Here is a 60,948-nt window from a genome sequence, read left to right as displayed (position 1 = left end):
ATATGTTCCTCTCATACCCATGGCTTCCAGGCAATCCCAACCCAAGTATCTGCTAATTCTTTTATTTTAAGGGCAGTCCTTAGCAGATCATCTTATTTTCAGAAATCTGTACTTTGAAACCTGTTTTTCGGTGTTTAAAAACGGGGTTCCTCCAGTTTAATCAATATAAGCTGAAATGCAATGTTTTCCATTTTTAACATTTTCATCATAGAGGGTCCCGGTGATGACCTGCCCTCCCTGCGCCCTCCAACCCATCTGTAAAGTTCAGCAGCCAAAGCAAGAAGGGATCTACAGATTAGTGAGTTTCCCTCCCTCCCTCTATCTCTCTCTCTCTGCCTCTCTTTCTATCCCTCTCTCATTCTCGCTCCCTCCTCTCTGGATGACAGGCGGCAGCAGCGGCGGTGGATCGGCTCTCCAGTGCGCTCTGACCGGGATCTTCCTTTATTTCTCAGGTGCGCTCTGCTTTGGTGCGCTCCAGGACTCGGAGGATCAAGGAAGGGGGGATTCCATGATGGGGTCCACCTCAGCATCATCGCCATCGGCAGCAGCGGCATCATCCTCATCATCACCATCAGCAGCAGCGGCTTTAGACTTTACTTTGTTCTCCGCTGCGCTGGATAACGATGAATGCGCACTGAAATAAAACAACACTTTCCTGAAACTGAACTCATCGGCTTCCAACGAGGGGAAGTTTTTTTTCTTTTTTAATTTAATTCGATTGGTGTTTATTCTAAGGAGGTTTGGAATGGAGATCCTAACTTTCCTGCTCTCCAGTTTTGCTGTGCTTCTCTTCGGAGGGCATATGTTCACCAGGTGAGACATTTAGTTTTTTTTTTTTAACTTCTTGCAGGTGTTCATGTTGAATCAGAGCTCATCACCAGCGACCACAAAATCACACAGATATCCATATTACTTCTTTAGCATCCCATGTTGTAGTGCGTCAGTGTTATTTCACAGCACATTAGAAAAACAAACAAAAAAACAACTATAATAATCTATAAAACTTCAAATTCCGACAAGACTAATTCGTTATCTGTTTTGCCTTTGGGACAGCCAATGGTAATATTTACATAACACTTTTTAGAAATGCTGCTGAATAGCAGGTGAGTGGGTGGTTTCTATGTGCAGCAGGTAATAGCATCAGCAGCCTACCAGGCCTGTTCAGGAGAGAGAAAATATGTCAGATGGCAACGTGATACAAGCGGATTAAAGGAGGCATCTGTGTCCACCGTGCTTCAGCAAGGGAGCATTAGGATGCTCAGTTTTAGGAGTTAAGGGAAGGATAATGTGAAATCGCAATCCAAGCTTGGAGAAGGAATAGATGGATAGATCATCAGATTCATCAAGCTCCACTGAATTTTAACATAGCAAATGAGGACTAGATAGATAGATAGATAGATAGATAGATGATAGATAGATAGATAAATAGATAGATCTGCTCTCTCCAAGTGCTTTTCTACTTCCTTTTTTGTAATATCCAGAAAAAATCATCATCATCATCATCATCATCATCATCATCATCATCATCATCATCATCACTTCTAATGCAGAATATAAATAACAAGAAAGGTCACATATATATATATATACACTTTCAACCATCTGACCCAAACTGTCATCCTGAGAAGAAAATGCCTGAGCAAGGAATCACCCATCACTAAGAAAAACTAGCAGATGTGTTTATATCAGAGGTACTGTTCATACTGAAACTGGGTTAACATTATATGTGCTGCTCAAAACTTCATCAAGCTCCACTGAATTTTAAAGTAGCAAATGAGCACTACATAAACAGATAGATAGATAGATAGATAGATAGGTAGATAGATAGAGATAAGAAGATCTATCATCAAATAGTCCTGTTTAAAATCCACACATGATGCCTCTAATCTTTCATAGAAGCATTATAATCATCATCCTCCTAACACTAAATGCTTCTGAGCTCTTCTACTGTAAAAGGGCTAAAGGTGACTCTGTACTTCAGTTTGAGATTTGGTGGAAAGGCGAATGTCAGAGTTTGTCCCTCCTGGCTCTGGTAGAGGAAGTAACCACTGCTGTAATTGGATTTCCCTGCCTCAAGTCACCACTGCTGTTGTTTTTATTATTTAGCTCTTAATACAATGCAGCCTTTTTTTCTTTCTTTTTTTTTGGCGCCTCATTATGTGTCAGTGTTCTCTCTTTCTCTCTGCGAAGCACAAACATACAGAGATAAAGGAACAATTTTGCGTATTGCTGTTCTGCTTCTGCCTGAGGAAAGTTGCAAATAGCTTTTGTTTTTCTCCCTCTTTCTTAAAACAGAATTACTCAGATTTTCCTTTTTGCTCCTCCTTTATCTATTTTACTACATGGCTTAGCTAAGTTATTCCCCGCCATCTTTGGTGGTGCATGAGTTTCACAGCTTCTTTCTCCAGCTGAGGTGTCTCTTTTTCTTTGCTATAATGAACACTGCCTTCGCCCGGAATCCCTTAGAAAATTAGAATTACAAAATTAGATCCCATTTTGACACGTTACGTTAACAGACTGTGATGTCTTTTATGGGACTTAATTAGACCGAGGCAAAGTAGTGAATTATCGGTAAGTGGAAGGAGAATGATATATCACTTTTAAAATAATTTATATAAGAAGAAAAGAAGAGAAAAGAGAAGTGTAATGTGAATTCATATGCAAACCTTCTCATTCTGAGAAATCCAGCCCAACCAGCTACCTTCAGTGATTTAAACAGCGAATACTGTCCTGTTTGATATCTGCCTAGCCATACAGGTCTTAACCCTGGAGGAGCTGCACAGATTCACAGCTCAGGTGGAATAAACTGTTGAAGAAAGCAGTAGTTAAACAAGCAAACAACAAAAAAAAAAAAAAGGAAAAATTTCAGAAATCACAAAGTCTGACTCTTTGGCCGAGATGCTGCTATTTAAAGCTGATTGGGCTAAATATAGAGCAGTCCTGGTAGGACACCCTGTTCAATGCTGCAAAAGATGGGAGGGATAAAATCTGACTGAGCTACTTTGGAAACAAAAATTATCAATAATTTCCATCTCGATGTGCAAGGCTTAAAAATCTTTTTTTTTTTTTTTTAGTAAGCATGGCTGAAATAAAAATGCACACATTTTTGCTGATTGTATTGGGAAACATTTTTAAATCTCTGTCCTCTTCTTGCCACTTCACAAAATGCAAAAAACAAGCTCTACAGGGATCTCAGCTTCTGGACGAGTCACACAGGCTATGAATTCAGAGAACATTTGGAAACAGAGAAACTCCTGGCAGTTACTCGCTTCTCTAAAATAACTCAGTAACTGTTGGCAGACTGGAATTGTTTTGGTCTGATATGAGAAAAATCAAGCTAATGCTCCAGATATACTCACACTTAAAATCCAGATAGAGGAGAATAATAGCCTGAACAGAGCTGATATCAGTGTTTCTTCTATTGCATTTAAAAAATACAGTGTATGAGAGGTTTCATGGATTATAAACTATTTATTTGTGGTTAGAAAATAAACTTAGAAACAAAACAAATCATCTTAGCTCCTATGTTCCCACTCTTTCTAGAGTATCATTAAAAAAAAACTTTCCTTGCAACTATACAGAAATACCAACAAATAAATTAATTAAATGTTTAACTTTGTTTCAAGGTGATGAGACAGCTGTGTGTTCAATAAATGGACTGTTGGCAGCTGATAGCTCAGGTTTAGGGGAGACTTATTATCTTAGTTTGGTCACGGCCGTCTGTCTGCTAATATAGAGAGCTGCTTGGTCATCAAAGTCCCAGAAGTATGGTTTGATCCGCATGATTATAGTGGGCAACATTCATCATCAGCATGAAGATCATATTGATTCATAGTTGTTAAAAGATACGTTTGAATCATTCCTTTGTTCAGAGTTGAAGGTTAACTAAAGATCAATTTTTTCTTCTTTTTAACAGGATTGGGTGCAATGTGTTGGGTTTAATGCAGATTCTCTCATCTTTTGATTAGGTGTAGAGAAACAAACTCCTTTTTTTTAATCTTTTTTTTTTTTACCAGATCTTTCTGGGCTTTTTGCTCTGTCGGAACAAGAAATTGTGGAACTTAACAGGTGCTTTTAACCACACTTCTGCTTTAGCTCTATTAATTTAAGCTGATCCAAATGTTTAATGACTCATTGTTGATCCATCAACATGATAAAACAAGAACAACTTTGGCAAAGTAAGCATTTGTGCAAATCTATCTATCTATCTATCTATCTATCTATCTATCTATCTATCTATCTATCTATCTATCTATCTATCTATCTATCTAGTCTTCATTTGCTACATTAAAATTCAGTGGAGCTTGATGAAGTTTTGAGCAGCATATATATATATATATATATATATATATATATATATATATATATATATATATATATATATATATATATATATATATATATATATATATATATATATATATATATATATACCTGTCACCTTTGTTGTTATTCATATTCTGCATTAGATATGATGATGATTTCTGGACATAACCAAACAACGGTACTAGAAAAGCACTCGGAGAGAGCAGACCTCTGCCAAGTAGCTCATTTCCCCCGACATATTGTGACTTCCACCTTAACTTAATACTTGTATTCACAGAAACTTTCAAAAAACTGTTGGATCCAAATAATGATCCACCAAATTTTAATGGATTGTTCCTTGGACTGAGGAGCACCTTTGGTAAAAACTTTTCAAGTTATCCTGTACACAGACAGACAGACAGACAGACAGACAGACACACACGCAAACTCTCTGAAAAACATAACCTGCTTGGCGGAGGTAATAAACCAAACACTCTTATATTGTCTTAATAAAGCAAGCAAAAAGAGATTTCTCTTTTAACTTTGTTGATCCACAGCGTGTGGAAAGAAGATGCAATGGATGTTAGATTAGATTAGATTAGATTAGATGAGCTTTATTGATCTCACAGCGGAGAAATTCACTTGTCACATATTGGCATAGAAGTCAAAGAAGGTGCAAACAAGGAGGAATGCTTGGAGTGCAATGCTTTCAGATATTGAAACAATGACGTCTGCTTTCCCAAACTCTCAATGGCGACAGCCAGTAGCACAGAGCAGTCAGCCATGGCTGCTTTTAATGCTACGCACAAGATCTTAGTAGATCACCTACAACACATGAATATTTCTTTGCTTTGTACAAACAATTAATAGCTTCTTATATAAGTATTGTAGATCAGATCATAAACATATTCTTCTTATTGACAGTGTAGGTTCCAAATCTTCGGCTGTTATATGTTTTCCCAGTTCTCCAAAGGGTGTTCATTCAAGCTTTAATTTTTATGGAGCCTCTAGATACTTTGCTATTTCCACTGTAATTCAAATCTCACCAAAGACAGGCAGAAGCAGACAGAAAATAGCTTTTTTTTTCACGCATATGCACACGTTACACCAGTTCTGCCAGCAGAATATGACCCTGGAAGCTTTTATCCCAGCCTTTTAGTTCTGATCACGCCGGTCTGTCACACTCGTCCTTTAAACATGCATCCGGGTGACTCTTCTGTCCCTGCTAATCTGTATAAGAGGCTGAGTCAGCAGATAAATCCCTTCTTACATATCAGAGAGTGCACTTCCCAATAACACAGGGATTTCATTGTGTTGCTCTGACTGCATTAACTGCCTCTACCAAGCCCGATATCTGTGATGGCTTCAGGCTGAGTTGGTACAGCCACATCTCAGCGCCTCCACTAAAAGTCTCCCACTCAATCCAAGCTATCCCATCACGCTTAAACTGGGAAACTGTTTTTGGCAGTAATTTGTTTTGTGTGCACCTTTGGGTTCTGGATGACTAAATGTACATTCATTATCTTGTTTTACACAATATAAAAATAAAAATATAAAAAAAAAATCATCTTGAAGGTCCTAACCCTTTATAGGGAACTCACTGAAATACTTTGAAAATCAAAATTTCAAGCCAATAGTGTTATTGGAATCCAAGACAAGACCTTATTACATTTGTAACATTAAAAAATATGGATATTTTGATGGCAAAAGTTCATATGAGTGCAACAACAAGTAACACCAACTTTTGTTGTTTTTCTTAATATATCGAAATTTACGAAAAACACTCTGAGAATGAAAGAAACACATTTTTTTTGGTACAACATATTCTTAGAGGAATTAATGCTGATACTGACACTTACATTTATTAGTTTATAAACCTAAACATAATTGTTAGCCAGGCTTATTAATTTTTGAATTTTACTTTTCAACTTTTTAGTTAGCTTTTTACCTTTTTTCCCCCAACTGAATTTATAGTAGGTCACATATGATTCAAGGGCTCATCTATTTGGTCAAATGCCAAAATAAAATGTGAATATGAATTACTGATTTGTAAGGGGTATGCAAGTGATCAAAAATGGTAACTTGCCCTAATGGTTAAGAAAAAGGGTTAAGAATGGAAAGAAATTAGCCTAGTTTGCAGCAAAGATTTGTTTGTACCATGTCTTAATTTAACTATAAAAATTCTGCAGGATCAATATCCTGTAATCGGTGAGAATGAGTGAGAATGGTAAAAATATTTATTCAACACCTAAAACAGTCTCTGTTTTATGAAATTTAGCATACGAAATCTTTTACTGTTGCTCCTAATTAGTGAAATCTGATTGATTTTCAAATGATGACATGGTTTTGATCTGGCTTTAAAAGTTCAGTTTAGGCAACTGTATGTGAAGTTTGGCTAAACTTAATTTTCTCAGGCTTGACCCTAAACTGGATGACTGAGTTCTTTTACAGTTTATTTAGTTCCCAGAGATGAGCCAAAGCAGATGAGAAAAACTGTATTATAGGTTGAAATGTTTATATTTGTGAACCTGTTCTGAGACAATGGACAGGCTCCCAGGATTGTAAGCATTTAGAGGGCCCTAAACTCAACTCAGTTCAACTCAAAGTTTATTTTTTGAATGCATTAAAAAACAACCAGTTGACCAAAGTGGACCACTTTACAGGTTAAATGGGTTAAGCTTGGTCAAAATCTAGAGAAAAATGTATTTGAATTAGCATTTGAAACCTTCGACCGATTTTGCAAACTAAATGTGTCAGATAAATCCAGAGCATAGGGGGGGCACCACCACACTGGATCAGTACCAGTAACCTTGTTTTTGTTTTTGTTTTTTACTTTTAATGTTAAAAATATTTTAGATTATTTCAGATAACGTAAAATTTCAGCCGTCACATGAACTGATCCAACTGAGAGCCACGGGGTCGTCAGCCATTGCAGGAAATAGCTATTTTTTGCTACAAAAAACATTTCTCTAAATCTTTACATCTATTTTTACAAGATGAAGCGTGATGTATCATTACAATGTTCGTGTTTTATCTCTAAACTAAACTAGATGTTTTATTTTGAAGGGTTTAGTTTAGGTATGGAAATGTAAACAAGATGCAGTAGGCTTTCGATACTATACCCAGAGATGGGAAGTAATGAAGTACAATTACTTTGTTACTGTACTCAAGTAGATTTTTCTGATATTTTTACTTTACTTTACTACTTATTTTTATGCCGACTTTTTACTTCTACTCCTTACATTTTTACACAAATATCTGTACTTTCTACTCCTTACATTTTAAAAAATTGGTTCGTTACTTTAGTTTTGAATCATTTCAATGGAGTTACCGTTATTATTTTTCACGTCATCAATACCAAATTCAATCTAATTGGATGGGAATCTACGTTGCATTTGACGCACCACTACAAGATGAATCGACAGATTCGGCGGTATTCATTGGCGGCAAATCATTGCAGCTTGGTGGCGGTGGCGTTAGCATAGTAGCACGGACGACGAGATGATTGAAAATGAACACAACGGAGATCTAGTCCTATTGGCAGACATCCATTTAAAATGTAGGCAACGGCATGAAAAAAGTGGTTTCTACTTTTACTTTTATACTTTAAGTAAATTTACAAGCCTGTACTTTGTTACTTTTACTTGAGTAAAGAAGTTTAATCAGTACTTCCACTTTTACCAGAGTATTTTTTAACACAAGTATCTGTACTTTTACTCAAGTATGGAAAGTGAGTACTTTTGCCATGTCTGACTATACCTACTATATTGCTGTGAAGAACTTGCTCTCACTTATCTGAAATCTATTTTATTTCACTTGTCATCTTTTGTCATTTTTAATTTAAATCCGGGATTCAAGTAAAACAATATTGCCTTTATCTTTTGTTAAAATCAAAATCAACTGATTTCCAAAAAGAAAAAAATACATCGTATGTTGGATGCATGGAGAAAAATAGATATTTATGTCAATTAGTGGTGAAGTTTCTATACATCTATTAAACTAAACCACACAGGGAAAAAAAACCCTAAGTCCTTCTTTATTAACATTTATCTTAAAGCCCTTCATAGTATCTAATCAAAGTTATTAAGACCCTTTGGAGGTTCCAGACATTAACAAATGGCTCCATAGCTGCCAGTTCAGACAGCTGCTACAGAATATATGAGGAATTAAAGCAAAGAATATTCCATTACAGGGTCCAAAGGTTATGCATCATCTACTGTACCTGTCAGAACAAAACTACAGGAAGACCAACCATCTGTACAAAGCAGCTGTGGGGTGAGAGGGAGAGGACACAAACAAACACTGATTCAGCCAAACGGAAATAGCTGCTGTGGGAAAGAGAAGACGAAAAACTTTGAGTAAAAACTAATATTGGACTGAATTCATTTGGACGATTTTTCACCTGAAAAGCATGAATATTTCAGCTGATTCAGTGAATAAGTCAGCCAATGTGTAGATAAAAATAGAGGATAGTTGGGCAGGAAGTTAACACATTTTCATTAATTACTACAAAACTGCAAGCCTGAAGCAGATAGAGAAAAAATATGGGAAAAGGTGAGGGGAGCCTAGTAGAATCATGAGAGCATGGATTATATCATTAGGTTGAATTTAAAGGATCAATGTCTCCAGATCACTGGGTTAGGCTGGCTGACATAAAGACCGCAGTAACAGTTCCGGTTTGGTTTTGATAATCACATGTAGGTCCAGTGATTTTTCACACTATAAAAACTCATACCTATTAAAACATGTCAATCTAACCTAATAGACACTCAGCATATTCTCCTATCCTAAAACAGCAACATGTACCCTCGAGAAGCTTCTCTAAAGCAGTTGGTATTTTGTAGGATCACCTTTTGTTCCAGTTAAGCTGTAAGTGTTTGTAGTTATGTCTCAGTAGCTTTGCAGAGACACAGTTTGGCACCTCTGTTCATTGTTCTCTGAAAAACTAAAGGGAATATTTTCTGTGCTACAAAGCTTTCAGTTTAGATCTCTATATGACTGGACCATTTTGATATGCTCTGATTTGGTTTTATTTACTATGGTGTTTGGAAGGAGAATGTCTATTATAACGTCCTGTCTGGTTTTAACATTGATCCCTCCTCCCATCAGCTCCTTATATTTCCTGTTTCTATCACCACAGCATGATGCTGCCACCACCTGATCTCCCCCATCCCCTTTCTTTGGCCATCACTCATCATAGATCATGAAGTATGCAAGTGACTGCCTTTCTGTTGTAAATCAGTCACATACAGAGGTGTCAAGTAAGAAAGTACAAATACTTTGTTAAGCCGGACATACACTGTACGATTTATGGCCCTTTTCAGGCCGATTCTCCAGTCGTGCGAGACTTTATCGATGGGGCCAAGTTTCAGCCGATCGTGCATCGTACGTCGTATAGTACACAGGGGGTAACTAGGGGTGATCATGATCCTCTCACGACCACCTCCCCTTCAGGAATCATAAGGTCGGGAGAAAATGAAACATATTTGAAATTCAGTTGTCCATCATAAGTTGGTTGTGGGCAAATTGATCAGTGGGCATGCGCAAAAAAAGGATTCTACGAAAACACAGAAGCATGGCAGGATGCGAGTGAAATTGAGTTCTTTATGTAAAATTAACACACTGTTGTAGCCACGTTTCCTCAGCCTTGTCTTTCTCTGAATACGTCGTCGCCTTTTCTTTTTAGGGTTTTCAGCACAAAATTGCACAAATTGCCAAGGCAGCGCATTTCACTCTATTGAGCTTTATATTCCTCTTCTCCTCCTTTGTCTTCCGGATAGACGAGTCCGAGTAGCGGCATCTTACTGCGGAACTGAGTCCGACGTGGTTTTTAGACGTACAGTGTGAGCAGGTAGATCGCATGGGAGCATTGGGCCGCACAGTGTGAGAACATGCATTATGAGCTATGAACTTTTAAACCCTGCGGTTTTGTCGTACAGTTTTAGTTTTATATTCAACTTTTTACTTCTACTCCTTACAATTATCTCTATTTTCTACTCCTTACATTTTAAATTAGAGTAGTCAGTTTTGTTTAATTTGAGCTCATATACATTATGGGCTGATAATTTGTTTCACCCAGACAATTAATTTCTTTGTGGTTGGACTTTCTACCGCAGTAATTTGTTTACCACTTTAGACTAAATAGTTCATATAAGTTTATATAAGTGTTAAATTTGACACTGTTGCAATTAGTTATAAAACTAAGAAAATTAAGTGTAAGGAAATTATCATCCAGAATTGTAGAAAAAATATTCCTTTAATAGGTTAGTGCAGTAACCAGTATAATAGAACCAATAAAATTTTTTTTTAATCAGGCGGATTTCTACTTCTACTTAAGTAATATTAATACTTTTGACACCTCTGGTCGCGTATTAATATTTTGGGATTCCATCTCCTCTCACACAGAAACTTTAGATAATTTATTGCTCCAACATGTTTTATTGCATTCTTACTCTCTTTGCATCCTTGGTTTAAATTTTTGGATAAGTTGGAGATTAAAAAAGGGTTTTGAAGTACAGTCCAACCCTCAAGACACAATTACATTTAATATCTTGTCTTGTAAGAATTAATTGACAAATAACAGTTGTAAGTGTGGCACCTCACTGTGGGCACATTGTCCTGCATACAGTAACACCTGACTAACTGGGTGCTTATCAGGCTTCTGCAGCCTCTGGTGGCTGCTGACGAGGAAATGTGATCCTTTGATCCGGGTGAACTGGAGCAGATATGCATCTGAAACATGCAGGACAAAAGATTCGGGGTGCAGAGTTTAGAAACCACTGCTTTAGGAAATAAAATGTTTAACAGTTTACAAAACATTTCACATCTATGTTAACAGGTCAGATTGCAGTGGTTTTTGCTTAGGTGTTATCTGACCTGTTGAGCATGCAGTGTTTGTGTCAGATTGAAATAGTCTCTAAGGAAAAAAAATACAGCTAAAACAGCATGTTGCCAAGATATTTATTCAACTACTACTTCAACATGTGCATTTTGTCCAATAACAACCCAAAATTTGTTTTATTCAGATTTCATGTGACCAACCCTTATAAAATGTTGCCCCATTTGATTTTCAAACATTGTACAAATTTTTACCCACAGGATTTTTTTAAATGGTACCATCCCCATGTAGCTGCAATCACAGCTGCATGTCTTTTGGTGTATTTCTCTACCAGCTTTCACACATCAAAGCAGATATTTGCATATTTCTCTTTGCAAAGTCTTTTCACAGAATGTCTCATTTTAGAAATTATACACCTTTTTCCCTCTGCTTCTTGTTTATGGGCTACTTTGTGCTGGTTTATCACACACAACTGTTTAAAATATGAAAGGTTTATAAAAGATTAATAAATGACAACTTGCAGTATTGTCCAGAGGTGTTTAGAGTTTAATCTCAAGATGTTTCTGCAAAGCAGGACAAGAAAACTGTATCTCACATTATCCACAATAGTTAAAATATATAAACAAACCTTCTTATTTAACATTTTGTACTTAAAATGAAGTTGGTGCATTATTTTTTATTTAAAAAACTTACAATAAGCATACCTTTTTATTTTTGCTTTCCACTGTTGATAGCTTTTAAACACTTTACACTTGGAGGTTACTTTATGAATTTCTCTCCAGCTCATTAGAGCTGAATAAAAATTTATTTATTGACTGAGTTAAAAGACTTTATAGCAGGGGTCTTCAACAGGGGGTCTGCGACCCCTAGGGGGTCCACGGAGGTACTGCACGGGGGTCACGAAAGTTTTGGTTGATTAGACTTCTTTTTTTTATATTCCCCCCTGCATTTTTTTCCACTAATTTAAATGTTTTTAAATACGCATTAACTCAAATTCAACAAACTGAAGTAAACAGATAAATGGAGGCAGAAGATGTCTTTCAGTCATCAATGCAAACATTCAGCAACACACAGGAGCTCTTTCAAGCTGGGCACCGTTTCACAATTTCACAATTTCATACAATATTTATATAATATATATATATATATAATTAGGGGGTCCCCGCTCCATCTCGCCATCAGTTTGGGGGTCCTTGGCCTGGAAAACGTTGAAGACCGCTGCTTTATAGCATGGACTCATAAGTGAAGCAGGAATGAGGAAGATTGTTAAGGACTGATGGAAGATGGAGGGGTTTCCCTCCTTCATACTCCTTCTCAGACAAAAACACTAAATTATACATATAAGATATATATGTCATTAACTATACATGATGTTTGCATGTAGGGCTGCAACTACCCATCATTTTACTAATTGATTCATCTGCCGATTATTTTCTTAAGTACGTTAATCGATATCGATAATTGGATAGCAAAAGGTTCCTTTAAGAAGATGTCTTCCAGAATTCAAACCAGGTGAAATTAAGAATTTTTCCACTTGAGTTCTGGATAGAGCATATTAACAGATTAATAAAAAAAAAAAAATATATATATATATATACCTATATATATATATATATACCTATATATATATATATACCTATATATATATATATATATATATATATATATATATATATATATATATATATACCTATATATATATATATATATATATATATATATATATATATATATATATATATATTTACATTTTTGTTATAATTACTGCTCTATGTTGGTTATTCTGTCAGCTAAAGGCATCTCTAAGAGTCTCTTTACTCCAGTTAATTATTATTTTCATGTTTTACATTTGGAAACTTTAACTCGCTTATTTAGCTCCTTTTAATGCATAGGAACGGTGGCTCTGCTGCGTGTTGTCTCTGGACGTCCTAGCTCACAACACCCTGTGACTGAGGGCCTCCCCACCGACCTATCCTAATAAGGAGATTAATTTCAAACATTTGTACACTATTCAAGAAAATAAAGGGAACCATAAAAATAACACATCTTAGACTTGAATGAATGAAATATCCTCATTGAATACTGTTCTGTACAAAGTTATATGCGTTGACAACAAATCATCAATGGAACTGGATCCTATTTTTTAACCAATGGAAGCCTGGATTAGTCACACACAAAATTAAAGTAGAAAAAACACATTGCAGGCTGATACACCTTTGATTTAATGTCCTTAAAACAGGTCAGAATGAGCCTCAATATTGTGTTTGGCCTCCATGTGCCTGTCTGACCTCCTGAAATTGCCTGAGCATGCTCCTAATCAGATGGCGAGTGGTCAGCTGCGGGCTCTCCTCCCAGACCTGGACTAAAGCCTCCACCAACTACTGGACAGTCTTTGGTGCAACATGACGTTGGTGGATGGATTGAGAAATTATGTCTTAGATGTGCTCAGATTCAGGTCTGGGGAATTGGTAGTCCAGCCCATAGCTTCAATGCCTTCAACTTGCAGGAACAGCTGACACACTACAGCCACATGAGGTCTAGCATTGTCCTGCATTAAGAGGAACCTAGGACCAACTGCACCAGCATATGGTCTAACATGGATCTGAGGATCTCATCTTACCGTTTGTGCAGACACATGCACATTTGTTGCCTGCTGGGGGTCATTTTGCAGGGTTCTGGCAGTGCGTTGCCTGTTCCACCTTGCACAAAGGTAGAGGTAGCATGCCTGCTTCTGGGTTGTTACCCTCCTACACCCTCCTCCACATCTCCTGTTGTACTGGTCTGTCTCCTGGTAGCACCTCCAGCTTATGGACACAATGCTGACAGACACAGCAAACCCTCTTCCCACAGCTTGCATTGATGTGCCATCCTGGATGAGCTGCGTTACCTGAGCCGTTTGTGTGGGTTGTAGAGTCCTTCTCATTCTACCATGTGTGTAAAAACACAACAAATATTCAAAAGCAACCAAAACATCAGCCAGAAAGCAAGGCTGTGATCCCCACCTACAGAACCACTCCTTTTTTTTAAGTGTGTCTTGCTAATTGCCAATAATGTCCACCTGTTGTCTATTCCGTTTACACAACATTGTGAAATTGATCGTCAATCAGTGTTGCTTCCTAAGTTGACAGTTTGATTTCACAGACGTTTGATTTACTGGAAGTTATATTTTGTTGTGTTTGTGTTTTTACAAAATCAGTCTTTGGGTCATGAAAACATTTCTTGTACTGTAGATCATCGGTAGGCAACGTCGGTCCTCAAGGTTCACTGTCATACAATATTTGCTTGCATCCCTTTTTCAACACACCTGAAACAAATAAATGGTTAAATAAATAAATCATAGACAGGCCTTTGCTAAACTTACTTACATGCCAAGCACAGGGGCGGATTAAGGAAATTTGGGGCCCTTGGCGAAGGCAAGCAGGGGGTCCTCTGAATTGAGAAGACAACACATAAAACAGACACACTTAATATTAATACTATAAGCGTTCTGATGGCATTTTAGCAAAAGGAATTTTATCAAAACATAATTAATGTGCACAAATAAGGAATAATTGTATTAACCATACATGTAAATAGAGCTTTATTGGGCCCCTAGAACTTGGGGCCCTAGGCAACGACCTAGTTTTGCCTAATGGTAAGTTTTCCCCTGGCCAAGGAGGTAACTTGGTCTTTAGTTCCAGGTGTTTTGGAGCGAAAGCAGCAGGAAGACAGTGGCACCTGACGACCAACTTGCCTTTCCATGTTAAAGGTTATGGTCGACTTTTAGAAGAACAACTAAAGTGAAAGCTTTTGGTTTTTTCTTTTCTACCAAAGATCAGATCTTTGCCGTCTTTACTGTATAAAAGCCCCAATCTATCAACCCATCACTTGATCTGCTCCATCCTACCATCAATAATGAACTAGCGATGGATAGTTTGACTGCTATGTTTGAGGAAAAGCTAAAGCAGAACTGGACATTTCACCACGGTAATAAAGTCCAGATTAAAGTGACTTTTAGCGATGTCAGAATCTGTTAGATAATTACAAGCAGATACTCTCTGGAAGGGAACCGGTGTATGAACATATATTTTTTTTATTTTTGTTGATATTTCGGAGCTAAAAGAGGTGAAAAACTTCATTTTCAAGGAAAAAAGGAGCAGAGATTACATTTCAAGATATGAACATTTTTTAGTAGTTAAGCAAATAATGGGGAGCCCAATTTTTTTTCATATAATTAGATAAAACTAGTGACTCTGACACTGTAGCAGATACTAATTGTTTGCTTCTTACATCTTCTGATAAGAATTGTATGAATTTGGTCTTGATGCTCCTCATCTTTCATTTTGCAGTTAAAACTAAAGAATGACTTCCTCCTCAGGGGGATGTATGCGGCACTCATGTTCAGGTAACTGGTACTGCCAGTATATAAAACTAATTAGGCCACCAGTGCGTGAGGCACATTACATTCCCAAGCAGACTCTATAAATTTGAGCGAGGCTCAGATTTATCCCCCCCATCTGTTTAATGTTAGCTTATATGCAGCTTGAGACTGGAGAGAGACACTTAATGAAAGGGGGAGCATCTGCAGCCAAACACTTTCCGCTGTTTGCTGTGGAAAGTAGAGAGCTTCAAATATTTAGTGAAGCCCGAAAGCAATCATAATTGCAACCTGCACATTTCTGGTGACAGCATACATTGTTGTTGTTTCATTTTTTTTCCCTTTCAAAGCTGAAAACTTCACACTTTGTATTTTTTTCTCAGTGATTTTGAGAGAGAAACTTCTAACTAAAACAATCTAAGGAATGCAATTTCATTAAATAGCTAACTTCTCTTTATGTATCTGCAACAACGAACCAAGAAGTAAATAGAAAAACATCCAATCAAAATTTCTTTCAGGGATTTAGCCTTAAACCTTTTAAGGTTTTGTCATAATATATTCACAGTTCTGAGCAAAAGATAAACCTACATATAAAGTGTGCAAACACAAGCTTGAGAAGATGCGATAAAATGTCCCATACATGGTTTTCAGAGTATTTAAAAAATGTAAATTTAAGATTTTGGAATGGCAACTCTGTAGGAGCTGCAGAGATCTACAGCTCAGGGGGAAGAATCTGTCACTCTATAAATTTATCTTTTAAATTGTGCTCCAATTAAAGCTGGTTTTGAAAGAAAAGCCATAAAAATACTTATTGTTTGCCACATACAGAACGGACACAGCCTACAGGAAAACAAGGTGCTCTGATTTCGATGAGTCTAAGAGGGAACTGTCTGGCCTCTGTGTTCAGCTGAAAGCTGACTTGGCAAGCACGGTATTGGCAGCAACATGCTGTGAGAATGACCCTTTTTTTACATAGGACAACGAAGCCGGTTAGAGTTAGGGGAAGATGGATGGAGCTAAATAGACTGCAGGAAACCACCCACCCACCATCATACAGCCAAACATACATACTGTAGGAACAAGTAAGATCAATGCTGTCATCTGAATAAAGGTTTAAAAGATGATCTTCAGCAAAGGTCTCTCCTCCTTTTTCAACTAAGTTTTTGTTATTTTGCAAATACAAATGGTTGAAGATTAAAAAAAAAAAAGCTGCAGCAGCATTTGCAGGTACAATACCAACTCAGGGGAGCAGATATATAAATGCATTTCACACTTTTTGGTTAAAAAAAGTAAAAAAAAAAACCAGTAAAGGTTGTGGCTGGAACCAGACAAATTGTGAGAAATGTTTTCGAATAAATGTTAATACTAAAGCTCAGGTAAATAAATCCTTTTCTGAACTGAATTCCCACTGTGTTAAAACAACTGCTGTTTTTTTCTCTCTCAGTGCCACACACTTGCTGTCCCCCTGTTCTGCAGAAGCATGTTTGACCTTGGTGTGCAGAAAACTGCTTAAAGAAAACGCTCTTTATTTCCCGATTTAGAAACAACCAATTAGCGAGAAGAAAAAAAAATACAGGAGCCACAGAGTGATTAATTAGCTCACAAGTGCTCCCATTTGAGTCTGATTGCCAGGCTATAAATACATCTTGTACTACAAAATGAATCCTCAATAAAATTATAAATAACATGACAAAAATATTGTATTTATCATAGCTTTTTCATAAAAAAAAATATTATTCTGTAGATGATCATTCCATGTCGCTTTGTTTTGGATGCTTCTTTACCTTCCCCTAAAATGTCCCTCCTTATTTCAAAGGTCACCAAATGGCTTTTCACAGTTTGTCAATACCATCGCCTTTGATAAAGCGCCCTCTGTGAGGTTTATTTTCATGACAATGCCAAAACCAGCCTATGTGACTTTAAATGTCAGGGAAAGTTGCATTCGCTCCATTCATTTAGTTCACCACTGCTGGCTGTTTGCATCATGAAGACAGATTGTGTGTAAAATGTGATTCTCCAGCTCAGTGTTTATATAAGTACTAATAGTTCTGCTGTCAGTGAGAGTGTGTCCTTACTAAACCCTCCCTATTAGCCTTTCAGAGTACAAACCTGCCACCTAGTGGTTTTAAGCTGTGAGACTGAACCACAGAAGCTGTGGCTGGAAGCTTTTTTGTCAGTCTGTGGTTTTATGGGTCTCAAGGGGGATATCTTTAAACCATTATAAAGTTTTAGTTGAACTATTACTCTTTTTCTAGTTTATTTGCAGAGGAGGTAAAACTTATTGTGGGTTTTGTTTATGGGGATGTCTGATTGTGTGGCATCCTGAAATGGATACAACAAATTCAAATGTTAAAATCTGGCTTTAAAAATTAAGGTTTTTAAATAAAATGATATATTTTTGCAAATGGCCTTTTTGCTTTGTTTCTTTCTTTTCCTCTTGTTTTGATTGAGTGAAAATATTTAAATTCAAAAGTTCTGTTTAGCTTAAAATCTTTTGCTGCAGTTCCCTCTGATATTTTTTTTTACATTATATTGTAAAAGACAAAACTACCTCAAATTTATTGCACAGTGGATTGCACTCATTTACATGCTGTGACCTAAAAAGCTTTGATCAATGTACCCATAGTATTCAGATGAGATTTAACAGATCTATATACTGTTGTTCATTTATTATCATGTCTCAGAGATCTATGGTAATTCTGAAGGCAATAAAAAAGAAAAAATGGCAAATGCTCCTTTTCTCTTTCAAACAAAACGTTAATTGAGTCCATAAATAAGTAAATATACCTTATTCCAGTGTGTTATAATACAATTTACGTTTGATTTGTTGGAATATTTCATTTGGACTTCATTTTAAAGACATCAATGATTTTCTCTCTGAATGAATGAGGCCGTAATATTTATATAACATACTTTATCTTCATTCATTCAATTAATACATTTTTTTTTATTGTGGAAGCCACCCTGGGCAGAGAGCCATTTCCTTACCATAGCTTTTGAACACATAAAAATATTGGACAAAATTCCAAATTAGCTGCACAAATTCTACAGTTTATCATAAGCTCAGTTACAGCAACTTTGTTATTTCCAACAAAATCAAGTTTCATGTTTGGTTTTCTTACATGAAAATATTTTGGGTAAATACAAGGGAAACAGGTCGAAAAAGCGTCTTACCTCTTTAAGCTTAACCTGTTGGCTGTGGTGATCGAAAGCATCGCTTGAATAAGCCTTTGTTCTTGCCCAGGTTGTGTCTTTTGTGTTTGAAGGTTGTGTAGAATTTGAAACCCAGAAGAAAGGGGATATTCATTGATTTGAAATGCTGAAAAACAACAGCGTATTTACCACTGCGTTGCATCAGCTCTTTTCTTAAAAAAAAAAACCCTCCATAAGCCCCTGTAGAGTAATTTCTGTAGCTCCGACTGACAAATGAGTTTTATTTGAGTTTCAGTCCTCTGTGGTTGCTTTGCTGCTCAATAATGCACCAACTAAAGTCATTGGAAATGCTTGGAGTTTTGGGCAGAGTGGGAGCCTTTTTAGCTGCATTATGTCTTTAATGCCTGTTGAATTTTAAAAACCTGCATATAGGTCTATAATTCAGCGTTTATGTTGCACCTGCTGATATTAAGTGAAGTGTGCTGGTTGGTGGAATGCTGAAAAGGGTAAAAAAAACATAACCAATCTACTTCTCTATTCATGCATTGTTCGGTTTTATTAGTTTACTTCCTCTATTATTAATGTTTAACCATTAAAACAACTTCACACTGTCAGTTGTAAACCCTTGTTTTTTTTTTCTTTGCAGCCTCTCCTGTTTTCTGCTTTTAAATCTCTCTCTTGCTTTGACCTGTAGTGCTTTTCATTGTGAAATGTTCCTGCAGTTCTGTTTAATTACCTTAACTTTTTCCAGGCGTTTGTTTATCTTCTCTGAACTGCTTGCAGTAGTTTTCTGCCTATCTGCAGGTTGCACCCAAGTCCTAAACAAATGATCGTTTAAAGGCTGAATGTAGGACGTGCCGTTCAGTTGGCTGAAGCCTTGAATGCTTGTTAAATATTCAAAGTGATACTCATGCACAGGCTAATGGCTTAAACTGTTTATTTCTGACCTGTTTTTATGAATTTACCTGATAATCCGACCTTTTTTTTCTGTTGAATCTGCTGAAGGCTGCTGTGTTTGCTGTTTGTCTCCTTTAGGGCCATGCTGAGTGACATTGGGGACTATGTAGGTACAGAAATTCAAATTTCCTGGTTACCTAACCTGGATGATTTAATGAAGGGCTATGCCAGAAATTTTCGCCCTGGGATAGGAGGTGAGTATGAGATCTAAGGCTTGTGGTGTTGGGTTGCAGTTCACCCCCTCACATTTACAGCCATCCTTAGCATAACACAAAAGGCAAAACATGGAGGTTTGTATTTTATTTCTGGATTGAACCATATCCTTTTTTTTAGGTATTTATTTCTTTTTTTACACTGAATCAAAGCTGTTTGCTTCATGCAAATACCTGCTTTAATTCTCCTAAAAGGCAAATTGTTCGTTAAGGACACAAAAATCATTAAATGTGAGAGGCTTTGCTAAAGGGATTATAAGGGATGACGGTCCTCAAGGACAAGCTGCAGAGCGCGGTTGGGGGGCGGGGGGTTCGTAGGCTCTCAGAAGCCCTCTGGAGACGTTGCTAAGAATGGCTGCTAAATGTGAAACATCCAACGACCACAACGATAGATTTCTCAATCTCACAGCTTAACTCAGCTGAGCCGAGAGTTGAAAATGTGGATGAGGAGAGCTGCTGGGACCGCATACGCCGCACCTCTGCAGAGATCTGCATGTTGTCACTACATTTATATTGATGTGAAATTTTATTGTGCCGAGAAGGCGATCTGAATCAAAGAGCTGCCGTGACCACGAAGGAATCATGTTATTATCAGTGATTCCCTTCATTCAACTCAACCCTTCATAAGGAGTTATGCCCGTGTTATAAACATGAATATGAAAAGGATTCATAATGTTTTGCAATAAAAAGGACATTTGCAATTATTTGGTGTATACCATGAAACTTAACTTTCTTTTTTAATGAACTGTTTCAGAAATTAAGTTTAATCAAAAGTAATTGCAACTGACATGTGAAGTATAAATGTTTTTGTTTTACAAAAAGTGTTCGTCCTTTTATTGCAAAACATTCATAAAACACATTTACCCATTTGTCCAAGTGTCTTCATTTATTTGTGTTTAGCATTTTTAACAGAGATTCTTGTTTATGGTGGAAAGTTCGTCTCCCTGAAATAAACAGCAGTCAGCAAGTTCAAAGTGGAGGAAAAAGTATGTGGAAAATTATTCAAATCTCTAGCTGTCAAAGTTGGTCCAAACTGACACAGGATTAGTGTGAAAACATGATGCAAAAGATTATAACAAAAACGGCTTCATTGCTGTTGGGCTTTTCAGTATATAGAGAAATACCTTTTATTGAAAAGTTGGACCTCAGCTTCATTGTTTCTAACAGTCCTTCGAAAATCCAGATTGTATGAATCACGTGGAGGTGATGCGAATGCAGCAAAGTATTAGTGCTTTGTGCTACAGTGGCATGTAATGGATTTTACACAATAGGAAAGATAAAAAGCATTAGCTCAATTTCTAAAATAATCTGATCTACATAAGGATAACTTCCATTTGTGTGTTAGGTTTTATCAATTTCAAAATCATAGTATTAAATCAGACATAGCTGCAGAATCGAGTTGTTTTAAATCACTTAAACACACAGACTAGTCCTCTTGATTACGGCCAACGGAAAGCAGAACTTCCGAGGAATGGGTTTGGGAAGGTGTTGAATGATGTGGAAAAGCACTGTATGATTCCTTAATGTTCAGCGTTAGCAGCCTTTGTGATCTAAGCTCCCCTGCAGCTTCACGCTCCAGCATCTGATCATCGAGGCACACTCCATGCTAATCATATGCCAGGCTGTTTAGTGAAAACACAACATCGCACGTGTGTTTTTGTCACATGGATGTTGTCTGAAGCTCACTCTGTGCAGATTCATGAGAGTCCCATGCTGTTTATAAATGCCCACAGTGTGATGCTCCGCTTAGCGTGGTTACACTGGATAATGCTTAATCTTTAGGCACTGTAGGAGTGTTTGAGAAGCAGGGAGGTGGCGGGCGGAAGGGTAAAGAAGTGAGGATGTGAGGGGGCGGATGGAGTCAGGCTGGGCAGAGAAGGTGTATGGGTGAGTGTGTTAGATGGGTGTCTCTTGTTTTCTCACTTTTTGCTCTGCAGGTCCACCAGTGAACGTGGCCATGGCTATTGAAGTGGCCAGCATTGATCACATCTCTGAAGCCAACATGGTAAACTACAGAATATTTCTCAACTTCGCACTCTGACAGTTTAAATCTTTTTGGAGTGTGGTTCTGTTAATGGAAATACCTAATATTATCCTACCTGTATTAGGTAATGCATCTTATCAAATACAGTCTAAAAAGTGTCCTAGCTAAAATCATCTTTACCAAGATGATTGTTTTACTTTTAGCAAAAGGTTGTTGTTGTTTTTTCTAGGAACTGTGCTCGAATTTCGTTTCTAAGTCCTTCCTGTGTGAAATGTGCTGCAGACCAGAGCTTAGTAAATGATAAAACTCAAAGTGACTTTTAAAACGCTTTAACATTTGCAGATAGTTTCTTCTACCATAATCAACTATCAGCTAAGTTCTTTAGTACGTTTATAATATGAAAAAGCAAAAACAGTATACTGCATATTCCCATACCGTAGTTGCTATCTATAGTAATTTTATTGCATTTATTGCAAACATATGATGATTTACTGTTTTTCTAAAATAGCATTCACTTTTGAGATTTACTGCACTTGATGGAACTGGGATCCGATGGATCCGTTCCTGTCAAAGATCTATTTTTAGGTATTTATAACAAGCCAGTATGACTTAACTAATTTAATCTGGAAAAGAATCTCTGTGATGAAAAGGGGAGTGTTGGCCTAATGGTTGGAGCAGTGCGCTTGTGCTCTGGGAAGGTTGCAAGTATCCAATTCAATCCCTACAGCCTGCACTCTGGGTCGCTGAGCAAGACCCTTAACCCTGCCCTGCTCCCTAGGCGCCACACAATGGCAGCCCACTGCTCCCCAAGGGTATGCGTTAAAAGCCGAGGTAAATTTCTCCAACGTGATATCAATAAAGTTCAATTATATTATTATATGATGAATGATAGGCTCAGAAAATTATCAGAGTCAATCAAAATGAACATCCCACCGACATACAATTAAATCTATCATCTGAATAAGGGAGTTTAACAGCCGTGAAATATTAAGCTTCATTACTTTTTGGCGTAACACATTTTAGGATGTAATATTCATTAGTATATCATTTTGATAAGTTAGGTTTTATCACTAAAAAACATTTCAAAAAGCGCTACGGACTCTGTGGCTCTCTTCTTGTGCCTGTTATCTGTCTCTTTCTTTGGAACAGAATAGAAAAACCTTTGTTATTTATTTGAGTAAAACAGTAAAAAAAAAAAAAGAAGAAGCGATGGCTTAGTTTCAAGAACAATGTTATAAAGCCTGTCAATAAATGACAGATTTTGGGAATTGGCTACTGTCTTTGGCTCATTAAGAATAGCTGTTGGCTTGAGCTTGTTAAGACAAAAGGAAGACAGTGATAGATATATTTACCCCAGATAACACAGAAAAAACATTTTTTAAAGTTGTTTATGTGCCTCTTCATGTTTGGTACAGTGTCACCGTTATTCGTTATTCACTATTGTTTTTTTAATAATGTTTAAACTTTACAGTGATTTTGAAAAAAAAAAATACTGAATGTTTAAAAGACTAGAGATTGTAGTTTCATGTAAGTTTAGAGAGACTGATGGATGTTAAGAATAACATTAAAGTTACACATGAGAATATGCCTAAAGCCAAAATAAAACATATTGGCTAAACAGACCCTCTTTATGACAAACTCTTTACATTTAATAGTAGGAATGCCCAAGATGTATTAATATTTAATATATTCCACTCGAGCAAACCCTGTTTCTGAGCGTACTGCTTTGCTGTAATTCACTTCACTCATTTTTATTAATCCTCTATTGTGCTTTTCTCTTGTGAAAAAAAGTTAAACGAGAAGGCTTGTTCAAATGGTCTATATAGTTTCTCAAGTGAAAAAGTTCTGCAGTTAATGCAGCGATAAACCAACCAATACATTCCCAACTCCCTGAGAGTCTGCAATTTGTAAAATCTGTTTTTTTAATAAAGCTCCAAACACTCTTAAACAGCCATGAGGAATAATAGTATAAAGTATACTTGTTTTTTTTTTCTTTACATTTCTTCATTAAGTGTACTCCTGTTTTAACTTTTTATTTATTTTTATTGCTAAAGCAAAGCATGTCTAAACACAATGTGGAAGACATTACATTTCTAACATTATAAATCAGTGACTTGGCTTTATTTTACTTGCCTTTTTTTTTAACACAAATTGTATAATAAAGAATAAATGATTTGTTTGTCATGGTAGGAATATACAATGACAGTGTTCCTGCGGCAGAGCTGGCGCGACGACCGCCTGTCCTACAATCACACCAACAAAACTCTGGGCCTGGACAGTCGGTTTGTGGACAAGTTGTGGGTACCTGACACGTTCATCGTTAATGCTAAATCTGCCTGGTTCCATGATGTGACAGTGGAGAACAAACTGATCCGCCTGCAGCCAAATGGAGTCATTTTGTACAGCAGCAGGTAAAACAAAACAACAACATCGGACTTTAGTCTTTTCTCTGTTCGACTTTGTATGTTTTTCTAACTTGTGACTTCCGAATAAGATTTGTTTTGATTTTGTCCCTAGAATCACTTCGACGGTAGCCTGTGACATGGATCTAACCAAGTATCCCATGGATGAACAGGAGTGTATGTTGGACTTAGAAAGCTGTAAGTTCATGTTTTCAAGTTCCTACAACCTCGAAGCTCAATTTACTTTGAGTTTAATTTATTGATTAAAACAAAGAAAAACATGATGTGATATCATTTCCAAACAATTTACAAAAAAAAAAAAAAAACTTAAAAAGTGTGGCATGTATTTTTATTTCTGCCCTTTTATATTTTGTATAATTATTAAAATCCACTTGGAACAAATGACCTCAAAAGTAACCGAATTATTAAAGGAACAATAGTGAATTTACAGCATCATGAAGAGCGAGGTATACTCAAAGAACTTGATTCATCATTTAATAAAATAAAGCAAACTTAAAGACATAACCGTAGATCACAACTGACATCATTCAAAGAAGAAACAAATAATTCCATGATAACTCTGGAGCAGCTGCAGCTCAGGTGGGAAAATCCATTGACAAGATAAAAATAACTGGTAAGCAGGTAGCCAATGTTAGACTAATGCTGGAAAAAAATTCTCTTTCCATGTTTAACGAGCAATGAAGGGGATATAGAAAACATGTGCATTGGCCAGATGACACCAAATTTGATTTTTTTTGTACAACATATCGTACATGTGGTGAAAAAACCTACAATTCACTTATTCTGAACAAACTATCACCAAATTAAAATGCAGGAATCAAGTTCTGGAAAAGCTTATTCCACTAGAGAATGGGAAAGATGCAGCCAGATTTACTTTTTTGCAAGAAACCAAAAAACAAAACAAAACACAGGACTGTGGGACGGGGAACCAAACGGCTCCAAAGCAATACAGTAATGATTACGGCAGAATAATTGCACAAATTTGTGTGTTTAAAATGGCCCAAATCCAGTTAAGTATTAGCCTAGTAAACTATCCCCACGCACCAGGGGCCAAAATCATTTTTGCATGAGTTTGGTCTAGCCTCGGTCAATTCCCCCAGGCCCTAGAACTGGTGGGCCAATCACAATGCAGAGATGTGTTTTGAATTTTTGGATGCAAAGCAGGCGGGCTTTTGAGGGCAAGACGGGACGCTGGAGAAAGCACAACAAGGAAGTTGGCAACAGCTATTGAACAGATCTCATTTGACTCAGCTTTGGAATCAGTTTTGGAAAGATTAGACTTGGGGTTTTCGTTGAAACGTGAGCAGGAAGAGGCTCTACGCTCATTAATTTTTAAAAAGGACTTATTCGCCGTTTTATACTCCCCCATCAGCCTTCTGTCGCGCTTACTACATCACAGTCAGTTGCGCTCGATGGTCAGAGCGTTGGCCAATAGGCACAGACATGGGTTGAAAGACAACGGGTTGTTCTCGTCCACAATCTTCCGATGTCTCATTCATCGGGGCCAGATTAAATTAAACATTTAATCTCAAATTTAGTCTGGTTTATCTGGTTTATAAAACTGTTGTTCATTGACTCATCATATCCAATCTGACTCAGCTTGAGCTTTTTATTAAAAGGAGAATAGATAAAAATCTATAGATATTCAAAGCTGGAAAAGAGAAACCACTAATGACTTTCAGCTTTAACTTAAAGGTATTCACTCAGGGGGCTGAATATAAATCGATCCCATACTTTTCAGATATGTATTTGTATAACATGTTAAATCTTTTTAGTAATTATGTTGCATAATAATAAATAGATTGTAATGACATAAATAAATAAAAATTGTAACTGTAAATTGACTTATTGCAAAAGAGTTTTTCAGGATATGCTACCCTCGAAACTTTTCTATTTAAAAGGCTGTAATGTGTTGATAAGAATAACGCTGCTAGCCATTAGGCGTAAAATGCCTCATGCTGGGAAAAACCTACATTACCTCATATTTCGTCTGTTTACTGTGTGTTCCCTCTGTTCAAGATGGCTACTCCTCAGAGGACATAGTGTATCACTGGTCAGACAGTCAGAGGCACATCCATGGACTGGACAAACTGGAGCTCTCCCAGTTCACCATCACAGACTACCGCTTTGTCACAGAAATGATGAACTTTAAATCAGGTAAGAAGTTCTGCTACTTTTGGCATTAGTTTAAGTATAAAGATATTCCAGCATCTTTCTGAGCTTCTGGTTTTGACTAGCCCCTTGTGTTTAAGAACTTTACCCAATCTTTCAGAAGTCCAGTTCTTTAAAACATCAGGCATCTCCGTGGTTATTTTCTATGCACAGAAGGAATAGATGAAGCCAGGCTTGCCGCTGAGCAGGGCAGGAGATTTAAAAGATGATAGGAGTTTCTTCAGGGAGTTTTCACTCTGTAACACTTTATATTTTACAACTGGAAGTTATCAGACTTTGGGCTCAAGCCAGCGACAAGTCTTTCTTAACAGCCCTGCCGCCTGCGGACAACAATAGAGACTTTTCAAGATGTATAATTAGTTAATTTAGTTCTGCAATTAAATGAGGTTGTTTTGCTTTCTGTTTCCCAGCGGGACGGTTTCCAAGGCTCAGCCTTCGTTTCCAGCTGAGACGTAACAGAGGTGTCTACATCATCCAGTCATACATGCCTTCTATACTACTGGTTGCAATGTCTTGGGTGTCGTTTTGGATCAGCCAATCAGCAGTTCCAGCTAGAGTAACCCTAGGTTGGTATAAAGGCTTTCTTTAATCCTTATATTTTGAAATAATGTGAGTTAAATGTCAGCTGGTATTGTTGTCTAGAATACCAACAGTGCATGAGACGTTTTCTTAATTAAATGTTTGCAGCTTTTAAAAGCTTCTACAAAAGATCAACTTAAATATTTATCAAAAGTCACATCATATTTTTGGGCTAGAAGAATAAAAGCTGGGCTCACTGAAGGTATTAACATGGGCAACATATCAGCTTTTACTGTCCTGAAGAATTTAACTAATATTATATTAATTTATATTTATTATATTAATTTATATTGAATTTAATATTTCAATATAGAAATAAGACACATTTTTCTAAGATATAAATAATATATATATATATATATATAAATATATATAGAACTACCTTACAGAAAATGTACATTCTCCTTGAACCTTTTATTCCACTGCATCCCTAAGACTTCAGTGTGTCTTTTAAGAATTTATGTCAAAGCCTGAACACACATTGGTTCAAGACTGTGGAGTAAAAAAAAAATTTATTCTAAAAACAGCATGCCCTGTATCTGTATTCCAGTCTCCGAGTGAATATTTTGTAGAGCAGTTTTTCACACTATCTCCACTGTTATCTCTAAGTTGACTTTACCTAATATGCAAACTAAAACAAAATGTCAGTTTTTATAACTTCAGTTTCAGTTTATTTATATAGCGCCAATTCAAAACACAGGTCATTTCAAAGTACTTTACAGAGACAATTCAAACATTCAGTCGGATTGGTTCAGTGTTTTCTATCTAAGGAAACCAGCTGATTGCATCGACTCATTGACTCAACAGCAATCCTTTCTGCAACTTAAATACACTGATATGTACAAGTTAAGTCAAACACTTTCAGCTTGCACAACCCAATTTACTTGATCTTAAGTAGACTTAACTCAATAGTGATGATAAATTATTCTGCTAGCAGGGAACAGCGAGTCTACTTATTTATTTATCCTAATTTTATCAAGATTTTTATCATGGAATTCTTCCTTTGCAATTTAAAAAGACCTATAGCGGGGGTCGGCAATCCGTGGCTCCGGAGCTGCATGCGGCTCATTATCGTCCCCCTTGCGGCTCCCTGGAACTTTTTCAAAAATTTGATGAAAGTTGATTTTTAGTTTTAATATGGTGTGCAGGAGGTCAAACAAACTATTATTATATTTTCCAATGCTGTAAACATTTGTAAAATTAATACATTTAAACAATAATTTGCGTCATAGCCTTAGGGATCAGTGGTCATAACTTGCAAGCAAGGCAAACAAAGCTGCAGGTGTGTCTCGGACCATGGATCCCAAAGGGGAAAAAAAGGAAGATAGCTATGAGAAAGAACTGAAATACATCCAGAAAACCGGAATTAAACCAGTAAACCTAGAAAATAAGGAAGACATGGATCAAAGTAAAACTCAAAAGAAAACTTAAACAGAACCAAAAACGTGACACTTCTACTTTTATTTGTGATTAACATGGTAATTGTATTATCTTCCTTTGAATTCCCAACATTGTTTTGTTCTATTGCAATAAATGTAGTTAATTTAACAAAATAAAAGGGTTTAATGGGTATGAATGCTTTCTTGCAAGGTACTCAGGAGTCAATATAATGAAAACTAATCCTTAAAATGTGTTAAATATTCTGTATAGAAAATTAATACATTCAGTCATTTACTGTATTTACCAGTATGTGCTTTTGGGTCATTTTTGGTCAGATTTCACATTAACTTGCTTATTTCAAGCCTGCAGGTCCATGTGATGAACTATACAACCATACTGCACCAAGAGAAACATGATTCCAGTTTTACAGCCTTCTAAAAAGTCAGCCTTTGTGAAAAACATGTTGTAATGCGTAGAGGCTCTTTAAAAAAGAATTTATTTAAAAGTCACTTTGTAGTCCTTGGAATAATGGATTGTTGAAAGTATTTACATGAAAAATGCTTCAGATGGATTGTGAAATATTATGTGAATTACAAAGGTAAGAGCATAGATGTCCTTGAACATTTTATTTTGATTCTTTTTAATTTGTTAAATTGGGGAATTTTTAGACAAGTTTATGTCACATATTTATGCATTTGGACAGATTATCCTCTCAGTCAGTTTTCTTAGAGTGGATTTCTTCCAACAGGGATCACAACGGTTCTCACCATGACTACCCTGATGGTGAGCGCCCGCTCCTCCTTGCCTCGGGCTTCAGCCATCAAGGCATTGGACGTCTACTTCTGGATCTGTTATGTGTTCGTGTTTGCGGCCCTCATTGAATACGCCTTCGCTCACTACAACGCTGACTACCGACTCAAAGAGAAGGCCAAAGTTAAGGCAAGCAAGCTGAGCTCTGAGGTAAGGAAACACTCTTTTCATGCTGGCCTGTCAGACCAGGATAATAATGCCCACTTTTTGTTTTTTTTTATTTTTCAGTAGTGAGCATGTCTTCAAACAGAACTGTGTGGCTGGTTAGACTCATTTCTGACAAGCATCCATCCCACTGACCTTCAGCAAGACAAGAAATATCTATAGAAAAGATTGAGGGAAACAGATGATTTCCCTATAGAGATTAGCGGTTATTCTCATCTTACTGTCAGCTTATTTTGTTACAGATGACATACGGTACTCACAGAATAGCAAACGGCACTTTGTGGAAATTCCTCATGAATACAAACAGATAAGTTATCAGCTTATTTATGATATTGAAAGAAACAAATCAAGGAGACAAGGTTTAACAAACTGAGCAAATCAAGGAGCTAAGCTGTGAGGCTCGACTGTTAAACTGATCAACTTTTGATAAAAACGATTAAGGATCAATGGTTTTTGTTACAAAATTGGGATAAGATAAACAAACCATGAAAGAAACCTAAAATCTAATAGTCATAGACGCCATGCGGGTTTGGATTGCTTGAGATTCATTGGTATTTTTTGATGTTTTTACAATTTCGTCATATTATTGCTGTTGTGATTGTGTTCTGTAGTTTTAATCCCAGGTTTCTTGAGGATGATATTATTCACTAAACAGTGAATAATTGCTGCAAATATGTGTAGAATGGTCTAGAATGGGAAAACTAAACCTTTTATAACAGAACTGAATTTATTTCCAACGTCTTTGAATGAAAATTGTTGAACTGAAGAAAAAAAGTTACTCTGTCCCAACTTATGCTCATGCTCTGTTTCTGATTTGATTTAAACTCCTTTTTATCTTTCAAAGTGATATTCCTTAACAACATCTGTACATCGAGATTAATGTAAAACAGCTCATTTATTCCAAAGACAAAAAACTTAATTTTGTACAATCAAATAAATCTCTTTGGTCTCACTCACGTTGATGACCAGAGAGACAAGATTTATAAATCAGGAGATTTAAAAAGCTGAACATTTGGTCATTAAAAATGCAGCACAGACCTCATTCTATGGATGATTTTTAATAAGCAAAAATGTGAAATGCCTCAGAGCTTTAAAATAGTCTCAATTTGCCTTCTTATATATTCCTCTGCTTTAAGTAGATGTGGTGAAGTGACACTATTGGCTTTCATGGATGGAATTTTTGGGGGGGACATGTCCCCTGCACTTTTTCAAAGGTGCGTTTTGGTACCCTGCGGCATGTACTGTCCAAAAACAATGTTACGAGACAATACAAAGACATTTGTCGAGGAATAGGACCAAGCGGAAAACTGCATCGGTTCTCAGATTGGACTGTCAAACACGCTGAAGTTAATTCCATCCATCCATCCATCCATCCATCCATCCATCCATCCATCCATCCATCCATCCATCCATCCATCCATCCATCCATCCATCCATCCATCTTCTTCCTCTTATCCGGGGTCGGGTCGCGGGGGCAGCAGCTTAAGAAGGGAGGCCCAGACTTCCCTCTCCCCAGCCACTTGGGCCAGCTCCTCAGGGGGAACCCACATGTGCAGTCAGCCGAGAAACGTAGTCTCTCCAGCGTGTACTGGGTCTCTCCCTGGGCCTCCTCCTTGTAGGATGCGCCTCGGGCATCTGGTGACCTAGCCAGATGCCCGAGCAGCCTCAAGTTAAAACCCACCTGAAGTTAGTTATAATAAAAGATACTTGCATCCCCCCCACTTCTGAAATCCAAATTTCACCCATGCCCCTTGACTTTTAATAGATAAATACTTCTTCTATTTTTTTCTGTTGTTTTTTGATATAGGGTAAAGCACCAATTTGTGGTTGGAAAATCTTAAATCTTTAATCTAACCAAGTGACATGGACATTTCACTTCTTTCATTGTGCAAATAGTAGCCCCCCTTAAAGGTTTAATCTCTTTGCTTTTTTATTGTCATTTTCACCACCAAACAAAAGTTTATTTTTTATATTATTCAAATTATCAAGGAAAATAAATATTAACACCAACCTACCTTAGGCTATTTTCTATTAAAAAGAAAATACAAATTATTTCCTAATTTAACAAAATGGAGGGAAGTACTTTTCCACTTTTCCAAACACTGCTGATATATATTTTCAGTATTTAAAAAGTTCACACCAAAATGTGCTGCTTTAGTTCCTTGGTTTAGTCTCCTGCTGTTTTCAACTACGAAGGATTATTTTCCAACAGACTATACAGTTTACCAGATGTTAACAACTAGATCACGGTTTCTCCTAAACTTCATTTCCTTTCTGTCTTTCCAGTCCATAGTAAAGAATGGCAAGCAGGCCATGGTTCTGTTTTCCCTGTCGGTTACCGGGATGAATCAAGGCGTTGTCATTTCCAACCGCCAGGGCCGAACACAGCGCTCTGGGAGTGAAATCCCCGGGGAGGGCGGCGCAGAGGAGCCCGAGCCGAGCAGGAGAAGATCCAGGCCGGCGGAGGCGAGCAAGGAGGACAAAAAGTGTTGCTCCAAATGTGTCTGTAAGCCAATCGATGCAGACACCATCGACATCTACGCCAGGGCTGTGTTCCCTTTCACTTTCGCCGTGGTGAATGTGATCTACTGGGTGGCGTATACGATGTGAGGAGGAGGCAGCAGGGTCGGAGCCATCAGAAGCTGTACATAGGAAACTGCTGGAGTCATGACATTAAAATGCTGGCAGACTGTGCAGCTGACCTATAATGCAGGCTTCAGAAAGAAGGAGACTTCCATTAAAAAGAAGTACGGACTGTATGAGCCTGTGAAAATAAAAACACAGTACTTAATGGACGTAGTTAAGAGTTTAAACTGTAAGAAGGACATAAATGCATTCTATTAAAAACAGCTGAGGATGTTTAAAGGCACATTACTTAGTTGCCTGTTGGAGGTCCACATACCTATTAAGAGTTGCATCCTGCTAGATGAATATCATTTTAACAAAAAACATCATGTCTCTCAAGCAAATTTACTGAGCGCAAGCTTTCCTCCAAACAAGCATAGTCCCCATATCTCTCTTTCATGAACTGCCTGCTGTCTCAAACACCAACAAACACCTCTCAGGCAAGAGGATGACGAGATGAGGTGCACCGCTATTCTGCATGGCTGATAACTCATTCCCTCTCTTCCCGCACTTGTACCCCCCCTTTTCTATCCTTCCTGTCCCTCCACCCATTTATTTGGTTCATTTTCAGGTTTAGGACTCAGTCTGGAGTATCTTATCTCCACTGCCAGGTCTGCCTGTTTCCTTGTTATTAAAGGATGTCCACCACTACTACATGTGTCTGTCTCGATCTTCCTCCTTAATGAGAATAATCACATGGATGGTAAATGCATAGCTGTTTGGTGAGGTTTGAAAAACAAATTAGAATCACTCTTGCCAGATGGGATCTAAGTTAACTAACGCAATGAAAATACTCATTTGGGATTATGAAAAACTAAAAATTAATTATCAGGGATTACAGATCAAGAATGATTGTCAGATTTACATTTAATTCCTGCAACACACCTGGGAAATTGATTTCAGAATAAGAAAACTCCTCTCCAGAGACTTAAAAAGCTCAAACAAACAAGATACCTAATGGTTAAACCCTGAGTGAAATAATTTCAGTTGTAAGCAATTTATTATTGTTTCATATGAATCAAAAGTGAACCATGCATCCTTCAAATGTTTATCATTCTGGCAGGGACTGAATAAAGTAGTGTGCTTATCCAGCAATTTCTCTCCACTAATGTGTGTCCAGTTTCTATGGTAACAAGCTGTAGTACAAGGAAAAAATAGTGATATACTCCACTAATTAGTACTGAATGATATTTTTTTCAAAACAGAGTTTTAACAGGATGCTAACAATGTTTTATGCAGACCGTTAAAAAGGCTGGGCTAATGGTAGCATGTTTAATCTTTGTTTCAATGGGAGTCCCTGAAAAATGAAGCTCTAAACACAATTAATCGCAATATTTTCACCTCCTTCGTAATCGACTTAACTCTGGCCATTCTTTGAGAGTCATTGCTCGCTATAAGACACTGAGCACAAAAGGTCACATGACTCAGCAGTCAATAAGGCTCACTTTTTACAGTATCTTTCTTTTTTAAAGTGTTGAAAACACAGGTTTGTTTTATCCATAAAATAATATGATGGCCCATAACACAGGTTCAAAAGTGTAACTGAAGCTTTAACACATCACCCTGTGGAGCGGAGGTACAATCATGAGGTACAAAACTGTTGAAAGGAGAAGAGAAAATGACAGGAAAGCATCATTTTGAAAAAGACACTAACGGTGGGAAATAAACACAGACTATTGCTAATATAAAAACAAAACACAAGCTAAAATAACACTATGCTGTAAATCTGTACGGTTTCTAAATCTCCCAGTTTTCAGTTAAATGTCAAATCAAAAAGTCCTCTCACATCTGTGCACTCTTAGACAAGAAAAAAAAGAAAAGATTTATTTGGTGCATGATTATTATTATTATTTTTCTTTTGCACAATCAGTGTTGTAATGTGGTTTGGGGCGTTTCTTCCACAGGATAGATCTCCAATAAAGTGAAGGATGGTCTTTATGGCAGAGGATTCCTCGGGTCAGGGACAGTTTACCATCTCCTCAGAGATGATAGTTTCCAACAGCAAGAAGTCCATGGATTAAAAACCAACAGAATCACAGACAAAACCCATCCTGCATGAAAATAAAAACATTTCTGCAAAAAGGCTTGAAACTCAACCACTGTATTAAACAATCATATCTAGAATTATATAACTCAAAACTATGGCCATATTTATCCCAAGGTTGTAACACACTGTTCAACTGATGCAACAGTGTGCAATAAAATACCTAACAGATTTTATTTTTTTAGTTTTGCCATTTTTCTTTGTCTTCGCAGTTAAAGAAATTGCATTTTTTTAACCATTACTATGACTGTTTTTAGTTATTTTGGTTAAAAATAAATAAATAAACCAAAACTAAACCTCTGGAAGGATTTTAATTTTTTTTTTAATCGTGACAGTTCATTTTCTAGTCTGAAGTTTCTCAGTTTACTGATTTTATCCTGCAATGTACATATGGTATACAATGCTTTTTCATGTCAGAGGAGGCAAAAGCAGTTCACACAACATTTAGTCATCCACATGCTGATGGTATGAGGCTGCTGTACAAAGGCAAACTTTTCATATCAAACTATTGACCTAAATGTACAAACATATTCTTAAAACATTAACATGCAACAGCTAAATCATGCAAAGCACTATTGTAAACTTCAGTGCCTGAATGACACACATGCACACCATTTGAGTTGAATGTAAGCAAAATGCACACTAGCTGCTACGATGAATGCTAGCTTTGCCTCAACTTTCCATGGCAAATAAACAGCCTCTGGTTTTCCTGCTAATTCCTTTGTGCTCCTTCTGAACTGAATCCCTGGTACAGTCTAAATTTCTTTTTCAACTGCAATATCTTGTTTTTTAATTCAGTGATAAGGGTTAGGTTACTCCATCATCTGCAGCAGCCTACTCTGCATAAGGCAGGGAAAGCTACCTCGAGGATTTACTTTCCCTATTCAGATCTACATGTGTCTAGACTTTATTAAAAGTTGACAAATAGCAAAGTAAACTTCACACAAAATGTAGCCAATAAAAGAAAGGCTTGTCAAGACCAGGCCTTTTCCGTTGTGGCAACAAATTAATTAAAGAGAAAGAAGACATCAAAACTAAAGAAAAAGTTAATTTCTTCTGGATTACACTAGCCAATCCCCCAAACAGATCTTTTATGTCTGTCTATGCACAACTCCAGTACTTCATGAAATTAAAGCAGTTCAATTAAATTCTGTTTATTTATATCAATTCACAACACATGTCATCACAAGGCACTTCACAGTTCACCAGATCATACAGTCCAATTGATTCAAAGTTTTCTATCTAAGGAAAACCAGTTGATAGCATCGACTCATTGACTTGAAGGCAATCCCTCACATTAAGCATTCTTGTAGCGACAGTGGAGAGGAAAAATGCCCTTTTAACGGGAAGAAACCTCCAGCAGAACCAGACTCAGTGTGAGCGGCCATCTGCCGATGCCGACTGAGGTTCAAGGACACAGTGCAGACATACAGAAATAAGCCGAGATACAAAAAGCAACAGTAAAAGGCGGCCCCATCCAGGAAACACACAGCCAGGCAGACAAGCACCGAGCCAGCTCCCATGTCAGAGGATGAGGAGAGCACATCCAGCCAGTCACAGTCAGAGAAACAGGACTACACTGAAAAACAGGCTGATCTCCAACATCTATAAAGAAAGGTGTTGATGGCAGCAGCACAGCTGATATTTCTCTCCAGGATGGAGTCACTGCCAAACAGGAACAGACGAGGCGAAGCTACTATGAGAAAAAGCAGAGAGAGCATAACGTTAGAGATTGAACTAACAGATTTCTAACTAACAGATATTCAGTGAAAGACTGATACACCCTCGCTGTATAAAGGAGAGATTCTGCAGATCCTTTCTTCATGCTGCTGTCAGACTGTACAACCAACAATGCTAGCTCCGTATCAACCATATGTCCACCGTCACTTTACCTGTTATTATTGCATATCTATTGTATACTTCACTCATATCTAATTAACTGTGCAATAATTTAATACAATCAATCATTTGCACAGAACTTTGCCGTTGTCACTTTATACCAGTGTTGCCTTGTCTGTATATACTTAATGTATATATTTTTTTTATATATTTTTAAATATTTTTTATACTTTGTATTCTTCTTTTTTCCCACTGTACTGTTCACTGTGATGCAACGCTGCAATTTCCCCACTTTGGGACAAATTAAGGATTATCTTATCTTATCTTAGATTCTGCAGAGTGGGAGAAGAGAGATAGACTGATCCGGAATGGTGAAAAAGGGGTCCCTATGTCCTCCAGCAGTCTAAACCTATAGCAGCATAACTATAGAGATGACTCAGGATAACTTGAGCCACTCTAACTATTAGCTTTATCAAAAAGGAAAGTTTTAAGCCTATCCTTAAAAGGAGACAGGCGCGTCTGCCTCACGGATTAAAACTGGTAGTTGGTTCCACAGGAGAGGAGCCTGATAACTAAAAGATCTGCCTCCCATTCTACTTTTAGAAATTTTAGGAACCACTAGTAAACCTGCAGATTGAGAGTGAAGTGCTCTGTTAGGAACATAAGGAATAATCAGATCTCTGATATAAAGTGGAGCTTGGCCATTTACTGTAAGGCTTTATATGTTCCATTTTTTTATGTCATAATCCCATTTTGTTAGGAGCTCCGTTTCTGCAAAGAATGTCTGTCAGGTTGAGTGGAAGTTTGAGGAGGAATCAAACACAGAGACAGGTGCTGAAGTGGTTTCGTGTAGATTTAATATAGTTTCAAACGGCAACAAAAGCAAAAGTCCACAAACAAAATACTGAAATCCAGAAAAACTTACATGAATGGTAAAGAAATGACGACGTGGAACCAGCAAACAGTGACTGAACAGGACGTGTATACAGGTGCTGGTCATAAAATTAGAATATCATGAAAAAGTAGATTGATTTCAGTAATTCCATTTAAAAAGTGAAACTTGTATATTATATTCATACATTACATACAAACTCATATATTTCAGATGTTTATTTGGTTTAATTTTGATGATTACAAATGACAACAAATGAAAATCTCAAATTCATCATATCAGAAAATTAGAATATTGTGAAAAGGTTCAAAATTGATGGCCCCTGGTGCCACACTCTAATCAGCTAATTAACTCAAACCACCTGCAAAAGCCTTTAAATGGTCTTTCAGTCTAGTTCTATAGGCTACACAATCATGGGGAAGACTGCTGACTTGACAGTTGTCCAAAAGACGACCATCGACACCTTGCACAAGGAGGGCAAGACACAAAAGGTCATCGCTAAAGAGGCTGGCTGTTCACAGAGCTCAGTGTCCAAGCACATTAATAGAGAGGCGAAGGGAAGGAAAAGATGTGGTCGAAAAAAGTGTACAAGCAAGAGAGATAACCGCACCCTGGAGAGGATTGTGAAACAAAACCCATTCAAAAATGTGGGGGAGATTCACAAAGAGTGGACTGCAGCTGGAGTGAGTGCTTCAAGAACCACCACACACAGACGTATGAAAGACATGGGTTTCTGCTGTCGCATTCCTTGTGTCAAGCCACTCTTGAACCACAGACAGCGTCAGAAGCGTCTTGCCTGGGCTAAAGAGAAACAGGACTGGACTGCTGGTGAGTGGTCCAAAGTCATGTTCTCTGATGAAAGTAAATTTTGCATTTCCTTTGGAAATCAAGGTCCCAGAGTCTGGAGGAAAAGAAGAGAGGCACTTCATCCACGTTGCTTGAAGTCCAGTGTAAAGTTTCCACAGTCAGTGATGGTTTGGGGTGCCATGTCATCTGCTGGTGTTGGTCCATTGTGTTTTCTGAGGTCCAGGGTCAACGCAGCCACATACCAGGAAGTTTTAGAGCACTTCATGCTTCCTGCAGCTGACCAACTTTTTGGAGATGCAGATTTCATTTTCCAACAGGACTTGGCACCTGCACACAGTGCCAAAGCTACCAGTACCTGGTTGAAGGACCATGGTATCCCTGTTCTTAATTGGCCAGCAAACTCTCCTGACCTTAACCCCATAGAAAATCTATGGGGTATTGTGAAGAAGAAGATGCAATACACCAGACCCAACAATTCAGAAGAGCTAAAAGCCACTATTAGAGCAACCTGGGCTATCATAACACCTGAGCAGTGCCACAGACTGATCGACTCCATGCCACGCCGCATTGCTGCAGTAATACAGGCCAAAGGAGGCCCAACTAAATACTGAGTGCTGTACATGCTCATACTTTTCATGTTCATACTTTTCAGTTGGCCAACATTTCTATAAATCCTTTGTTTTTATTGGTCTTCAGTAATATTCTAATTTTCTGATATGATGAATTTGAGATTTTCATTTGTTGTCATTTGTAATCATCAAAATTAAACCAAATAAACATCTGAAATATATGAGTTTGTATGTAATGTATGAATATAATATACAAGTTTCACTTTTTAAATGGAATTACTGAAATCAATCTACTTTTTCATGATATTCTAATTTTATGACCAGCACCTGTATATGGGAGAAAGAGAAAAAGACCAGGCTAATCAGCAGATTGGGAGCATCTGTGGACAGAGGAATCTAGAAGGGAGCTAGGGGAAAGGAGACTGACACAAGAGGGCAACAGAGGGCAAACAAGGAATACATAGGAACTCAAATACATCAAAAAATAACTAGAAAAACCAATGAAAGCTCAAAGAGAAAACTTAAACAGAACCAAAACCATGAAAGTCTTGATTTCTTCAGAACTCATTTGGAGAAATAAAAATCTATTTTATCAAGAAAAACAATATCAAAAGCAATTCCTACATTCTTCCTGCTACCTATGTAGCACAAAGAACAATGAAGCATATTGATGAGCTAATTTTAGCCTTAAAGATGGTTAAAGTTTGAGCTCTGTTATTACTGGTCTTTGTTGTTTCTAAAGGGGCTATATGCTACTGCTTCTTGAACTTCAGACAGCTCTTTTGCTTTTCTGTCATTAATTACTGGACAGACTGATTAATCCAGATGTGTCTGACCTCAGTAACCATGGAGACATTGGCCAGAGAAACCCAGATTAATGAAACATAGGAAACAAAGGAGTTAGTTGAAGTTCAGGAAGTAGTGGAGTTGGGAATATAGGTGACTGGTAGACAAGCAAAAGGAGAAACAGTAGAACATATCAATGTTTAACCTTATACATAAAAAATTACACAACATCTTTGCATTGTTGGTGGCTGCCTTTCCTATAGAACAGAGCTAACGGATAAGCGGACCGCGGTCCAGATCCGGACCCCCCTGCTGGCTAATCCGGACCCAACCTGATTGAAAACATTTATAAATTACCACATGTTGTCTGATGACATTGTCCAATTTCACTTGCGTCGCTTCTCCTGTTTGTACGGTAAAGCCCTCTAGGACCAGGCTGCACGTGATACAAATTAGCCAATGAGCTGCTGTCAGTCTGGGTTGCTGCTGCTGCTACTTTTAGATACAGCAGGCAAACCTGTGGCAAGCCGGGCGATGGGAAAGAAGGAGAAGATGATGAGAAAAAAAGAGCAGAGAAAGTGTGGACTCCTGGAAGAACTGTGGTGAACTGGTGACAGAAAAGTGAAATGGCGTGCTCAAAGATGAAGCTGCACATTTTGAGTATGTTTGGCTCAATCTACTGCTGTGAAGCAGGATTCTCCACCATGAACATAATCAAAAATAAATATCGATCCAGGCTCACGAATGAGCATGTTGATATGTGCTTGAGAATGGCTTTGTTACCATTCAAACCGAGGTTTAAAGCCTTGCAGGGCAGCATAAAGCCTACTACTCTTATTAAGCCATAAAAAAGAAAGAGAAAAAATAAACGGTCAGTTCAGGCGTTTTATAAAATATGTAAATCAGGAAATTTTCTTTATACCAAACTGAACGATTGCTGTTCTCTACTTAAAATAACACTTTAGATTTTAAAATGTAAAAGTTTTCTGTTTTTTTTTAATATAAAAAGTCAATCTATAACATGGATGCATAAAAACCTAATTTTATTTCAGTGTTAGATTCTGTTTAAAGTAACAGGTTATAATTAAACATTTCTCCAGACCCTTACTGGTTGATGATTTTATTTATTCGGACCCCACTGATTTTTAAACGGTTACCCCTGCTATAGAACATACCTGCATCTTTCTTCCAAAGCAACAGCTGAACCATCACAACATTATTCCTGTGTGCAGAACTCAAACCGTTATCAGACCAAGCGTGGGCAGATCAGGCTGGGTGGCAGCAGGGCAGGGAAGCCCGACAGGACGGTTTCTCCCAAGCTGATAACTTTGTTCTGGGCCACTTGAGATGACATCATGATGAATGGTAAGGAAGATGTTGGTGCAGCAGGCAGGAAGCCTTATCTTATACAATGGCGCCATGGAGAAGATGGGTGGGGAGTGAGTCAAGGTGGCCTCACAAACACTTGTGAATCCCACTACAGCCCACTGATACTTCACTTGAATGGCAGTCACTTCCCACTAAACACGCACACACATCTTACATGGTGTCTCTGCCCGCAGCTGGAGGAGGTGGCTAAACAAGATAGATAGAAGCCAGGTCACTGTCTGTGACTATCACTTTTACTACTTCAGAGGATTTGCGACTTTCTGGAAAAGGCAGAGGAAGTTGATCAACTGAGAGTCCAGCTCCAGGTCTGCGCTGCATGCAAATATTCACTATATTCACTAACATTTAGCTGATAAATACAACTAAAAGATGCATATTAACCTTAAAGTCATGTGTAATTAAGTGAGTAGAGAAGGATGATTGTAAAAAATGTACATGTGTTAATTTAATATTTTTGAGTAGTACATTTGTGGGAAATCCTTTAACATAGCAGTGTTAGGTATCTTCAGGGAAATTAGGGATTTTCTATTTATTTTGCAGCTTGCCCAATATTAAAAAATCTTATTGGATCACAGTTTGAGATCCATTTTAGGGGAGGGATTAGATTATAACAAATCTGAATAAAGATTTTTCCTTGCTATGTTTACAATTTATCAAAACTTTTGAAAATCTTGTGCCAAAGTAACAAAAATCAAACTATGTATAAAAACAGTTTAAACAGAAGTTGGTTCAAAATATAAGTCCTAAAAAAGTAGAAGCTTTAATATTTATATTCAACGATGTGCAAAGATGTGAACTTTAAACGCATTTTCACTAGAATATTATTTCAGAATATCAAACTACTTACTACATACTGACTGTTATCTTAGTTGATTAGTTATTTTAGTAACAATATATTAGGAACTGAAAATTAAAGGTATTAAAATGTATTTGAGGGAAACAGACGGAAAGATCTTCCCCCATATTTCAGAAAACATATGGGGCATCCTAAGTATAAAGGCTATAAGCAGCGAACCAGCGTTCAAGGGAATTCTCCCATTATAAGGTTCCTTTATGGTTCTGTTTGCTTTAAAAAGCATTTCTAAGAGTGCGCAACATATTGTCACATATAGAGCAATTAGTATATTTGGGGCAACATAAGGAACAATGAAAGTAAAATGCTTCAGATAAAATAAAATTTTTATGACTTTAGAAACAGTTTTAGAAAAAAATAAAAAAATAAAACATTTTCTAAATAAAAACTAAGAAAAACAAACATGAAAATAAAAACCAGCCAAAATGGAGACATGTTCCTTAGAAATTAGTTGATCTTGAGTGAAACATACAGATTTATGAGGGACAGACGGGTTCTCTCATCTTGAATTAAACCAGGTTATGCAAACATGCAAATAAGATGACATCCAGGATGACTTCTTTTTGGCACAGGTTTCAAGTCAGTAAATCATAAGACCAGAGGAAAGACCCACGAGTCATTTAATATTGACTGTAGATCCGTTTGTTTATCTCCTGATTACTAATCGGAGCTCGCTGTGAATCCCCCCAATGATCTGGGGCTTTTATCTTGACAGCAAGGGCTGTTTATACACTGAAGCCTCATCCAACAGTTACAAATCATGAAGGCTGAACTGGTTTCTGAACTGAAATGTCGTTTAGTGTTTCTTGCTTCTATACAAAATTTTTACTTAGAAAACAGGCATAATGAAAGCTGCTATAGTAGAGACTTGCACTTTTGCAGACCTTTTTTTTTTTAAAAAGAAGCTGCTCTTTCCTAAAAAAAAAAAAAAACAACCAAACAACTTCCAAAATTTATTAAAAAGATCAGTGAACTATTTTTTGTTGCATTTTGATCTATTTACTTTTTTAATTAAAAAATGTCAAAGACAATTAAAAACTCATCTGCTTTAAAAGTTCTGTTATTTAAACTACACTGTGCACATCTCATTAATGTAATATCCTACAGCTAAAGACAAGGCTGAGTAAACTGATGAGATGCACTGGTAATCAAACATACAAAGCTCTGAGTGTGTATTACACTTTTTGTTTTTAACAACAAGTGGAAATTATCACACCTTTTACAGCGAATTTCTGTGCAGGGATTTCGCGCCTCATGATGTGTCGCTACCTGAATATCTTGCTGGCACTCCTTAGCCGCTTCCTGTTCGCCATCCATGGGGTTGTGACGGTGTGGCGAGTGGTGGTTGTTAAAGGGGAGCCTCTCTATTGGCTGCTGGTTTTGGGTGTGGCTCTGCTGGGAGTGGAAATGGCCCTCACCCTCAAATGTACCAGCAATGCGGAGTGGAAATGGTAATGTCTCTCTTAATCCAATAAAATCTGTTTATTTCAAAATCAGATGTGGTGAAGCTTTAGAAAACAATGCCTCGTACAACTTTATTATTTAGTTATTGATTTTAATAGTCTGATAACAATATGAAGAAAGCCAAGATAAACAAAGTAGATCAATACCAGCAGTGAGAGCCGTCGCATGAGAGGCTTGTAGGTAAATACGTGTTTGGAGCTTTTCTAACTAAGCAGTGAGCTGTAGGTGACCATCATACTGTGGCTGAGAGTGCAAGTAGATACATGATGATTTCATAGAAAATAAAAAAATGGGACTAGCAAACAGAAAAATACAAAAAAACAAAACAAAAACATAATTGAAACAAAAAAACTAAATACATGCAAAAAAAATGCCGCATGTAGTGAAAAATAACAGCAAATTAGGAAAGGCTACAATGACTGAAAATTGAGAGCAGAAATGTAGAAAGTACATAAGGAAGACAAAACCTGCTGCAAACACTTAAATGATGTTAACATACAAACACACACAGCTCATAAAAAGAAACACGTTGTAACTATTACGAACATCTGCAAGTAAAATCAAACAAAAAACTATTAATGCAAACTAGCTCTGCATAACAACAATACTTCAGACCACTAGGGAGAGAAGATCATCAACTTGCATGGGACCAGAACTATGAAAAAATGTCTGTAGACCAGACAGCAAAAACATATATTATGCTTCGTTCACACCTAAAGCAGCAGACGCAGCAGACGCAGCAGACGCAGCAGACGCAGCTAGTTAAAATGCAAATACAATGGTTGACGTGTATCAAGGTACAGCAAAAGATCCTGCAGCGTGGTTTGAGCAGCAGGAGCAGTGCGTCTGAGCAGCTGAAGCAATGCCTCACAAGCTTCTGAGCATCTGAAGTGCGGGACTTGCTGTGAAAGCAGTAGTTGCTGGAGTTGAACTTTTGCTGCTTGATGTGCTGCAACAACCAATCAGAGAAGCTGATTTGGGAGCTGGCAGGGAGACAGACACAGCCCTGCTTGTGCAGATCGATCGCTATGATCACTCCTCTGAAACAATTTATTAACATCTAAATTAACTTAAAAGGCTGAAATCTGCCAGCAAAACATGTTCGCTTTTATTATCCTGGTGCCTGCAGTTTGGATTATGTATGTGAAAAACGCTAACATCTACTTCCAGCCGCCGAGAAAAGTAGTGGCAAACTGCGAGGAAGCAAGCAGATCAGAGGCTGCTGTTGAACGGGATTCCTAGGGATAGCGCACCGCCGGTGTATGGGGGTCTGAGCGTCTCCGACAGCAAAATAATATTTAAAGGAAGGATCGTAATCTCGAACTGACTGCACAGATTTCCACCTGAACAAGTTTTCAGGTGGTCTTTCTCACTAAAAAAAATTTAAACTACTTTTTACCCACTGATCACAGCAAATATAGCTGCCATTGTTACAGGCAAAGAAAGGATAGGGTAGCTCCATCCAACGCGCATCAGATCCACTTTTTGACCACACAGCTACAGCAGCAAAGATGCTTTAGCCGCTTGTCAGAATTAAAAACTTTTACAATCATCAAAAATGAAGAAGCATGCATGTTTTTGCGGCTTCTGCTGCTTGCGGTGTGAACGTAGCATTAGATGCCAAAGGGGGCCCATGTCATTGAACAAGATGCAGGCGCTCTGTGTTTTTGTATCAACCCTAGTATGGTTTTTCCAAGGTTAATTAAAAACATTCCACGAGCTGAACTGGTTCTTGAGCCTTTTTTCACTGTGTTGAAGATTTGTGCAAAGTTATCTCTAACAGATTTCTGATAAAATGATAAGGAACAGAAGCTGGATTGCAGCATTAAAGTTTACAGACGGTGTCTAGAGCTTTGTGCTGAGGAACAGATAGCACCACACTTTTCAGCTTTCTCTCTAAAAAAAAATCATATTTCTCACAAAAATTATATTTCTCTCTAAAAAAAAGTATATTCAATATAAAACCAGTCATTTCTCTGTTGATTTTTTTCTGTAACTTGTAATGCATTGCAGGGCCACATAGCTGGTATATATCAGTGCCCTGGGTCACATGCTATAAATTAAACTGTCACATTTATAAAATTAGTAAAACTTCTGGCAGAATTTCTTCCTGTCATTTCATGGAGGTAAAGTAGCTATGGTCCAGCATATTCCTAAAAAGAGGAGAACTGACAAAAGGCAAAACTGAAATGTTTGCTAACTGCTTATTTCCAATCTATTGTGCTTTTTGTGTTCATTATTCTCTATCATTTATGTAAATATCTATAGTGCTATGTTTGCTTCAAAACTTTAACTGTTAAAGATAAAAAAGTAATTCTCATTATTATAAATTCGCTGAAAAAGGTGTCAGAGTAAATATAAACTTAGTGAATAAAAAGTAGGAACATCTGGACACTTTAGTGTTGTGATGAAGGACAAAAGAATTCAAAGGAAGTAAATAAATTAGTTAATTTAGTAAATGTCTTTCTGCACACAACTGCAAACTAAAGAGTTGTCTTAGAAGTGTTAACTGTCTTCACCAAACATTAGTCTAAAATCCACAAATATTAAACCAGACTCTTTGGACTTATGAAATAAGAAAGCACATTTTGGACCAGCATGAGTTTAATGACATAAAACCCCCTTCTCTGAATCTGAGGGATAAATTAGTAGGAACAAACCAAAGCGCTTACGTAGTTGTCTTGACGTGAGGTTTGAGGCATCCTCTGTAATGTGCTTTATGTTGGAAATAAATGAAAACTAAAAATTTTTGGCTGTGAACAATTTGCAATCCAACTGCTGTGGGCCAGGAGAAAAGGCTGAATTATTTTCCTTTTTTTCCAGCAGTTTTTTTTTTCTCTCCTCTGCTGTCTATCAAAAATAAATCCCTTTGTTAGTGGCATTGTTTTCCACTGAGCCAATATTGTGGGGCCATCTGTCAAAACCTGGTCCGTTTGTGCATTCGCACAGACGGGCATCACTGAATGGGTCAGGTAAATACATATTCACAGATATATATTTATAAAACAGGTCTGAATAAATATAAAATGGCTTAACCCTTTTAGCGTGAGCCTCAAATAGATATGAGGATCGAGTGTCACACCTCATTCAAAAGCAGGCTGCATTTCATTCAAAAGCTGTAGCTTTTAGGCACATCCAGGCTGAACATCCCCAGACATGAGCTTTCTTCAGGCCTCTGCTTTTCGCACTGATTCCTACTTTGAAGCTTTTTCCTCATGAAGGCTTTGCACTGTCAAGTGGGATTTGCATATATGATGAGAATAATTGCCTGTCTGAAATGCGATGCTTCTTTTGGGAAAAAAAAGGAACCCTTTCTTGTTTAGTAGGTTTAAAAAAAAGGGACCAAAAAAAAAAGAAAAAGGATGTGACTAAAAATATCCGTTATCACCTTCTTAACCCAACGTTCCTCTTCTTCGGTGTTCCTCTTTTAGGTTCTCCCCTATGGTTTTCCTCTACCTCAGTACTGTCATCCCATCCATTTGGTTTCTGGAGCTGAGCCTATTACAGTCCATGCTGCCCCTCAACAATTCCTCCAGCCACGAGCTTCATTTGCTGGCCCACATCCCCATCACAAAGGTAACAATCCCGTCACAAATCCACCCCGGCTGCTTGGCACCCCATGTGGCAACATTAAAGCGACATCTGATAATAGATAAGATATAAATCAGGAAAGAAGGCGGATAAACTATTAGTGGCAGAAAAAGTGTAACAGACGCACTGAGATAACTCCTCGATAGGGAACTGCATGAAAGAAAAAAAAGCTCAGATCTCCCTTGTGGGGGGGTTTTAGTGGCGTTTTCTTTGATGTAGGATTTGGAAGCTTTTTTTTTGCCCCACTTTGGGCAGAAGGACATGAAAACTGAAGGCATTCTTTCTTCAAAGTTGGAAACTCTAAATGTTATTACAACAATTTATAGTTAGAAAACTCCTCTAATTAGGAGGCTGAATTAAACATTTGTTTTTTAATATATCAAGAACAGAAAGAGCCCTGCAATAGACTGTTGACCTGACCAGGGTGTACCCCGCCTCTCGCCTGTAGACACCTGGAAATAGGCACCAGCACAACACAAGACCCCGCTTGGGATAAGCGTGACAGAAAATGGATGGAAAAACAGAAAGAATAGATCCTGTTTATTGTTACATTGATTGGACTGTTTGCTCCTGTGGGCAGAGATATTTCTACATTTTCTTAAGATCTAGTACAGATTTAAACAAATTCATTGATGTAACAAACCAACACAAAGTAGTGCAAAACAGATTGGTGAAGGTGAAAAGATTGGTGGTTTTCAAAGGACTGTGAAAACCAAAGGATGAACTGAACGGTTTTGGAATAAAGTTGTGGGAAAGTTTGAAGCATGGTTAATCTTCTGAGCTCTGCTGATATAGCACTGTTCAGTCTGTCGAAAATGGAAAGAACATGGCTGAACTGCAAAGCAACCAAAAAAATGGCCGTCCATATCAGGCTGGATAAGGAGAGCACTAATTAGTGAAGTAGCCAGAAAACCTCAGAAGCTGTAGAGATTCACAGCTCAGGTTGAGGAGACGGTTATTTTTCTTTTTGGAAGAGTGGTAAAACAGAGAGGCATTGAAGAAAGAATGCAGTTGGAATTCATGTAGCATATAGGAAACATGTGAAAGCAGGTAATCTGATCAGACCAGACAGAAATTAAACGTTCTGGCTTTGGTGAAACATAATTTACTCAGAAGAAAAATGAACTCCTCCTCTCCCTCCTCACAAGAACAAACCTTTAAGCCAGGAAACAATCCTGAATATTTAGCCAGAGTTAGTGTGAATGGTTTATATCAAAGCAAACCTATGTGTTTAAACCATCCAGTTAAATTTGATACTTATATATATAATATAGAGGATGATTGGTGGCAAGATACGGAAAAAGCTGTTTGCAGCCAGCCTATATCCAGTCTGACTGTTTGAGAAATAGGCTACAGCAGGGAAAATTGGATTTAAAGAGACCCAATTTAGGAATATATATATATATATATATGTGTGCTGCATTGTTTAAAGTTTTTTCCTAAAAAGAAAATAAGAAAACATTTAACTTTTTTATTTCTGTTAGAATTATAGACTCTGTTAAGTTTTCATTGTTTTACAGCCACTAAAGGTTCAAGATGAATGGCTGTTTTTGCACCATGTGTTCACTCACCGGCTCCACTTATACAGATACAGACTTCCATAAGTTCTTAACTGTATCAATGATTTTTTTTTTTTTATAAACTCTACTTTGCTGTTCTTATCACACAGGGCATTGAGGACCTTGAACCAGAGAACTGGGTAGAAGGACTGGAGCAGACCATGCTTATTGTACTGGTTCTGGGTCGTTGGCTGATGCCAAAAGGGGACATGTCACGGGACCAGCTTTCACAGCTCCTCATGGTTTATGTTGGACTGGGTGCTGACATCCTAGACATCTTTGACACCTTCAAGGAACCTCAAGTTAAAACTAACAGGACGGTCGTCATCATTGGGCTTGCCCTCTTCTCTTGGGCGCTTATGCAGTTTCCTCTGGTTCTCACCCAGACGCAGGCCTCACAGGGTGAGCTTCCTAAGAGGAGCTGGAATAACCTCCCCTGCTGTCATGGAGCTTCCTCCTCACCCCCCTCTTGCTGCTCCAATGAGATCTGGAGTTTGTTGCTCACTGTAGGACTACAGGATGCCCCGTTCCTGGTTTATCGCCTATACCTCATGATAAAAGAGAAGGTGCAGAACCAGCTGATGATTTTCTTCACCTGCAAGAACATACTTATTGTCCTTTTGGAGCTTTACAGGATCTTTGTGGTGCATTTTGAACAGCAGGTACAAGACTCAGTGTTTGACAGGTGTGGGCCTCTGGAGACCTACAGTCAAACCCTTAGGGGTAGTAACACAGAGGAGGCTGAACAAGAGAATGGTAAACAGAGGCAAAGAGCAGAGCAGAGCTGTCGTATGGACATGGAAATGGGACCAGACGGAGGGGAAGAGCGCAAAGCGTCCATGTAAAGAAAAGGGTGCAAAACTCGCAGGAGGGTGACTTTGACCTCTTGGGAGGGAAGAGAAACTGTGTTCACTCACCAAGACTAAAGCTGAATGCAGCTACCATCTCTTAGATCTCAGCCTCATTCTGAGACGGTCTTTGCTCTCTGGAGGTTTAGTAACAAGATATAAAGCACAAAGGAAGAGTATGTCCCCACAAAAAAAAAAAGAGAAAAAGCTGTCTTTGATAAAACTTAAGAAAAACCTTGAACATTCTGACCTCAGCACTGTCAGTTTTTCAGTCACATTAAGCAGTTAGTAATACCAAAACAACTGTTATTTGTTTTGCTTTTAACTTTTTCCTAATTGCAAAAGAAGTAGAAGGGTTTGATTAATATCTTTGTAAGCAATAAGAAAAATTTCTATATCAAATAAGGAGCTAATAAGCATGAGGGGTGACATTTCACAAATGTGTTTCTTATTAGTTAATAAACTTTTTCTAATAAAGGCCTTTATATAAATAAATAAATGAAACAGCACATGGCTGTTTATTTGCTTGCCATGAGATGGCAGTGTTGCTAAGACAACTGAGATACACACACATCCCTGAAACATACATGAGATTTGCATGGAGAGAGAAGCTTGAATGTTTTTGAGCTGCAAGTTTTTTTTTTCTGTTTTGGGAGGAAAAACCTCCTCTATGGGTGTTGTTTACAAGATCAAAATCAGCGAGTGTTGCAACTCTAGTAGTACTCTAGTAATTAGAAATAGATTTAGTACCTTCAGACAGCTGTTTTGCAATTACTAATCAAATGTAGTCATTTTAAAGACACATCCTGATAAGCGGGAGGCGAGTGAAGAGGTCTGCTACTCACTCTCAGGTTATTTTCCTCCTGAGCACAATCAGCTCACCGCAGCCGGCTTCAGAACTCACTGCATTTTCATAATGGCTGAAAAAGCACACTTGTGATTATGTGAGATTTGCTCTCACTTGCTTTCTTTTTAAAGTCAGAAAGGTGCTTCTGAGAGATTCCTCCACATGACCACAAAAGCAAGAGGCTCTTAAATAGCAAGTGAGAACAGGGAGGGGGGGTGTTTGATCTGAAGCCCAGGGTCTCAAGGTTTCGAGCTACTTAAAGGTGGGGACAAACGACCCCTCCTCTCAGCGTCTCAATTCACACAATAACTCTCCTGTCACATGGGGGCTCGGATGCAGCCCTGCTGAATTCATGGATGACCCTGCTTTGTTGAGCTTCTGCTTAGGTGTCGAGGTAGGCAGCAACAGAAGAGCAGCAATGGCAGCGAGTGGCATTTCAATCAGGGGTCTTACTGAGACAGACCTGTATCATTGTCCATTAAATAGCTGCACTTCAACCAGCCTTCATTGTAATGACAGGAGCTCAGGCTCCTGTAGGAGCTTGGGCTGCGTTACCTCTTGTTTAGAGCAGAGAAAAAGAAGAGAACAGAGTGATGTGAAGGCAAGGTTCCAAACCACTCCAGAAAAGCCTGGAAAACAATTAAGTTCTGAATTTTTACTTTGTTATGGTTACTATCTTGATCTACCTTTCCTCAATGTTAATTTCTTTTCATTCTTTTTTTTGTGTCTTTTCTTCCTCCCTTCCTTTCCTTGGCTAAGACTGGAGTTTTACTTCCACAGGGCCACACAGAACGTGGGGGATTTTATTCAGTTGTGGGGTTTTTACAACATTTTACTTACTGTGTCAGAAGAAGGAGATCTAAGTTTAACAAGCTCCTCATTTATCGATTTTTTTGCTTACACTTGTTTTTACCTTAGTAGTGATCATTAGCTGACACTTGTTTTACATCAATTGTTTATATGTTTTTAATTGTGTAAATAAAGTATTAAAAGTCAAAAGTCCTTTCCTTTCTTCACTGTTTTTTCTTTTCCTTCAATATATTCTTCTTTTGTCATGTAGACGTTGCTTCTGCTTTTTAACTGAATAAAACAGCATAGCAGGGTTCCTGCAGTGTCTTAAAAAAGTTCAGAATTTCACTTTTTTCTACAAGTATTTTAGATTTCATGATAAACACAAAGGAGTCTGAATTCTTGGAAGTTAGATCATGATAAATATAGGATTCCTGTAAAAATGCTCAGCTTATGAGATTTTCTAAAACAATAACTCTAGGTGATCTCTAAAGGTTGTTTTTTTGAGAGCATTACCGTGTTTTTGCAACGGTCTGAATAATTAATGGGAGAGCCATCTTTTAAAAGTAGTAGAAGAAAATAATAATGGAGAGTCTCCTCTTAGACAGCAGTCCCCCCCATAGAAATATGCCTCATAGAACAGAGATCAGTTTATAAAGTCACTAATAGAGGAGTTACATCACACGGGGGCCATTTTGGGGCCACAGCTTGTCCTATAGGCGCTAGGGTTTTGGGAGAATCCGATGTTCATGTGACAGCCCCATGTAGGCAACACAATGGGTTGATGAAAGCACGGTTTGCTTGAGAAGAGAGTCCTTCTCCTCTTCAGATTAACTGCATGCTTTAACAAGATTGTGTGGGCATGTGGGAGGATGGGGATGTCAGCTGATCCACGGGCTGCCCTACATAGAAGAGACGAAGAGAGCGTGGAAACTCAAAGCAAGCAACTCCACAGCTCACAGATTATATTCACATATATAAAAAAGATGTTGATGCTAAAAGTTGTAATTACCAGCATAAAAATGTATTAAACTCTATAGAGACTGCAGTCTAAAGTGTGACATAATATTTGTCTTTTTTTTTACCAACAAAGCCAAGTGGTTGATAACTTTCAACGTTTTAATTAGTTCGCTGCTGGTCTGAAAAGCAGAAACTCAGCTGTTTGAGGTAAAAGCAAATGTTGAAGTCTTGAATCCATCCATCTATCTTCTGAATCTCTTCCAACAACAATGTCAACTTTTCTCCTTTAGTTATTTTTGTTATTACCACAAAAAGTCTTGTCTTTTGTGTTGTATTGATTGTCCAAATCAAGTAGAGCATATTTGTGAATTAGAAATGGATACCAAGCTCAAATCTGTTGGTAGGACAACTGCTTATGTAATGCTTCACAAATCTGGGAAATAAAAACAGCAAAAGAAAGTTAACTGCATGTCAAACAGTTTGCAGTTTTCTCTGCAGTAGTAGAGAATTTTATCAGAGTTGCTGGAAAGATGAAGGTAGTCAGATACTGAGTAATCCTGAAGAAAAATACGTTGGTGGATACAAAAGACTTTAGATTGGGGACAGATATTCACATTCCAGTGGGATAACCACCCTGCACTTAGAGTTAGAGCTATATTGAACCTGTTCCAATATCAGTCCTTCAGGATGCTAAGGACTTGCTCATTTCAAATATACATTATTACTTTAGGACTGATGCTGGACACCACTGGTGTAAATGAAAAAAGAATGTAAATGTGTATATATCACCCAGTCAAAGCCTAGACTAATCCAGTCAATCTGTTACTTGAGTATTACTTTTCACATATGGACCTACCAAAAAGTTATGGAATAATTCACTGGACTTTGTTTCCAAGTTTGAAGATGTTTCGCTTCCCATCCAGGAAGCTTTTTCAATTCAAAATGTCAGAATTAGCGTTGAGTTTGAGGCTTTATACAGTGGACCAAAATAAAGCTTTGTTTTGCTAAGAAAACATGCAAATTGAACCGAACGAAAAGGTCCACCCTTTGAAATGGGGGTCGTTTGGGTTATTTGTTAGGCTGCAATATCCATTCCTAAGGGGCGGACCCGTTTGTCCGGTTTAATTTGCATGTTTTCTAAGCCAAAACAAGGATTTGTTTTCGTCCATTCTATATAGCCTCGAACTCAACACTAATTCTGAAATGTTGAATTGAAAAAGCTTCCTGGATGGGAAGCAAAACATCTTCAAACTTGGAAACAAAGTCCAGTGGATTGTTTTTTTTTTTTACTTTTTTGGACTGACAATGACCTGGATGACTGTCAATCTTCACCAGCACAAATGGTCATGAACAGAGATGGGAAGTAACAAAGTACAAATACTTCGTTACTGTACTCAAGTAGATTTTTCTGATATTTTTACTTTACTTTACTACTTATTTTTATGGCGACTTTTTACTTCTACTCCTTACATTTTTACACAAATATCTGTACTTTCTACTCCTTACATTTTTACACAAATATCTGTACTTTATACTCCTTACATTTCTAAAAAATTGGCTCGTTACTTTAGTTTTGAATAATTTCAATGGAGTTACCGTTATCATTTTTCACGTCATCAATACCAAATTCAATCTAATTGGATGGGAATCTACGTTGCATTTGACGCACCACTACAAGATGAATCGACAGATTCGGCGGTATTCATTCACGGCAAATCATTGCAGCTTGGTGGCGGTGGCGTTAGCATAGTAGTATGGACGACAAGATGATTGAAAATGAACACAACGGAGATCTAGTCCTATTGGCAGACATCCATTTAAAATGTAGGCAACGGCATGAAAAAAGTGATTTCTACTTTTACTTTTATACTTAAAGTAAATTTACAAGCCTGTACTTTGTTACTTTTACTTGAGTAAAGAAGTTTAATCAGTACTTCCACTTTTACCAGAGTATTTTTTAAAACAAGTATCTGTACTTTTACTCAAGTACGGAAAGTGAGTACTTTTGCCATCTATGGTCATGAATCATTTTAAACCATCTTTAGCTGGAAATGGAACAAATAATTCAGTTCCCAGATATCCATTTTAATTTAATTCAACGGTAAAAAAAAACACTTTATTCAACCAAACTGTAAAACAATTATTGTAACTCTTAAGTTTCTTTTAACAAGTTGTTGTTGAAGTCATCAGGTGGGTAGGATCTCCTGTAATGGTGCAAATTTCCATAAATAGTAGCTACAAATGAGTGACACAGAAGTGGAATTTAGGACTTTTTCAGATTGTTATTTTAAATTTTTAAACATAAATCATTTCCATTCTGCTTTCATCACTTTCTACGTTGTTTTGCTTTTTCACATCTGAATTTGTGGTTGTATCTTAAATAAATTCTAAATACTTTTACAATGTCTATGTGCTCCTTATTTTTTTTCTTTGTGTCTCTCATGCTCACTGTGTTAGAAACAGCTGTGTTTTGTCAGGTGTTTTATTAAAACTGAGGTTCCATTAAAAAAAAATCTGAAGTGTGTTGATCCAGACATCTCCAGACTGACATTTGTTCGGTCTTATCAGGCTACATCTTTCACCACAGTCAGACATTCTCACAACATGCCAAATTTCCCCTGTTTTGTGTGAACTGTTTTGGAAAATCCAAACACATTGAGGTGAGAACCATCATCTTAGACTTCAACAGATAAATCCACCAACATGCCACAGAAACGTTGGAGCTGCAGAAACAAAAGCAAACTTCAAATGAACCCCGAAACTTTCTGACAAGCAGCTGAGGATCCGGTTCGTGCCGCCTCGCATACCACCATGGATTGAAACTAATGAGCTTTACTGCATTGTGTGTGTATCAGAGGCACTGAAAGACTGACGTGTTTTCACGCTGTAGAGAATTTTAAGGCAGAATTGACTCCTATAGCACACAGGTATTTTTGAAGGATCATAAAGCACCTTAGAAAAGTTTTAAACCACTTTCTTATTTAAACTCTGCTTGCTTTTATGTTCAGTTATACTGTATGTTTTATAAGCTTACTTGATCAATCTGCTGGTGAAGCTTCTCAGTCATCCAGGTCATAGTCGTTCCATAAAAAGAAAATTAAAAACAATCCACTGGACTTTGTTTCCAAGTTTGAAGACATTTGGTTTCCCATCCAGGAAGCTTTTCCAAACCTCGATTTTAAAAAAAGCTTCCAGGATGGGTAAAGAAACGTCTTCAAAGTTGGAAACAAAGTCCAGTGGATTGTTTTTAATTTTCTTTTTTTTAATTTTCTTTTTTTTTTTAGAACTTGATCAATAGTTGCTAAGATCTTTAAAACCTTTTTTAAGGCATTGCTAACTTTTAACACATAGCAAAGCGTTTTTCTGAAAGTTATAAGTGGATCAAAGTCAGAAAGTCTCTAAGGATTCACAGAGCTCGTAAAAACATGTTTCCCTGCTGTGCATTGCAAAGTTAAACTGATGAAGGGAGGAAAGCAGACCTAAAAGACCACAGATGAGTAAAATCAGCAATAAAAGCACAGCTAGCCATGACGTGTGAGAGTGAATCCTGTAACACCTATTAAAAGATTTTAGTCAAAAATACAGTGCGTTTAATTAATTATTGGAGTTTAAAAACTGTTAAACTCAGTTAACCTTTTTATTGCACAGACTTGTTTCCTGAAATATATTTTTTGCATAGTTCATTTATTCCTTTATTTACATGTGGCTGCAATCAAATTTCAGTTTATCGCTTCAGGACCACAAACTGAACTGGATACGCAGAAGAAGAACGTAGACGTAATACAGCAAAAGCTTTTTTTGCTAGCATCTCTGGATCATTGAGTTGTTGACAATTTGTTTTATTATAACCATAGTAAAACAAATTATAAGTACTTTGAAGACACACAAATGCCTTTGTTAAATAAGCTTGAAGAGATTATATCAATATTATATTATATCAGTCAATGTTTAGCCAATCTTAGTTTCTCGTTTAATGTCAAAGTGGTTTCAGAGACATGGTAAATCGCAATTCCAACTTTAATTTAACATTTGAAGGTTAGGAGATGTTCTATAAAAACAGAGAACACAAACGGGGCGGCGGTGTGGCTCTATTTGTTAATAAAAAAAATACAAGCAGAAGCAGTGGAACATATTCCATCCTTTGATCAAGTAATGAAATGTATCACAATGGAAATGGTCATGGAGAAAAGGAAAAATATTCTTTTAACATGTGTTTATAGAACCCCAGGAACAGATGTACAATTATTTACAGATTGAATGGAAAAGATGTTTGTTGACCAGTCCAACATGATTATTTTATGTGTAGACCTAAATATTGATTTCCTAAACACAAAAGCAATAAACCAACATACTGTTTTCTAAATACTGTGCTTAGTAACTAATTTTTTCCCGCTGATTTCACTATCTACGAGAATAACAGCTAATACAGAATCACTAATTGATAAAATATTTACCAATAAGTTGGAGGACATTAAGATGAGTTGAGACTTGGTTAATGACATAAGTGATCAAGTACCTGTATTCACACTAGTCAATGTCAAAGTGGAACAATGCATAGATGCTACATCATGTAAGATGATTAAATGTAGATCCAGAAGTGAAAACTCAATGACTGCCTTACAAGAAACTTTGTCAAAACAAAGTTGGGATACGGTTCTAGTTGAACATGATTTGGATAAAGCATACGAAAAGTTCTTACAAATCTTCAAAGCTGCCTACTGTATGACTTACATTGTCCAATCAAACCATATACAATCAAAACAAAAAAGAATAAAGGCCTTTGGATGACAAAACGTTTAATAAATGCATGTAAAAAGAAAAAATCCATGGTACAAAATGTTTATTAAAAAAAGAACTGAATCACAAATAAAATATATAAAGTACAAAAATAAGCTAACTAGTATAATTATAATTATAGTATAATGTTAATATTTTACCTAAGATGGCAAAAAAAACATTAATAATTCAATAATGAAAATATTTTAGCAAATGCTTTGGAAAATCAGGAGTTTGCTGTTTTCGACTCCAACATACAGTGAAGAAATAACAGATATTAAAAATCAATGCAAGAGCAAAAAATCAAAAGATCACAATGACACGGACATGATTCTCATTAAAGATATCATTCATGAAATAGTTGTACCCATAAATCAAATATTTAATCTATCTCTGGAAATGGGAAACTTATCAACTCAAATGCAGATTGCAAAAGCCTATATTCAAAAGTGGGGATAGACAGGAAATAATAATTAAAGACCCATATCCATTTTACCTCAGTTTTGAAACATTCTAGAAAAGATTTCTTCAGCTCGTCTTGAGAGGAAGCAAAAACTATTTAATGAAAAGCAATATAGTTTTTAAAATGAATGGTGTACTGCCTTAGCCTTAATAAATGTTGTTGAGGAGATAATTTATAATACAGATTGCAAGTTAATCCCTGTAGGAGTTTTTATAGATCTGAAAAAAAGCATTCGATATCATGCATCATCAAATATTGATAGAAAAACTTGAGAAAAATGCTATTCGAGGAGCTCCACTGGACTGGGTCAAATGCTACTTCTCTAATAGGGAACAATATGTACAGCTAGGGGAATTTTCATTTAGAAGACAATACATCATTTGTAGGGTTGGGAATTGAAAAGATTTTCACGATTCCGATTCCCTTTTCGATTCTATGAAACGATTTGATTCTTTATCGATTCTTTTTTCGATTCCAATTTGGGGTAAAAAGGAGAACAAACAGTTTGATTATCAGAATCAACTTTGTTTACTTAACTATTGCACAATCTTACAAACTCAACAAGATCAAGATGTCCACAGGAAATATGAAACTGGAGTAACATCTGTGTTTAAATGAAAAATGAATACAAGAACAAACTTAATAACCAACAATGTCTAATAACAAATGATGGAATAATAATATATTTTAAATAACAAAAAATACTAATTATAAAACAGTAGTAGGGAAAATTAACAGTTCTTTTGCAGAAAGATGAGCATATCTGCTTTTTCTGGAAGGATACAGGATCTTTCAGCGCTTAAGGTGTTTCCAGCCGTGGAGGAAGCCAGCACACAGAGGTAGTTTTCAGCCAGTCCAGATAGCAAGGGCAGCGTATCTTGCTTGTTCCACCACCACAGTGTGGCGCTATCCCTGCAGGGGATGGAGGGCAAGCTTTTACAGAGCTGGATTTCCTGATCTACCCTCTGGGCTAAGGAAAGACGGGGCTTTGATTCACAAAGTGACCGCAGCTCGTTGTCTTCCTCCTCGAATAGTTCTTCCAACTTGCGTAACTTACGTAAAAAACGTGACGTAAGTCGTGCTCCCCAGAGCCGGCGCTCTAGGCTCTGGTGCTGCGGGAATCGAAAATGCGTAACTTGCGTAAACAACGTGACGTAAGTCGTGCTCCCCAGAGCCGGCGCTCTAGGCTCTGGTGCTGCGGGAATCGAAAATGCGTAACTTGCGTAAAAAACGTGACGTAAGTCGTGCTCCCCAGAGCCGGCGCTTTAGGCTCTGGTGCTGCGGGAATCGAAAAAAGAATCGTTCAGCGAGCTGCCAAACGATGCCATGGAATCGGAAAATACGGAACCGGTTCTGAACAGGAACCGGTTTTCGATTCCCATCCCTAATCATTTGTGGTGTGCCCCAAGGATCAATTTTGGGCCCTAAACTCTTTTTATTAGTATTAAAAAACAGTAAACAACCTTTGTCATATCTCAGCAAACTAGGCTAGTTTTCTAAGCCATGTTAAATAAAGCATGCATTAAAGGGTTTATCATTTTTTTCAAAGGTTAAGAGAACTTTAGACATGCAGATCAGCCATTCACAAGGGATACTCTGGTGATGCTGCAGGGCTGTGGTGTTCTTATCACAATCCAGTTGAAGGTCACATCGTGTGGATACACAAACCCTAACCTCTGACTTTCCTTCATGTCGACCTCAGTGTGCGTAGTTGTTTCTTTCCTTCTATGCAAAAATAAGTCTACCCCTAATTTCGAATACATTTGAAATATGACAATTGAATACAAATGCATTAAGTATACATTTAGCTGTGCACCCATACTTAAACTCAAATGTTTGCCAATTTCTTAGTCTTTTAATGCCAAAAACTGGTATGTGTATAATAATAGACTGCTTAGATCAACATAGGTGACATAAGGTGACTTAAGCTGTTAAATATCTTTATATTTTGGAAGGCTTCCATAATTCATGCAAAAAAAATTTAGTTACAAAACTAATATCTAATACCTGATAATCATTGTCAAGAGATTTCATTGTTTAAATAAATTTTACAGCATCTAAAATAATATATTCTGAATTCTTTCTACATTATTTCAGTTTGATCATGATTTACTTTTGTTGATTTGAGCTTTATGTATCCATTGCAGTCGTAGCTTTAACATTTAAAGAAGCAACAAGTAGACAATTATTGTGAAGTTAAAGAAGGATTACGGTGTTTTCTAATGATACTGCCACCTGAGGCCAAAACACAGAACTGCAGCACTCTTTTCCTTGTTCTCATACGCAGCACACATTCGTACTTTCCAAGGTGTTGTTTTTTAAAAATGTTGTCCCCTTTATGGGAATTGCCATTTGCTGTGTTGAGCTGGACGCCGGTCACTTCTGAGTACCCACAAAATCCATCTCGAATATCTTCAATCGGTTGCTGGGTTAGATCCATTTAAAGGAAAAGTCTGGTCATATTCAGAATTCCAACTTCAGAAAGTACTTGAAATATGAAATTATTACATACTGTTCAATAAATGGTAAGTGTTTTTATTTAACAGTAATTTTCATTTGAATGTGTTTTACTGGAGACATCCATGTTTGTCAAAGAACACTACTGCCACCTACTGGTTTGTGACATCACAGTGCGGTATGGGCTGTTGAGCAAGTCCCAGTGCTGTGTCTGGTGTTGGTCTCAACGCGCTATTATCCAAGTCATCTTGAAAACATTCTTCTTCGAAATGTTGGCTACATAATTAGGTATTTTTTCTCTGGCCAGAATTTTGATTGCAAATCCTCCCTCTTCAAGTTGGCAATCCAATGATCGGGACCGCAATAACTCATCTGTGGAGGATCATGTATCGGAAAAGTAAAATAACACATTTTTTTCCCACTTTTACCCGATGTATTACAACATCCAACTGCCATGCACATGGGCATTGCCAGTTTAACTATAGCTCTCATGAATTTCAATGGTGAAGTCATCTCAAAATCTTAAATAATTGTTGTTTATTGCAGATGTGTCTAGTAGTTCCCATTCATTTTTCTTGTAAAGCGGAGAGAATGGCGCTAGGCTTACCGCACCGTGACGTCACTGCCGGAAGATGTCATGAGTGAGGTGTTACTATATCTGGGCAAAAATGGCCGCTCCCAGATTCAGTGAATGCAACGAAAATTATTATTTTCATTTTTTTTCACTGATTAATGTTAAATTCATTAAATCACTGTGATCCTTTTAGTTTTAGGTATAGATAATAATTCCTTGCTGACCGGCCCTTTCCTTTAACAGACTTCGTAAATTTAGGAAACATAATGCAGGCTTATAGATTTATCTGTGCTGAACTACTGAGGCCTTAGTCTGATCATCAAACAATCTATTAGTCGCAAAGGGTCAAATAAAATGGCTATTTTAAAGATATTTTTTTCAGTAAAACTTACAAAATTTCTCTTCAAAATTTTTTTTTCATTTGTCAGCTTAGAATTAAGATTTCCTTTGAATATTCAGTCCAATCCATCAACATTTTAAACACGTTTTTCTCCTTTCAAGCCCAGAGGTGCAGTGTGGAACTACTTCAGCACACGGTGTAGCCCATGTCACATTCCTTGTTCCTTCCCATATCATAGGACACTATAGAGGGCAGCATTTGGTATTTTACGTTGGCAGAAAAGCAGCAGCCTACAAACATGGAGGCCAGCAAGAGAAGCAGATGAGAATTACTCTCAATGATATCCACAAAGCCTCAGTATCCTTCAAACATATTTGAAAACAACTTAGTGTGGCTGAATCATCTTCACTTGTAATCTTGAGTTTAACTGTACTATGTCCTCGTCTCTCGCCTTTGCCACCTCCATGACACTCATTGAAGAGGACGGGCTTAGTGTGTTGTGTGTTTCAATTTGAAACACAATAGGTTTCATCACATGATGTGTCTTTTTGGGTTTTGAGGTCCATATACATTGTTGTGATGGGCCTTAAGTTAAACATATGTGATCTAAGCAACAACTTTGACTAGCTTCTCCTACCGTTGAAGAAAAGCATCCCCCCAGCATGCTGTTCTACCACCATATATCACAGGAGATGGTGTGTTCAAGGCAAGGTTCAATGCTAGTTTTCCAGAAAACATTGCAAAGTTGTTTTGCCTTTAGGTCAAAATGTTTGTGATCTGATAGAGCACATCTTACACATGATTGCTGCACCCCCTGTATGGCTTATGGTAAAATGCAAACAGGAATTCATATGTTTTCTTTGACAGCTTTCTTCCAGTCACTCTTCCATAAAGGCTAGAACTGTAGGGTTGACAACTAATGCTTATCCTATTACCAGATTCACTCATCCGTGCTGTTGATTTTTGCAGCCCCTCCAAAGTCGCCAGTGGCCTTTTGGCTCCTCTTCTGATTAGAACCCCCTTTGCATGTCTTGTCAGTCTTGGTCTTGTCTTGGTAGGCATTCACCTCCATACTTTGATTTATTGCACATGGATTGAACAGTGCTTCATCTGATGGTCAGATTTTAGTAATCACTTTTTT

General features: G+C 37.4%; 2 protein-coding genes across 3 annotated transcripts; both read left to right on the top strand.

The window, feature by feature from the left end:
• The first annotated feature begins 352 nt into the window (after positions 1 to 352).
• On the top strand, positions 353 to 32,611 carry gabrd (gamma-aminobutyric acid type A receptor subunit delta). Its single transcript, XM_038293117.1, has 9 exons — positions 353 to 813; positions 19,689 to 19,804; positions 21,760 to 21,827; positions 23,997 to 24,217; positions 24,324 to 24,406; positions 26,249 to 26,386; positions 26,812 to 26,967; positions 29,109 to 29,320; positions 31,622 to 32,611. Exons 1-9 carry the CDS (start codon positions 746 to 748, stop codon positions 31,943 to 31,945), a joined length of 1,386 nt encoding a protein of 461 aa, XP_038149045.1. The 5' UTR covers positions 353 to 745; the 3' UTR covers positions 31,946 to 32,611.
• A 7,785-nt stretch (positions 32,612 to 40,396) lies between these two features.
• On the top strand, positions 40,397 to 50,367 carry LOC119788600 (transmembrane protein 26). Of its 2 annotated transcripts, none has more exons than XM_038293116.1 (3): positions 40,397 to 40,591; positions 46,035 to 46,179; positions 47,864 to 50,367. In XM_038293116.1, the coding sequence occupies exons 2-3, from the start codon at positions 46,045 to 46,047 to the stop codon at positions 48,596 to 48,598; spliced, it is 870 nt and encodes a 289-aa protein (XP_038149044.1). In that variant the 5' UTR covers positions 40,397 to 40,591; positions 46,035 to 46,044; the 3' UTR covers positions 48,599 to 50,367. The 2 variants fall into 2 exon arrangements, with proteins under 2 accessions (XP_038149044.1, XP_038149043.1); XM_038293115.1 differs by lacking the exon at positions 40,397 to 40,591 and adding an exon at positions 42,349 to 42,590.
• The last annotated feature ends 10,581 nt before the right edge of the window (positions 50,368 to 60,948 follow it).

This window comes from Cyprinodon tularosa, unplaced genomic scaffold, assembly GCF_016077235.1.
Source record: "Cyprinodon tularosa strain WSP-4 unplaced genomic scaffold, ASM1607723v1 ctg320, whole genome shotgun sequence".
NCBI lineage: Eukaryota > Metazoa > Chordata > Actinopteri > Cyprinodontiformes > Cyprinodontidae > Cyprinodon > Cyprinodon tularosa.
The sequence above is the reverse complement of the archived record's forward strand: the minus strand, read 5'-3'. Positions and strand labels throughout refer to the sequence as shown.

What these genes read in the sequence shown, in the direction of transcription:
- gabrd (XM_038293117.1), top strand. Translation starts at nt 746, where the DNA reads ATGGAGATCCTAACTTTCCTGCTCTCCAGTTTTGCTGTGCTTCTCTTC. An exon ending in GTCATTTTGTACAGCAGCAG is followed by an intron (nt 24,218 to 24,323) that starts GTAAAACAAAAC and finishes TTTTGTCCCTAG; the next exon opens with AATCACTTCGACGGTAGCCT. An exon ending in TCCAGCTAGAGTAACCCTAG is followed by an intron (nt 26,968 to 29,108) that starts GTTGGTATAAAG and finishes TTCTTCCAACAG; the next exon opens with GGATCACAACGGTTCTCACC.
- LOC119788600 (XM_038293115.1), top strand. Translation starts at nt 42,394, where the DNA reads ATGATGTGTCGCTACCTGAATATCTTGCTGGCACTCCTTAGCCGCTTC. An exon ending in AGCAATGCGGAGTGGAAATG is followed by an intron (nt 42,591 to 46,034) that starts GTAATGTCTCTC and finishes TTCCTCTTTTAG; the next exon opens with GTTCTCCCCTATGGTTTTCC. An exon ending in CCCACATCCCCATCACAAAG is followed by an intron (nt 46,180 to 47,863) that starts GTAACAATCCCG and finishes CTTATCACACAG; the next exon opens with GGCATTGAGGACCTTGAACC.